Source organism: Apium graveolens, chromosome 5 (genome assembly GCF_009905375.1).
Source record: "Apium graveolens cultivar Ventura chromosome 5, ASM990537v1, whole genome shotgun sequence".
In the NCBI taxonomy this organism is placed as follows: domain Eukaryota; kingdom Viridiplantae; phylum Streptophyta; class Magnoliopsida; order Apiales; family Apiaceae; genus Apium; species Apium graveolens.
Genome location: NC_133651.1, coordinates 116,977,166 through 117,049,254, shown reverse-complemented (window position 1 = coordinate 117,049,254; position 72,089 = coordinate 116,977,166). Strand labels below are relative to the sequence as shown.

Below are 72,089 nucleotides of genomic sequence, written 5' to 3'. Positions count from 1 at the left end.
GTGTGTTAACAGATAGGCTCTGATACCACTTGTTAGGTCACACACACTATAGAAGGGGGGTTGAATACAGTGTATAGCACAATCAAATCGAATTTAAAGAACACAAGTAACAGAAAACAAACTTTATTAAACTCTGTTACAATGTAGAACTGTCCTCTCTCAGTGATGAACAAATATCACGAGAGCTGTTAGGGTTACAATGAATAATATTCTCGATAACGATAACACTTATAGTGTAAACCCTATATCTGTGTTTATATACTACACAGTTACAAGATAATCGCTAATTGATATGGAATATAATTTTGCTTCCTAAAATATATAAATCAGATATCTTTTCTTCCAAGTATTTTATTCTTCATAGAATTCCTTCTTCATGCATATCTCTTCTTGCGTTTGTCTTGATCTTCTTTCCTTTCAATCAGCCGCCTTCCTTATCTGAAAGTTTCCTTTAAGTCCTGATATTATCTCCTGATAAATATCTCCTGAACCTTAAGTAGTGATAACTTAAGTTCTGCCTTCAGTATAAGTGTTGATATCCAGTTAAGTACTGATTTATCCTGTTTAAGTAAGATCTGAAAACTAAACACAAATCATATTAGACATGACATTATCAAATATATCTAACAGACTAGTGTAAGTTTTATTGTATAAAGTTTTTTATATTATATTATATTATAATTGTGTATTATATTTGGGCCTAGTATATTTCTTTTCGAAGTTATACTAGCGGTTAAGTTTTAAAGGTTGAGAATTATTGAAGAGAGTTTTAAAAGAAAGTGAAAATTTTATTTATGAAATTTGGATATCTTGTTTCTAGAACTGTAATCTTAAAAGATCTTGGATTAGTTTGGGGTCATAGATGTTAAATATCTTCCGCTGGCATTTGTTTATTGATTAAACGGGTTAATTTGGATTGAGGTTTCACAGTGACAACCAAATCCTCTTGTTAGGTCCCAATTTGTTGGTAGAAGGGGGGGTTGAATGCAAACAATACAGTTTAATCGAATAAAATGCGGAATAAAAATGTGAAACAAAATTCAAGTTAAATAAAACTTTTATTAAACTTGAAAGGTGTTACAACTACGGTATCGGTTACAAGGGATTAATCTCAAATCAATTATTACAAATCTAGAATAAATTCGACATGAACTTTTTCTATTTTTGTAATTAAAAGATCAAATGCTAAATGCGATTTGAGATTAAGTTCTAGGGATTTTAATCCGCTAGATTGATACACAAGAACAAGATAAATAATTCTAGTGGATTTGATTTAACTTTTCAATCTAGAATTTTGATCTTGAATAAAGCAGATGAAAAATAAAATGTTGAGCCTTTGTTTTCTGCTGAGTTCTTGACTTGTGTTTTCTGTTGAATTATTGCATGAAAATCTTCTGCTGTGTTTTTGTTGTTTAAGTAAACAGAACAATCGAGTTTACTCAACAAGACTTTCGGCAAGACAATCAAATGAACTGGTATGACAATCCATTTGAACTGGTAGGACTTTCGGTAAGACTATCCTCTTGAACTAGCAAGAAAATCCCAATAGCTAGCAAGACAATCAGAATGAACTAGCAAGACTTTCGGTATGACTATCAATTGTCATACCGATTGTCATAGTAGTTCAAATCACATTGTCTTACTGAATTATTAATAGATTTTAATCTAATAATAATTCTGAAAATCTTTAATATTAATTCTGAATTAATTAATCAATTAATCAATTAATTCAATTAATCAATAAATTAATCTTTGCAGATATAATTTATTTTCTTAGTTAAATTATTTGACTTAATTAATTAATAGAGAATTAATACTAATCTTGAGCAGCAACCATTCTTCTGAAAATCTTCTGAAAATTACTGTCAATTATGAATCAATTCCACCACTTCAATGTTGACACTCGATGTACTGTCCGGTTCATGAGTGACTAACTTCCGTGACGTTTCTTCAAGCCTTGACCTTGATACTCTTGATTTTCTTCAGATTAAATCCTTGTAATTAATTGATACCCTGACGAGATCTCTGTCACTTGATTAAATCCACAATCTTGATTTATATCACTGAGGCTTGATCAATTTCTTGAGCTTCTTCCAGTGAATTAAGTCTTCAAGTCTGTAGATGAATAATGTTTCTTAACCCTTTGACAGATGTTACTTTGTGAGATCTCTCTGACGATAGATCCACTATTTACTTATTACATTCTTATTTGAGTTGAGTTAAATCCTTGAATATACAAATAGGCTATGCCATATGCCTTTCAATCTCCCCCTATTTGCTTGTTAGACAATAACAACAAATACCTAGAGGATAACTCAACTAACAAATAAGAAAAAGATATAAACAGTAATGCAAAGTAAATAGCAGTAAAGTTCTGGATTATATTTAACATTTTCCAGATTCCAAAAGAAATTTACAAGTGAATACAAGATAGATGTTCCTCTAGCCTGAACATATAACTACATTAGACTATCTTGATTCATAAAGCTCTAATAATATTATATTGAGTTTTGAGCTAATTGACTTCAGTTGTCTTCTCTTCTGACTTCACCTTCTTCTAAATCTTGAAGCAATTCTTTGTCAAAGACACAATCCTTTTCTGAAGTGAAGCTTGCTGGTCTGACTGGTTGAACTCCAACTGACTTCAGCTTATTCTTGATCTGATTGTACCTTTTAATATTCTTTTCACAATAAGCTTGAATCAAATCAGCAGCTTGAGTCTTCAATATGGATGAGTATCCAGCAGTTCTTAAATGATGTTCCATCCAGACCAGATGCTTAGCTGAGTAGTCTTTAAGAGATTGTACATCTAGCTGACAGATTTGAAGACAATCAGACTTAAAGAATCTCACCTGATGAGGATTGTTGACCACTTGAGGACTAGCCCTGCTGGCAAACTCTTTAAGCCTTTTTCGAAGAACTTCATTCAATTCTGAGCTTCTTTTTACCTTGTTGAGAAGAACCCAAATCTCTGACAAAGAACGATTCTCAAACAGATGAAGTGACACCTTGAAAGATCCTTCACTCTGACAATATACAAAAATGCTCATCTCATTTAGGGATCTATCAAAAGCAGCTGTGATCCTTGAGACTTCAGTCTTGATAGCATTCATGTACATGTCATTGTTAGGATTTGAGATTTCCAGCTTGTCAAGAAGATGTAGAAACTGTCTATCATTGTTAGTGCTCAGCTGAGGCATATCAAGTACTCTCCTAGCTTCATCCCATTTTTCACCAATCTTCAGTCTGACATCTCTTCTCCTTTCTTGAGCCTTAATGTCATGAAGACGTTGCTTTTGAAGAGTTTCTGTTCTTTGTATGTCTTTCCTCATGTCAATGATCTGGGAGACCTTTTTGAGTTCAGCTTCTTTTCTTTTCATCTCTGACTGCTGCTGCTGAAACTCTTTCTCAAAGATAGGATCCACTGTAGCTTCCTCTTCCCATTCTCCAAAATCACTTTCCTCTTCAGCTTCAAATAAACCATCTTTATCTTCCAAGACTGGTTCAGTGGGAATGTCAAAAATATCAAAGTCATCCTGTTCTCCACTGTAATAGACATCATCAGCCTTTCCTTTGTCCCCAGCAGAGGTATCTTTTTCTTTCCCCTTTCCACTACTCCCTTTCTTCTCCCCCTTAGTTGAGGGATCCTCTACTGACTTTCCCTTAGATCCTCCATGACCTCCATCACCTCCCGAGCCTGAGCCTCCACCAGACGGCCCTTCAAAGTAAGTCCTTTGTTCTTCATTGGGATAGTGAGAATTTTTGATCATATAGTACAGGTGCTTCATCCCTTCATTCAAATGTTCCATACCTGTCTCTATCTTCAGAAATCTAGAGGAATCCAGTGAATGATTCATTTCAACCAAATCTTCAAGAGAAGTCATCCTTGTATGTAGAGAGCAGAAGTCAGAAATGTCATCAGCTGATAAAGTTGGAGTTTCCTGAATGGAATTGAGCTTTGGTGTGACAGTGTTCTTGAGATCTGAGATATCATTCCTTATGAGTGTCAGCTGATTGTTGACAGGGGTGGAAGAAGAAGACCGTTCAACCACTTGTGCTTTGAATGCTTGAGCTTCAGCTTGACTTTTAGCAAGTTCTTCTTTTAGGGCAGCAATTTGAGCTAACAGGTTTACAGTATCAGTGTATGTGTGTGCTCTCACCTGAATTTCACTCGTGTTTGGTTCACTCACCTCACGTGCTTGTGTTTCTCTCAATATAATTGCTCGTGAGGAGTCTTCCTGTTGCTGCTCTTCTGTACCTGCAGTTAAAATCACCCTAGCCTCTTCAAGAGAGGTCAGTGGTGGTGCAATGGGAATTCGCGAGTCCCGATCCTCAGTCAAACCTATCATTTCATGTGAAATAGATGTCTGAATTGCTTCAGGGATAGATTGACCGAGTTGCCCTCCACTTTCTCCAGATAAATCTACGAGTGGAGAATCCCGTGAGGGAGCCAGAGGTGTTTGATCTGGGAGGGGAGAAAATGACTCTATTAAGGGTGGCTGAGAGTCAGATTTTCCCTCAGAAGCATGTGACTGCTCTTCTGCCGTAACTATGGCAGGCACTGTAACAGACTCTATGTGCACTCCTTGCTCTGTGTCCTGAGTATCATCTGTGGGTATGTATGGTTCCATTGTGAGTAATGGAATTGTGCTTGACTCAGTACAAGATGCCATGGCCCTATGGCGAATTTCAATAGATTCATCCTGTTGAGAGAATGTCTCTAGTAACTGTTCATTGGTCATTTCAAAGTCCATGTCCTGTTGGGAGGACAAAGATGGGCTTTCAGATGCCTCAGTATAAGTTCTTCTTTTCTTTGGAGGAGGCAGAGTTGAGGGTTCACTCACATTTAACAATGCACTACTTCCTATTAACCTTCTGGGTAACATTTTAGACAGTGGGGGAGAGGTTGAGATAGAATGTGACTCTGTGTTTGGCTCTATGACCTGGGATTGAAGCTGTGGTTCTACAACTTCATGGTCAGCCCTATCAACCACTGGGGGTTTTTCAACAGAAGTAGGAATGGAGTGAGAGTGAGGAATTACTACCTGTAAAGGAAGAGCATCTGATGTTGGAGGAGCCTGGGTGGCTTGAACCACTGGAGGTTGAGGTTGCTGTTCATGACCGGGAAGATTGAAAATAGGTAAAGGAATATAAGTGGCCATGAAAGCAGATACAAGTACTGGAACTTGCATGAATTTAAAGGTTGTGTCTTGGCGGGTGTAAATCTTTTTGCTTACTGGAGGGGGTTCGGTTACTGCAGAGTTAGCAAAAAGGGCTTTGTGTTCAGGTGTGAGAAGATGATCTGCTATAAGCATGAGAAAACAAGCATAGTAACATGATACCCTACGATTTGTAGAATGATCACGTAAAGCAGTAGTAAGACGTCTCAAGAGAATGGGAAAAAGTAGTTTGCCAAAATTGATCCTTTGATTGAAAACAACCGCAAGACCAATATACTGCATAGTGGAAGTGATGTTGTGAAAGTTGGATTTAGTGCAGTTGGCAAACACTTTAGAAAGTGTATCGAAGAAAATATCTCATTCAGACACCAAATTGGATTTTGAAAGTTTGGTTAAATTGATCACCCCCTGATAGTGAATAGCATGGAAAAAGTTTGTGATATCATTTTCAGAGGGTAAATTACAGAAATTGTCCAATGGAAAATTTAACGCCTGATTGATGACTGATTCATCAACTACATACTGTGTGTTTGCCACGGTGAATGAAAAAGATTTTGAATCATCGGCCACAGTAGAGGTTGTGCAAATCAGTCTAAGCAGATCGACATTTAAAATTACATTTGATTTAATAGCAGAGCTAACAATCGAATGATCATTTAAAAATCTAATCCACGGCTTAAATTTTTCTACATCACATTTTTCTGGATTAAAATAACCAACCTGATTATGCGCGACAATTTGGAAATTGAGAGTCATTTAAAATAATAATAAGACACACACTTTCAGAATTTTAAGAATAATATTAAGAAAATTAGAATTAATTAAATTAATTAAATTAATTTAATAATTCGAATTAAATTAATTATAATCGAAAAATTTAGAAATCTCGTTAAAATTCCTAACTCACAAACACAGATTTGAAAAACCAAAAGACACAAAACAGAAATTGAAATTAAAAATAAAAAAATACCCAAATTCAACACACACAAACTGATTTTGAAAGGAAAAAAAATTGATTCGAGGAAAAAAATTTTGAAAAAATTTTGGCAGCACTCCTTTATGTATATACTTGTATGTATATATAACAGGAGTAAATTGCTGAGTAAGAACTCGAGCACAAGAGTAACAATGGAGATCTGTTGGTTCGAAGAGAGAGAGGGAGAGAGAGAGAGAGAGAGAGAGACAAGAGAAACTGTTGAAATTTGAAAAACAAAATGAACTGAACTGATGAAAATAAAAAAAAAATAGACACAAAAACCATTAAGTAGTATAACTGGTATGACAATCCGGGATTGTCATACCGATTGTCATACCAGGTAAAAGAAAGAAAACAAATAAAAGAAAAAACACTAAATTTATAACTGGTATGACAATCTGATAGTCATACTGATTGTCATACCAGTATAAAAGAAAAATATATATATAAAAGTTTATAACTGGCAAGACAATTGATAGTCATACCGATTGTCTTGCCAGTATAAAACTATACTGAAAAACACTAAAATGACAATTATATACTGAAATGACTTTCAGCAAGACAATTTCAATTGTCTTGCCGATTGTCATTCTGGAAATAAAACGTTTACAAACAGAATTAATATGTATATATGTGTATATATATATAAGTACTGAAATGATTTTCAGCAAGACAATTTTAATTGTCTTGCCGATTGTCATTTCAGTAGAAAGACAATCAAATATGTATAGAAAATATGGAAAACTGAAATAAAGTCTTATATAAATAGTAGAAATTCAGAAAATATTTATAAAATTAAAATAATTAAAATATTTCAGAGATAATAATATTTTCAGTCCAAAAATAGATTTCTTTTGAATTTTAACAAATTAAATTCATAGAAAAATATTTTTAGAGAAAATAAAATATTCTGAGACATTAAAATTAACAATTTGAGTAAATAAATACGATAAGATAATAAAAATTCCATAGAAATAAGCAAGACATATGATAAAATGATAAAATAAATTTGCAAATGAATTTTTCATTTATGAAAAATTCATTTGTAAATTCATTCAAGAACAGATCTCAGATATTAACTAAATTAATCACTAAAACTATTCAACATGCCCAATTTACCAACTAATCTGGTAAATGTGGATTCATCAAGTGGTTTAGTGAAAATATCTGCTATTTGTTCTTCTGTTGGAACAAAAATAGTTCAACAGTACCACTCATGACGTGCTCTCTAATAAAATGATACCTGATGTCAATGTGCTTTGTCCTCGAGTGCTGCACAGGGTTGTTGGTGATGGCTATTGCACTTGTATTGTCACATAAAATAGGAATTTTGTTTAATACAGAGCCATAGTCTCGTAGCTGGTTCCTAATCCACAAGATCTGAGCACAGCAGCTTCCAGCAGCAATATATTCAGCCTCGGCCGTTGAGTTGGAAACTGTTTGTTGTTTCTTGCTGTACCATGAGACTAGCCTGCTTCCTAGGAATTGACAACTCCCTGAGGTGCTTTTCCTATCAATAACACTTCCTGCGTAATCTGAATCTGTATATCCAACAAGGTTAAAACCAGATTCTTTAGGGTACCAAATACCTAGATTTGGTGTTCCCTTAAGATATCTTAAGATTCGTTTAACAGCAACGAGATGAATATCTCTAGGATCCGCTTGGAACCTTGCACATAAGCATGTAGCATACATAATATCTGGTCTACTTGCAGTAAGATAGAGTAACGAGCCAATCATACCTCTGTAACTTGTGACATCTACCTTAATGGAGTTTTCACATGGTCCAAGCTTGACAGCTGTAGTTGATGGAGTCCTTGCTGATGCAGAATCCTCTAGATTGTACTTTTTGAGGAGTTCCTTGAGATACTTGGATTGACAAATAAATATTCCATCTAACCTTTGATTTACTTGTAATCCAAGAAAGAACTTCAGTTCTCCCAGCATGCTCATTTCAAACTTGTTGTGCATTAACTTTGCAAATCTCTTACAGAGATTATCATTAGTAGACCCAAATATTATATCATCTACATAGACTTGGACTAATATAGTATCATTCTTATGTTTTTTAGAAAAGAGAGTTTTGTCTATGACACCTCTAATAAAGCTATTTTCAATAAGAAATTCAGAGAGAGTGTCATACCATTTTCTTGGAGACTGTTTGAGCCCATAGATAGCCTTGAAAAGAAAGAAGACAAAATCCAAATGATCTGGATCTTCAAAACCAGGAGGTTGCTCTACATATACCTCTTCATCCAACTTTCCATTCAGAAAGGCGCTCTTGACATCCATTTGATAAACTTTAAAGTTTAAGAATGCTGCGAATGCCAGAAATATCCTTATGGCCTCAAGTCTAGCCACTGGAGCATAGGTTTCATCATAATCAATGCCTTCAGCTTGAGAATACCCTTTTGCTACCAGTCTTGCCTTGTTTCTTGTAACTACACCATCTTCATCTAGTTTATTTCTGAATACCCACCTAGTACCAACAGCTTTCTTGTGTGTAGGTCTAGGTACAAGTTTCCAGACTTGTTGACTTTCAAACTGATTAAGTTTATCTTGCATAGCAATCACCCAATCTGGATCAGTTAGTGCTTCTTCAATCTTCTTAGGTTCCATCTCAGAAAGAAATCCTGAGAACATACACTCATTTTGAGTAGCACGTCTAGTTCTGACTCCAACATCTGGATCACCAATAATCAACTCAAAAGGATGAGCTTTATTCCAGACAGTCTGTCTTGGAAGATTTGATCTTGATGATTCGCCTTGAAACTCATTTGGATGTTGTGTCCTACTAGATGATCCTTCAGCATCTCCCCCTGAGTTGTTGCCATGTTGACTTGAAGATTCTCCATCAGTAGCAGTGGTATCTCCATTTTTGCCAAAGTTTTCATCACTATTACCTTGAGTATCATCAAGATTAACAGGTTCTTCACCAGCAACAACCTCAGGTTCTTGACCATGTTCTGATTTTGAATCTGACATATCATCAAACTTCAGTTTCTCAGAAGGATCTTCAGTTTGGATACTAGGGAGTTTAGTGTCATCAAATGTAACATTGACACTTTCAGTTACTTTGTGTTGATCAATGATATACACTCTGTATGATCTTCTTCCATATCCAACAAAAATACCCTCATATGCCTTTGCCTCGAATTTACCACGACGCTCATCTCCATCCTTGAGCACGAAGCATCTGGCACCAAATACATGAAAGTATTTGATAGAATGTTTCTGTTCATTCAAAATCTCATAAGGAGTTTTCATGAAGTCTTTGTTGATTAGAGTTCGATTCTGAGTATAACATGCAGTATTGACAGCTTCAGCCCAAAAGTACATTGGAAGACCTGATTCACTTAACATCGTTCTTGCAGCTTCAATCAGTGTACGATTCTTCCTTTCTACCACTCCATTTTGCTGAGGGGTTCTAGGAGCTGAAAATTGTCTGGTAATCTCTTTGTCTGTACAGAATCCATTGAGAAGTGAATTCTTGAATTCTGTTCCATTATCTGACCTTATTGCTCTAACAGGGACGTTAGAATCTAACTCAATCATCTTGATATGATCAATCACAACTTGTGGTGTTTCATCCTTAGAGTGAAGAAATAAAACCCACGTATACTTGGAATAGTCATCAACTATCACAAGACAGTAACACTTCTTTGACATCGAAAGGACATTAACTGGTCCAAATAAATCCATGTGCAATAATTGCAGAACACCAGTTATGGAAGATGTGTCAGTGCCTCTGTGACTTGCTTTCTTTGACTTTCCTTTCTGGCAAGCCTCACATAGTCCTTCTGGAGAGAATTCCAGCTGAGGCAGACCTCTTACCAATTCTCTTTTTACAAGAGAATTCATTGTTTTGAAATTGAGATGAGAAAGTCTCTTGTGCCATAGCCAACTCTCATCTGACGATGCCTTTGCATAGAAGCAATTGACTTCAGGATTGCTCCCAGAGTTCATGTCAGCTACGAACAGATTTCCTTTCCGGATTCCCATTAAGGAGGGTTTTTCACTTTTCTTGTGCAGAATCTGACACTTCAGCTTATCGAATAAATCATTATAGACGTTGTCACAGAACTGACCAATGCTAAGCAGATTGTGTTCAAGTCCTTGTACAACATACACATTTTCAATGATAACATTTCCAGCTAGCTGCAAACAGCCATATCCCTCCGTTAAACCTTTGCTGTTATCTCCAAAGGTAACCACTGGGCCAGCTTTCTCAACCACATTTGATAGCAGGGCTCTATCTCCGGTCATATGTCTTAACGATCCGCTGTCAAGAATCCACACTATCGGTTGTACCTGTTTAATGCCCTGCAATACATATGGATTAGACCTTCTTCGGAACCCAAGCTTGGCTGGGTCCGGCATACTTGTAAAATTGGCCTTTATCAGGCAAAACCACATTCTTAATTTTAATATTCTCAACGTTCTCAATGACTGAACATTTGACCTTGTGAACAGCCTTGACAAATTTCTGTTTAGGCTTAGGCACAAATGTCTCCTTTCTAGCTTTAGGAGGACTAGCAGTCTTAGACCTATCATGCTTTCTATTATTCACATGCTGACGAGGAGTAGTCTTATCATTAGAAACATGCTTACCATTAAAATAAGCAAACATCAGATTAAAAGCACAAGACATACAATCAGGAACACCACATGCTTTATGAGAGAGATTAACAATAGGCAACTTATGCATGGTAGACATGGCATTTGTGTTATCCAACTCATGTGTGTCTGAGTTAGTCTCAGTTGCTTTCACAACCTTGACTGGAACTTTTGACACACTTGACTTGGAGACAGCTTTCTCATTAGCATTATCTTCAGCACGGATTTCTTCTTGAATAATAAAAGAGGTCTCATCAAATGGTTCAGCAATTGATTCTTTATAGAGGGGTTCATCAACACCCTTAAGCACATGTGGTACTTCCCTGCCTTTAGCACAAACATGAGGAGGGGAGTTTATGCCTAATTTTCCAATAGCAGCATTGTAATCATAACCTATACCAGATGTTTGATTAACAGCTTGCTTATTGTAAAACTCTTTGGACTTCGAACAAGAATTAAAGTAAGCTTTAACCTTAGCCTCAAGACCGGTGATCTTGTCTTTGAGAATAGTTTCAAGTTGTCTATAACAGTCAACTCTATTCTCTAGAAAAGATACTTGTTCTTTTAATTTATCTTGATTAATGTGTACAAGTCTTAATTCATTGACCTCTTTCTCAAGGTCTTTGATTTGTTGATTTAACAATTCATTATCACGACGAGCACAATCTAAGGAACCTCCTAGATGATAAACTAATTCAGCATCAGTAAATTTTACCTCTTTTCTTGACGATGAGGTGTTTGCATCACTAGCCATGAGAGCAAGATTCCCAACTTCTTCATCTTCACTGTCAGTATCATCCCAGCTTCTTCCCTTTGCCAGGTAAGCCCTTTCAGATTTACTCTTTTGATTAGAATCGTAAGAGTTCTTCCTTGCTTGTTTTGGCTTCCTGCATTCTGTGGCAAAGTGTCCCAACTCATTGCAGTTGAAGCATCGAATGGTGCTTCGATCAACCATCCATGTTTTATACCCACCACTGCTGGTGTTAGAGGATGAAGATCCACCTTTCTGGAATCTGTTGTAGTTGGACTTGTACTTGAACTTGGGATTCCTTTTGAATCTGACATTTAAGAATCTCTTGACAATCAGGGCCATTGACTCATCCTCCAATTGCTCCAGTTCTTCCAAGGAATAATAATCATCTCCTGATTGATTTGTAGTAGGAGGATCAAATTCTGCTACTATCACATTATCTTCAACCTTGGAAGATTGTACCATTCTTTCTGACTGTTGAGATTGTTATTGATATTGTGGTTGTTGTTGTTGTTCATCAGCTACTAGAGCAGTAGACGTGCTGACCACTCTTCCTTTCCCGTAAACTTCCTTCTGCTGAATCTGCTCCAACTCATAAGTCTTTAACACACCATAGAGCCTTTCCAAAGAAATCTCACTCAGATCTCTTGCTTCTCTTATGGCAGTGATTCTATGTTCGAGATGAGTTGGCAGTGTTAAAAGGAACTTTTTGTTGACCTCCCTAATGGAATAGTATTTACCATTAATGTTCAGGTTGTTGATCAATGCATTGTACCTCTCAAACACTTCAGTGATTCCTTCTCCTGGATTGGATTTAAAGTATTCATACTCAGAGGTTAGGATTTCTAGCTTGTTCTCCCTAACTTCCTCTGTGCCTTCATTAATAATCTCAATAGTTTCCCAGATATGTTTGGAATCTTTACAATTCATCACATGTCTATTCATCAAGGGATTAAGGGAATTTACTAAAATTAATTGAAGGCTAGCATCCAGGGAGGCTTCTTCTATTTCAGCAGGAGAGAAATCCTCAGGATCTTTCACATAAGTTCTCGCTTTGGTGATCACCACATCATTTTCTATTACCTCTGGTTCAATAACCATAGGAATTTTTGGACCCTTCTTTAACACTTGCAAATATTTGGGATTAGCCACTTGTAAAAACAGTAGCATCTTCTTCTTCCACATAACATAATTTTCTTTATCGAAAAGTGGAATTTTAACGGTTCCAACTTTTTGTATAGTCATTATGAATTTTTTGAGTGAATAAAAAATTCAAGAAGTGAAAGAAACACAAAAGTCTAGGATCTAGATTTGTACGTTAATCAGAAGGCTCTGATACCAATTGTTAGGTCCCAATTTGTTTGTAGAAGGGGGGGTTGAATGCAAACAATACCGTTTAATCGAATAAAATGCGGAATAAAAATGTGAAACAAAATTCAAGTTAAATAAAACTTTTATTAAACTTGAAAGGTGTTACAACTACGGTATCGGTTATAAGGGATTAATCTCAAATCAATTATTACAAATCTAGAATAAATTCGACATGAACTTTTTCTATTTTTGCAATTAAAAGATCAAATGCTAAATGCGATTTGAGATTAAGTTCTAAGGATTTTAATCCGCTAGATTGATACACAAGAACAAGATAAATAATTCTAGTGGATTGGATTTAACTTTTCAATCTAGAATTTTGATCTTGAATAAAGCAGATGAAAAATAAAATGTTGAGCCTTTGTTTTCTGCTGAGTTCTTGACTTGTGTTTTCTGTTGAATTATTGCATGAAAATCTTCTGCTGTGTTTTTGTTGTTTAAGTAAACAGAACAATCCAGTTTACTCAGTAAGACTTTCGGCAAGACAATCAAATGAACTGGTATGACAATCCAATTGAACTGGTAGGACTTTCGGTGAGACTATCCTCTTGAACTAGCAAGACAATCCCAATAGCTAGCAAGACAATCAGAATGAACTAGCAAGACTTTCGGTATGACTATCAATTGTCATACCGATTGTCATAGTAGTTCAAATCACATTGTCTTACTGAATTATTAATAGATTTTAATCTAATAATAATTCTGAAAATCCTTAATGTTAATTCTGAATTAATTAATCAATTAATCAATTAATTCAATTAATCAATAAATTAATCTTTGCAGATATAATTTATTTTCTTAGTTAAATATTTGACTTAATTAATTAATAGAGAATTAATACTAATCTTGAGCAGCAACCATTCTTCTGAAAATCTTCTAAAAATTACTGTCAATTATGAATCAATTCCACCACTTCAGTGTTGACACTCGATGTACTGTCTGGTTCATGAGTGACTAACTTCCTTGACGTTTCTTCAAGCCTTGACCTTGATACTCTTGATTTTCTTCAGATTAAATCCTTGTAATTAATTGATACCCTGACGAGATCTCTGTCACTTGATTAAATCCACAATCTTGATTTATATCACTGAGGCTTGATCAATTTCTTGAGCTTCTTTCAGTGAATTAAGTCTTCAAGTCTGTAGATGAATAATGTTTCTTAACCCTTTGACAGATGTTACTTTGTGAAATCTCTCTGACGATAGATCCACTATTTACTTATTACATTCTTATTTGAGTTGAGTTAAATCCTCAAATATACAAATAGGCTATGCCATATGCCTTTCACCTCTGACCCCGGATTTGGGGGCGTTACAAACTTCATACAGTGTTCTGTTGAAAAATTCTTCACGGCAGCTACCGGATCATTATGTATATACCATAACTTCAATCTGCATTGATTCTAATTGATATAGTATTATTTGCAAGTCCTCATTCTATGTTGAGTTATCCAAACCATTATTGTTGAGGTAACATATTCAGCTTCAATCTTACTTAACAATCTCTCCCTATTTGACTGTTACACCTGGCGGTCAAATAATGACAAGAAGGCAATATTTTTGGGGAATAACTCAACTAACTTTAAATCCCAGAATAGGTCTTCAATCAATTTTCAGAAATTCAGCTCCGGAATTATAAAATAATTTTATCATGTACGTATTGCAACTCCAATATACTTTCAGCTTCAGAGGAGAACTAGTTTTTCTCTCCCTTAAGTGAATTTGCAGATAAATACATGCTATAAACTTCCTTATTTTCCCTCTTAAGTTGAACTTTCCTTTCAAATAAGATATCAACATACTTTCAAAATATTTTTCCAATATTCAGATCTTCCCATTAGACAGACAAGAGAACATTTCAGACTTCCTTCTTCCTTCTCCCTCTTAGTTTTTGAATTACCTTCTCCCCCTTAGTTGAGTGATCCTTCCAAAGTGAATGTATAAAGACTAGGCTCATCAGCCTAAGTAAAAAGAATATATATCAAGTAACAATTGTCCTCCCTATGGTTTTTGAAAAATAACGATTTAGGCACCCTCTGTGGATTTGTAGAGGTTTATGTGGAACACCCCGAAGCTATCCATAAAGCATTTCTTCCTTATATGGAAATGAGACCGGATCTCCCATTTTTCCATGATAAGATATAACTGACACTAGGTTGACATTGACTCCCCGATCAAATCCTAGTTTTTAGCTCTTATCCTCCCCGCGAACACTTAATCATGGTCGTAACACATGACAAATAGCCTATAAATACCCCTTAAGCACTTCAGGGGTCACATATTTTTTACAATTTTACTACTTTCAATTTTGTGATAGGTTTTCCTTTACATTCTCTCTAATTTTTTTATCTAGACATAAATACATATCCATATACTTGTATTATGAGATTCGTACACCGAATACTTATTCTCATGTCGAAGAAATTTATCGGGACATAATCATTTGCCTATATTTTCGATTTAGGGAGTCTGAAGCGATTCTGACAAAAATTAGACGAGACTTGTAAAGTCGTACGAATCTAAGAAGCCACACAAAACCTAGATTGCAAGGCTATACATGCCCTACATACTACAAGCCTCATAAACTTGTATGGGTTCAACAAGTACCTAACAAGTCTGGAGATGTTTTAAAAGTGATTTTAACGAAGTTCATTCGGAACTTAAAAAATTTCACAAGTCCAACAAAATTCAATAACATCTATTCTAGTGAATACCGAGAAAGTAGAGTCCGAAAATGGGTCAAAGTAAAAGGGATAAAAACAAATTGCTTGTCAATTAATAAACTCTAACAAATTTCCTAAATTGAAAAAAATTGACAAATTTGATAAGCCATAAACATAAAAAAAACATAGGGTGTTAGCTCCAAATAACACAATTTGGAGAAAAAATGCCCCAAATAGCACAAGCAGAAAAAATAGTCCTAAATTGCACTTCAAAATGCAACTTTTAACTAGTTGTTTTATAAAAACTATTTTGTTTTACGTTTTCAGTAAAATGTTGAATTAAATTATAAAACATTTTACGACTAATTATCACAATTAAATTGTAAAACGTTTCTACCCCTATTTAACATATTACACGTTCATGTTAGTAGCATTTCAGTCCCATTTTTCCCTAAAAAGTGTCATATAGAACCAATACTCATTTACCAATAATATCGAAGTTAATTGCTGGTTTGCTGTAACTGTGTCAAGATCTACAAACTAGAGTTCGTGGAGTGATGAGAACATAACTTGATCGGTTAGATTCATATCTTTAAGAGTAAAATGCACTTCGTGTACTTGCACTATACCTGTCAGACCACTTGGGATACTGACGTTCAAAAACTAGCACTTGTTATCAATTCATATTTTTTACAGTTAGCCTGTTTCCGTCAAATCCATCCAATTATGTTACTTTTTGCGAGGGTATTCTTGGAAATTCATTATTTTAACAGATTTATCATCTGAATATATATTATTTAATCTTCTTCCTCCACATGGTCAGTATATACATACACACAAATGTATGTACATAATACTACAACTCACAATTAAAAACAACAACATAATCAACCTACAATCTTTATATCAATCTCGATATTAATTCTTACCGAAATTCACACTATAACTCACAATCGACACATGAAAAACATACACACCTCAAAATTTATTTTTCAAGTTCTTTTCTCACACAACTTTAAGCTGCCCACCTGATTCACCTTAACCCTAATAACCCATTTTTTGTCACAAGTCATTAACCACAATCCTTTTTTTTGTTTATATTTCGAATGTAAAAGTTTCGCGAAAATTCCCCCCGCCGTATTGGACACAAGAAAAAGCTCTATCTTTAATCGAAGTTTACCGTGAGAGATGGTACGCACTCTACCATGGTTATCTCCGCACAGCCGACCGGGACTCCATTGCCGACGTCGTCGGTCAATGCTGCCCCGATGCATCTCCGGCCAAGACCTCTACTCAGTTTCGTCATAAGATGGAGAAGCTCTGACAATGTTATCGGTATGAGAAACAAAGGTCTCTTTCGTATCCAGGTAGATTCTTTTCGTCGTGGTTTTTATTTCAAAAGTAGGGTTGAGCAAACAAAAACCAAAACCGGACCGAAAAACCGCACCAAAATAAACCGAAACCGATAAAAATAAAAAAAAACGTAACCGAACTGAACCGACGGAACGGTTTGGTAACGGTTACGGTTTTACCCTTCTAACTGAACCGAAAAACCGAACCGCTTATATTAAATTTTTTAAAATATTTAATATAAACACACACATATATATATATATATTTATTTATTTATTTAGCTATCTATTTTATACCACATATATATACTAATGCAGGGGAGGGTGGAGGCTCCAGATTTAAAAGTTTTGGAAACCAACTATAATACCTTCTCCAACAGCCCTGAAATATATAGATCAAGAATTTTTTTATTCGAAAATGCCCATTATGAGTAGTACTAAATCTCATATAAATCATGTGTGTAGTCCGTAATTTGTTTTAGCTTATCTTAGTTGCCCGGTCATTTATGTTAATACTCGATTAATCCTAATTTTCAATGATACTTATTGCTTATAATATTATATTAAAGAATTATTTTTTTTAGCATTAGCATTATATAAAAAACATTTATAAATTTTTCTTAGCATTATATTAAATAATATATTTTTAAAAAAATAAAAATAAAAACCGAAAAAAAATCGAAACCGGTTAACGGTTTACCGAACCGAAAATAACCGTTCCCAACGGTTCAGTTATGGTTAATAGCGAGAAACCGCACCGAACCCACGTACACGGTTCGGTAACGGTTTTCGGTAAAAATCGAGCAAAACCGAACCGTGCACACCCCTATTCGAAAGTATAAATGCTATGAAAAACGGCCCATCGCCTGGTAGTGGATTATAGTCAATTTGAAGGCAATCTTTCGAATTATAGGTCGAAGATATTTGGTAATGGTGGAATTCAGATTAAGAATTTGAGTGGTAAGTAGTTGATGCCAACTGTCGTCAGGTCTCGAAAGGTTGAGAAAATGGACCCAGATCGTGAGTCTGATGATGGTGGTTATGAAGGCGGTGATGGAGAGTATTGGGAAAAAAATCCTAGTGATAGAAATTCAACTCCGTCAAGGACAAGGCAAAAGTTTAATGTTAAGACTGATAGGAACCCGAATCCTAACTTTGATCCTGGGTTTATGAATGGGTTTGCTTCGCAAGCGAGATCGAATCTTGATAGGAAGAGTGACAGTAGTGGAGGAGTTGAGAGAGAGAAATCTAATTGGTTTATCCATTATATGTGCTTTAAAACTATAAAGACTAATTTACCCTTACGAAAATAGACAGTTAAAAAGATTTGACAGAATCACACATTATGTAGGCAAATTTTTAATATCAGTATAGCAGGTGCTAGTTTTGCTAGTTTTTATATGTCAGTATCTCAAGACAGCTCTAGTGCAAGTATACGAAGTACACTTTACTCTATTTTTAAAGAAGAAATAGAATGTTCAGACTCTAATATTAATATTCCACTCTTTTACTATCCTATTATTTTACTTCAATTGTCTTTTTGTCCATCACAACTTTCAATTCGGTAATTCTTATTTTGTAATTAGTTATCAAACACCAAGTTTAAAAGCGTTAAGTGTATTAAGATCCTGGTGGGACCTTCTTCTATCATCTTAAACCTTTAGATGGACTGATTACTAACATGGTATCAGAGCTCGGTTTATGAAGAGACTCGGGTTCAAGTCCTCCCACCCCATTTATTTAATTTAATTATTTATATTCATATTGGTATTCGTTATGTATGTTGTCGGGTCAATCATACAATTGAGGAGGAGTGTTAAGAGTATAAGATCCCGTTTATGATTGAGTGTGAGTGTTAAGAATATAAGATAATGTTAGAGAATTTCTCTACCACATTCAGATTTTAGATGTAACGGTTACCTAATAAAAACATTATTCTTTAGATTTATTCAATATTAAAACTTCATAGTGGGCACAACATTAGCCGGCAAATTCAAAGAACTAAAGGACTTTATGCTTCCGTGTATATGAAGTTTTTTTCTGGGAGCTGAGATCAACAATTGGCAACCTTTCTCTTATTTGAATTTTGAAAGAACTTAAGATAGAAAAGTAGAAAAAAAAATAAAAGGGTCAAGATTATTGAAAATGAAAGCGAGGGAACTTGGCATCTGCCAGCACAACTTCCTTTACAACTCGGCTCTGGACCCATAATTTTGAAATAAAGAGAAGTTAAGCACTACAGTAGTATAAAGATCAGGAGAGAACACTGTCAAATTTCAAAGTCAGGTGGTACTTCCTGTTTGTTTGATGTCGTAAAGTAAAAATATGCACACAAACTAGTTCGAATTTTGAACCTTCGACTTTTAAGTACATTCTATTTTGTTCATTTAAGCATATCACCTTAAACTCTGCTTCCTGGTTCCAACAAACACATTTTCTAAATTTAGTGATGCAGCTGTCCAGTGAAGAAGGTAAAAAAGATTGCGGGTTTGGGTCACCTGATGCTGGTGGTAGTTCGATATCTCAATATGTTGATATAAGTACACCGCCAAGGCGATCAAGCTCAGCAAGAAATTCAGGTGAGACTAAGGCTAAAGAACGTTCTTTGGCAGCCTTACTAGGTGGTTGGCCTAACCACAAGGCTCAACTGCCAGAAGAAAGCTCAGTCGAAACCAAAACCAGTTTGCCTGATTGCAGTTTTGAGGCAAAAAACATGAGATCACAAGTATCTGGTAAGTATATTAACTCAAAGTTGGTATTAGGAAATTGTAAAAAAAAGTAGAATTTCATCTTTGATTAACTTTATCTGTGCGGACTATATAGAGTTTGCTGTTAATGTGGTTAGAGAATAGGTCCCTGAGTGCTTGCATAAGGATTATATAAAGTCCAGTTTCTATTAAACGACTTGATTCCTTGGAGTAATGATACAATGAGGGTTAAGTATCAAGTGATGCACAATGAATGTGTTTCTGCAGAATATTAGAGCAGGACGTATCATGTTTGTTTGTATGTGCAGAAAATCTACTAATTAATAGATTTAAGAACTAAAGTTCTGATTTAGTGAGCCTAGAAGTTTTTCTTTTTCACTTCTCAAAGCGTGTAGAAATTTGCTGATTGTGAAATGTGAATATAATTCAAAATTTGAATTTTTGGCTAGGTAAATTCAAATGTTAGCTTTGTACCTTTTTTCCCTGATTACTTTAAGCTCACTTTTACCACTTGGTTTTGAATTTGGTAGAAATGGAGAAAATGAAAGAAAGATTTGCAAAACTAATGCTTGGCGAAGACATGTCTGGAAGTGGTAAAGGGGTTTGCACAGCTTTGGCAATTTCTAATGCCATCACTAATCTTTCCGGTACTCTCCCTCTGGCGTGTGTGATTTATTTATGTATTGCACTTTTAAGGACTTAATATATTGTAGGTTGCGCCATTATTTTATGCTGTAGTAAAGCAAAGCTCTATAATGTTTTACAAAAGTATAATTTGATGCCTTGTTAGCTACAACATTCGGCCAACTGTGGAGATTGGAACCATTGCCTTCTGAGAAGAAATTGATGTGGAGAAGAGAGATGGAGGCTCTTCTTTCTGTTTGCAATCACATTGTTGAATTTGTACCCTCTTGGCAGAGGTTTCATGATGGAAGTGAAGTTGAGGTATATATATTTCTTTCTACACGCAGAAACTACAAATTAGGGCTATGATCCTCCTTGTTTAAAGTAGATAGTTCCTCCTAATTTTGTAGACTCACTTTTGATTGGTCACACCCGCCTTAAGCCATAAAAGTTTCCATTGGTACAATTCATCATCCATATACTATATAGTGTTTAGTCCTGAAATAAGGCAAGTCAACCCATGTTGCTAATCATTTCTGACAATACTAAGACTAATTTGGTCAATATTTACTAGATCGTTGTTATATTGTGCATGTAACCCTCCCCTTTGCTATTGGCAGGTAATGGCTCGTAGACCTCGTGCAGATCTTTATACGGACCTCCCAGCACTTCGCAAGCTAGACAACATGATCCTTGTAAGGCTCACCAGTCCCCTCAATTCAGCATGAAATCTATGCATATATTCTAAGCTGTATGTTTCCTTTTCATGCTGTATAGGAAATCTTAGACAGGTTCACCAGCACAGAGTTTTGGTACATCGAACCAGGGAACATAGCCTACAATGATGATTTGTCAGCCTCCTTTCGCAAAACTATGCAGCACCAAGAGGAGAAATGGTGGCTTCCTGTGCCTCGTGTACCCTCTGGTGGTCTTCTTGAAGATACAAGGAAGCAATTGAACCACATACGTGACTGTGCAAAGCAAATACTGAAAGCTGCCATAGCTATCAACAACATGGCCTTAGCTGAGATGGAAATTCCAGAATCATACTTGGAAAGTCTTCCAAAGGTTTGTAATATAACAAATCTAAACACATATTTTCGTCTTGTCTGAACATATTCCTGTGCTAACAAATCTAAGAATGATTTTAACTTTTCAATGTAGAATGCAAGAACTTGTCTAGGAGATTTCATCTACCGTTATATCACTTCAGAACACTTCTCATTAGACTGCTTGCTAGATTGCCTTGAGTTGTCTACTGAACATTCCTCCTTAGAGATGGCTAATCGCATTGAGGCATCAATTCACGTATGGCGCAGAAATCCCCATTTTGGTAGCCCCTCAAATACTACAAACTTTTCTACAACGAAATCATCTTGGGAGATGGTTAAAGATCTGATAATTGACGAAGATAAGACGGATTTGTTTGCTGGAAGGGCTGAAAGCCTTTTGCGAACCTTAAAACAAAAGTTTCCTTGCTTAAGCCTGACTACACTTGACAGCAGCAAGATACAGTGCAATAAGGTTCAACTTACCTCCATTAAATATTCTTTTTCCTTCACAAAATTTGCAGTGCTCTATTTAATTCTCTAATTCTTTCTTTTTTATTTAGGACATTGGAAAATCCATATTGGAGAGCTACTCAAGAGTCCTGGAGAATCTGTCATACAATATTGTTGCACGTGTTGACGATTTGTTATATGTAGATAACCTGACTAGGCAGTGTGATAGCCTCTCTTCAATTTCTAAAGCAAACGTGATAACCCGCAAAAGGATTACAGTCCTATATCCACTGTCTGTCTCAGGCACTCCTTACAAGTCCGCTTGTGCAACACCAAAATTTTCACCAGCAAAGATAGTAAATAGTCCTTCCAAGGCTGAAAGAACTCCACTTCGTGATGGAAACAACAGCAGTAGGATCACTCATCGCGGCTTTGGGGTAAGAAAAGTATTGTCTAACTATCTTGGTTGTGATGCAAATGTTAATAGCTGCGCCAGTGATCAACAAGGTTCAAATTCTGTTGCTAGAAAAAGTGTGAAGATGCAAGCATCAAGCAAGCAGAAGGAAAATCTTGAGCCTCAAAATGAGTTATAATTTATAACTTGAAGCTCGTGAGAGTTAACTAGTCAAGTACATAGAATTTCTATGATAGAAATGCTGAATGATAGCTCAGAACGTGTATTGTTTGTTGCACTGAATTACTCCAATAACATAACAACTGTTTATATATAAATAATAAACCCTAAAACAATATAAAACAAATCATAATTAGAATAAAATATTAAAAATAAGTATCATGATTATGCAACTTTTGATCATGCTCGTGCACCACAGAACTCAAACCACTGTTATATTTTTCTATTTTGGCAATGATCATGCAGCCCTTCAACATGATCATGTTGTTGTCATTCCTGGAATGTTTTCTTGTTTTAGCATGACCATGCGGCCTCTTAGTATGATCATGTTGTTATCTTCCCTTACTTCCTTACAAGTATATTCATGTCAATTTTATCTTCAAAATACCGGGACTCTTGTCCTACATCAATCTTCTCCACTTCTAAAAAACTCGATCTCCGGTTCTCACCTAAAATCAGAACATCGTAGTCTATTACTTATCTCCATGGTGCTATCTTTTTAGGCAAACTTCTTATTAAAATCTTGTGGTTAGCTTTTCCTACAAAATAACTTTTTGGCATGAAGTCATCACAAAAATCAACTAAAACCAACCATCATTAACCATCGAAAAAATAAATTTAGAGTCGACATCGAAAAACTCATGTGTTATATCAAGAGACATACACATTCATTTGATTGCTTCATGACATCCTTATCTTCCAACGGATACATCACATAACTCACATCATTATCAATGAAGTCAACTGTTTTCTCTCTACTTTTGTGACATAAGTTCATATCTAACTAATAGGCCTACTTCAATATTATCTCGCATGCTCCCACGTCAAAATTATCAGAATCGGTAGCATCTTTAATGTATTTCAAACTAGCAATGTCAATCACGAATTTTTCACATGTGCTAGTGTCAACTAATAGATTATCACAATCAACATCAAATTGTGCTACATAAGTTTGTGGAGACAATTTAATTTCATGAACCATGCACATCATGTTCAACTTCTTATAATTTTCATGCTTTATCACAATCTCTAAAATTTGGGGACTCACCTTACACGATGATTGAGTTAAGCTCTGATGTTATAAATTATCCGCCAAGTTATAATCATCCAAGAACACTTTTTGCACGCCTTCATCACGATGTTCATCATCACCATTATTCTCAACTTTATAGGCATCATAAAGTATTTCTTTGATGTGTTTTTCAACATCCTCGATCTTATCTTCTTCGGCCATATCACAGTCCTCAAAATTTGTAGACACAAAATTTTTAAAATTCAATATATCACCTCCTTCAATTTTTTTTAAATAATTTTCAATTTTTTCACAACCAAACTCTTTTATATTTTCTATACCCAACAAGTTACTTTTTTATTGAGGATAAATATCAAACATATTGTGAGCATCATCAGGTTCTTATTATGAAACTCAATCATCATCTTGCTTGAGTTCCATATGTATTCTATACTCACGGCCCATTGGTAAAAACCTCTCAAACATCAATCGCTTCATCCTCCTCCAAGACTAAATTTGTACTTTGCCTTTATGTTTTTTATCTGTTTGCAATTTCTCCCTCCATATAGCAGCGCCACTTTTTAGTTTACAAGAACACTAGTTTTACTTGTCTATATTAATCAACTTCTGTAAACTCAACGAAACGCTCAACCTTCGAAATCCAATCTATTAAATCTTCAATTTCTGACCTCCAATGGAATAACGGAATATCAGCCTGAATCATGTAATCTTTATGATGTTGATTGTTGTTGTGACCAGAACCACTATACGTGTTGAGGCAAAATCCTTCAATTCTATTTTTGTTGGCTCTAGTACTTATGACCTCCGTATATTATTGAAACATCACTTTTAATCTTGTCATAGACTGTCTCAACTCTTCAATTACTCGTGTATTAGCAGTAGGACAATCACCTTCGCCAAAGACTCTCAAACGAGAAATCCCTAAACACCTTGAATCCACAAGGTAAATCTCGAATCCACAAGAAAAAATAAGAGAAAACTCTTAGTGCTTTAATTTAATCAAAGATTCTCATATGTAACATAATAACACTGTTTATATAGGGATAATAAACCCTAAAACAATATAAAACCAATCCTAATTAGAATAAATATAAAATAGAAGTAGCATGATCATGCAGCTTTTGAGCATGCTCGTGCACCACAAAACTCAAACCACTGTTATATTTTTCTATTTATGCATGATCATGCAGCTCGTCAACATGACCATGTTGTTATCCTTCCTGGCTTCTTGAATGTTTTTTTAGAGCCGACAATTCATTCGTTTCGTGTACTTTCGTGTCGTGTACTTTCGTATTTTGTGTCATGAATGCCTAATCCAAACACAAACTATTAAGGATTCGCTTCGTTTCTTGTTCGTGTACCTTCATTTCGTACACGTTTCATGTCGTATTTCATGTAATTTAAAATTAATAATAAAAATAAAAATAAATAAAATATATATTTAAATATTAAGTTTTTAATAGTCGAGTATAAAGTCAATAAGTCATAAAGACTCAAGTACAGTAAGCCTTATGAAATTTAAATTTGAATCTATTTTGTATCTATTTTCTGTAAATATTATATATAAAATATTATTGTATGATATATGTATTCATATAATTTTTATAAATTTTAATTAAATATTTATTTATTTCGTGTACTTTCATTTCGTGTCTTGTACCAAAGTGTAAACCCAAAACTGACATTAAATTCATTTGTGTACTTTTGTGTTCATGTACTTTCGTGTTTGTGTACCAAAAATATCAAACCAAACCCTTTATTTTCGTGTCATTTTCGTGTCTTATTAATTGTGTCGTGTACGAAATTTTCAGCTATAATTTTCTTGCTTTAGCATGACCATGCGGCATGTCAGCATGTCAGCATGATCATGTTTTTGTCCTACCTGCCTTAATTCATTGCAAGTATATTCATGTCAAGTTTATCTTCAAACACTGGGGCTCTTGTCCTACATCAAAAAATTTCTATTATAACCTTTAAATATGTTTTTTCCTGTAACCTAATTGCGTTGATTTATGCACAATCTAAAGTTATTCAAATATAATTTGACCAGTTTGTCCTTACTCTACTTGTCATGTTTGCTTTTTTATCGGTTTTATTTTTCTTCAATTTCTGTATTTCCATTAATTATTTAATTTTTATAGTTTGAATAAAAAAATAATTAATATATAATTCATATTTTATATATATAAAAACAATGCATATTCCTTAAAAAGATAAACTAACTTTTTTATTTTTGGTGACTTACTAAATTATTTAAATTTTAAATATTTATAGTGACCTATTCATTTTTGATAGATTTTTCTGCTGAGTTAATATCACTGCACAATTCATTATTTATTTAAAAAAATATGAATAATATAAATATTTGTAATTTATTTTGTCCATTTTTGAGGTTGTTGTGTGGAACAAAAGTATATTTTTTTAATAAATCTACCTAAGCAAAGAAAATAACAAATATATACTTTAATATATCATCTCCTCATTCTTCATAAAATTCATTGATTTAATAAATGATTATAAAAAAATTCTACCTAAGTAAAGGTTGTTTTGATCCAATCATCGAAAAATGTATGCATATATAAATTTAGGAAGTGCATAAATCACTACCCTAAATGAAATGTATCCTTTATTTTGTACTAAATTCAGACAGCGTGTGCTTCTCCGTTTACTTTCTGGGGACAAAATCACCATGAATCCATTTATTTTCTAACCCTAAAATTTCGTATATCAATAATTTTATCATCCTATTGCCAAATCAAAAACACCCAATTCTTGGATACTCAAGAACCTTAACTACCCAATTGGTAATTTACCCAATTTATATTTGCTCATGTATTTTACCACAATTAATTCATAACTAAATATTTACCAATTGTGTAATTGTTGCGTTGATAAAACGTTATTATTGTATCATTTATGGGTGACTATCGTTTTACCATTTATTGTTGATCATTTTGATGACTTATATTTTGACCTTTTAAAGGAAATTGCGTGTTATTTTAATTAGATTATTTTTAGGTTTTAACTAAAGTTTTTGTTTGGTTAGACCGTATTTTATTACCTCTTTGAATGAACTACTAAAGGTACATTCGTTTTTAATAAAAATAATTATCATATTTTATTTTTCTATTTAATATATTCTTCTTGTTTTATTTGTTCTTATTTCCAGGATGATTGAAAAAGATTTGATGATTATTTTCTTATCAGAATTTGAAGCATAGTTATCTTTTTAGGGACCTTGAAGTACATGACAATGTAGCTACAAATATTGAGGACACGATGGATTGTTAAAAGACGTTAGTTTTGTTTTTAATTTTTGTATGGAATGTAATTCTTTAGAGGGCAATCTTTTTTCTACCTAAGTTTTTTTCCATAAGATTTTACTCTTGCGAGGTTTTCACGAGAGCTTTTATTGTGTGTTATCTATTTAGACATTAAATGTGACTCCTTCAATCTCGGGGTTAGGAAATGAGGACCCACACACCTCTAATCTACTAATTAAATAAGCATAAACCCCGATTATCTACTAACAGGATCAAACAGGATAAAGTATGAGACAAGATTACAACTACCAATCATAATATATAACTTACAACCCCAAAATAAAATCAAATGTACATAGTCGATCCCGGCTTCGAGCCGACAGATAACCCATTGTATTTTTATAACTCTCTGGCTAAGCGCTTGCTCACTCAAAACATTACTACCTGCTCTGGCAACCGGAAGCCCTCAACACGATAGGGACCACCAGGTACGCTCTTACGAGCAGTGCGTCTAAGTCTGGCCATCTTCTTGCTTAACTGTCATGGTTAGATTAAAACAAAACATATGAGTATAAAACTCAGCAAGTAACTATAAAGCAGCTCTACGATATAAAACCCACAATATACTTTATCAATCTCTATGCATTCTACTTTATCAAGTCTAGGTGGCAGATTTATATCTTTCGGGTTATGAAAGGGTTATAAAGGAAATTTTTGGGCTTTCAAGGAACAAGGCTCAAAGCAGGGGGAAAGCCGACATTCATCACAAATCATTAAAGGATCAAAACAGATCTTTCAAATGGAAAGCGACAATCTTTTCATTATATGGAATCAATTATATGATCAACATAATTAAAATCAGGGTTCATGAACTATAAGCTTCACAATATCACTATCAACTCTTTTCAAAGCAATATAAACCATTTTCATTTTCAAAGAATCAATTACTGAGTAGGAAATTTCAATTCCTTTTTAAAATCAATATGGAACCCTTGATTGGATCACTTTATCTTTCATTCCATTATAATACGGGTGATTAGCCCGTACCGACCTCCATCCGGTCTTTAAGGTACCAATGGCATAATTTCAGCCTTAACTGGACTAGCCCCGCTAGCTTCTTACTTCGACTGGACTAGTCCCACTAGCCTCTTACGTCTCAATCCAATCCATCAGGAATTCGTTTGGAAAATCTTGAGTTAGAAAAAGATAGGTTTTCTAAATTCATTTTATCATTACCAAGAATATAAAATCATTCGTACTCTTTCAAGTCGAAACTCATTCTTAAGTTCAATTTCAAGAATTCAAAAGAAGAGAATAAACCAAAGGCAAGCAAAGTTCAATGCTAAGGATCTTGATCAAATGATAACAAGGTATACAAGTTAGGGAACCAGAACCGTTTCAAGGATCAATAGGGTATAAGGTAAACAAAGGAACAAAGGATCATTACATAAGGGGCTCGCACAGGTTCTTATAGGGTTTACAAGAATTTATGGTATTGACAAGTAATCATGATAAGAAAAAGGTTACCAAAAAGGTTCGAACAATAATCTTATCAATAATAAGTTCACAGGAACATTAATAGGGTATCTCAAGAATCAATAATAGGGGTACATTTCTATAAAAGTTCAATACTCTACATGGCATGAACAAAATCCTCTCTATAACCATTTAGACAAGTAATTAGAGTACTTTCCTGAATTTGCTTTCCTGAAGGTTGAACTACTGCCACCTAGTAAACCTTTCCCTTTCCTAGCCTGAATGCCCTCACGCTCCGAATCTACAATCAAAACCAAAACCTTAATTAGATCCTCAACTCTCGTTCCCAGAATGTTCACTCAATACGATAGCTCGACTACACTTTTGACTCGAACTATACGAATATAGCTTATATACACACATGCACATAGCACATAACACATTCTTTTCTCATAGCCTTTATATCTTTATATACTCAATAATCAACTTATACTTGCTTTAATCTCGACTATTCTTTAAATCAAACGATTATAACTCATACGGGTACACAATTCATACACAACTAAATCTTTATAACCATAACTATCACTTATAGCTTTTAAAATCAATCAACTTAGTTCCCTTTTCTTTTATTCCTTAATTTTGAACCACATACTACAATCAAACAATCAAATCCATGGATATTTACATATACATACCCAATCATTCTTTCGATTATCAAAAACCAAGTTTTGACTTTTAACTCTTAGGGCCTATTCGGCCTTATTGCAAATACCAACCACAAAATAAACCAAATACTCAGTTGGTTCACATAAACACATAACTCATTCAAAAACCTTTAAAGAATCATTTTCCTTTCTTTTAATCAACAAAAATTTGAACCATAACCATACATATATGCTTACATGCAATTCAAGTTCATCTCTTAATTAAATCAAACACTCATTTTAATCATAATTTTCGAATTACACATCAAAACATCACTTAATGATTCAAACCCTAATCAAATTTTCCAATTAATCATGCATGCATTCACTTAGCATCAAACCAATCTCTTTTAGACTCATTTTTCATTCGGCTATAACCATAAATCACAACTCAAGAACCAAACAATGACATGCATCACTAATTCTTCTTTTAAACCAACATGCAATCTCATTTCTCACTAATTAAATATAGTTTACACCAAGATCAAGTCAAAAATCCAATTCCCTTTTTATTAGTACAAAAGCCGAACCAAAACCTCAATATGCAACCCTCAAATTTGATTTCTTAAGCATCCAATCAATTACACAAGTCCAAATACTTTTAAAACAATCATAAAAATCCTTTTATCAATCAACAACTTATTTTCATCATAAAACCAACTTAATAAACAAGAACCATTCGGTTTTCAAGCAAAACAATACATGCAACTTCTATTTTGATTCTCTAAATCCTCAACTAGTCAAATCTCTTATTTACCACTAAGAACATGCATGAACATGTCATTTCATCAAGAACAATCACTTTTATTTTTCTGAAAAAAATCAAGGACTCATTCGGGTTTTTCAAGAATAACGCATGCAAGACATGATCATCACAAATTCACATCATCTTGATTCTATAAAACAAGAACTCGGCACACATCTGCATGCAAGTACCAAACCACACATGCAAGTGGATCAAAGCTTATATATGGAACAAGGATGAAGTTCTATAGAAGAATCCATAAAGATCAAGTGAAGAAGAGAGATGTACCGATAGGAAGAGAGAGAGAGAGAGAGAGAGAGAGAGAGAGAGAGAGAGAGAGAGAGAGAGAGAGAGAGAGAGAGAGACTTCGAGAGTGAGAGACAAAAAGAGAGAGAAGAATGAGAAAATGGGAAAAATAAGGAAGTGGCCGGGTGGAAAATAAAGAAAAGGGAAGAGAATGAGTTTATATATGATAAGGGGGCAGGGGTAATTTAGTAATTCACTAATTCCCCTTTTTATTTGATTTACCTTCTCTTTTTACTCAAATAAGATAGAAATTAAATATTGAATTTATCCCTCTCGGAAAGTCAAAAATTATTGTGAATGACAATTTTAAGACATAGATCTCGAAATTAGCTTTCCAACCATTACTCATAATAAACTTTTGAGCGTACGGTTGATTTTATACGATTTTTACAAGTTTGTGCTAATAATAGCATTTTATCACATAAAAATCAATTTAAAATACAACGATCACAAAATAAATCCATCTATCATTTTTAGAAAGACTTTAGGACTATTTCGAAGATAAAAAAACAAGTCTCATGCCTTTACCTTACTCAGATAATTTTATAAAAATGTGCAATGGTTAAATAAACCTTATTTAAATCAAATAATTCCCTTAAATCCATAAAATATTAAAAGATCACGTAATCATGCATACAGACAAGCAAGCACACATACTGACACATCACAACTCATGTCTGATCATAAAAATTTCTCTTTTTATCATTACTCCTCTTTTCGCGTATTGGGTCACGTTCTGCCTGACGGCCCGACGCTCAGCGTTTCAATTACGCTTCACAATATCATTATCGACCGACACATCACTAGAACACAATACTTCACTTAAACATTCATTTCATATATTAACACATATTTCACATTTTAAATATTTTAATCCTCTTTTTTCAGACGGCTTCCGTTCTACCCGACGGCCCGACAACACAGCTTAATTCCTGAGCCGACTCTTTAAATTGGAACGCATCTATCTACACTCCCAAATACTAATATATAATAAAGACAATTAATCATCACTTAATCACATATTTTATAATCACATCACATAAATCATACTTTATTGACTCAATTACGTCGCAAAATTCTCAGTCGTCACAATCTACCCTCCTTAAATGATTTTGTCCCCAGAATCTAGTCTAAGCAAATAGATGGGGATAATTTTCTTGCATTTTCTAATTCCCAAGTTGATTCTTCCACTATTGGATTTCTCCACAACACTCTGACTAGAGGTACAACCTTATTTCTAAGTGTCCTCTCTTTTCGGTCTAAGATTCGAACTGGTTGTACTACATAAGACATATCTGGTTGAATTTCCACTGGTTCCAATTCGATCACATGGCTCGTATCAACATTATACTTCTTCAGAAGAGATACATGAAATACATTGTGTAGATGTTGCATTTGTGGAGGTAGCGCTAATTCATATGCCACTTTTCCAATTCATCGCAATACTTCGAATGGTCCCATATACCTAGGACTCAACTTCCCTTTCTTTCCGAATCTGGTTAAACCTTTCCAAGGAGATATCTTTAACAAGACTTTGTCTCCAGGTTCGAATTGCACATCTTTTCGTTCTCGATTTGCATACCTCGTTTGTCGATCTTGAGCGGCAATTAATCTTTTCCGAAGCAATTCCACCTTTTTCTTCATTTGTTGAACTAGCTCTGGGCCAATTAATTTGCGCTCACCAACTTCATCCCAATACGTAGGGGATCTACATTTTCTTCCATACAATGCTTCATAAGGCGGCATGCCAATACTCGTGTGGTAACTGTTGTTGTAGGAAAACTCGATTAACGGTAAATGATCGTCCCAATTTCCTTTGAAATCTATTACATAAGTTCGCAACATATCCTCAATTGTCTGAATTGTCCTTTCACTTTGTCCGTCAGTCTGCGGATAATATGCCGTACTCATTTTCAGCTTAGTTCCCAAATGATCATGGAATTGTCTCCAGAATCTCGAGTTAAACCTTGGATCTCTATCAGACACGATAGATACAGGAACTCCGTGACGCATCACAATCTCATCCAAATACAATTTGACCAACTTTTCCAATGAAAACCTTTCATTTATTGGCAAGAAATGTGCTTACTTCGTCAATCGATCGATTACCACCCAAATCGCATCATGAATAGACTTGGTTTTAGGTAATCCTACCACGAAATCTATCGCGATATGTTCCCATTTCCATTCTGGTATATCTAGTGGTTGAAACAATCCGCTTGGCCTCTGATGTTCCGCTTTGACTCTTTAACACGTATAACACTTACTTATCCATTCCGCCATTTCTTTTTTCATGCTTGGCCACCAATAATTCTCTCTTAAATCCTGGTACATTTTCGTACTTCCAGGGTGAATTGAAAATCTCGAGTTATGCGCTTCTTGCAAAATCTCGTGCTTCAGCTCCACAACATTAGGTATCCAAATACGTGAGTTAACACGATATATTCCTTTTTCATCCTTTTGAGCTTTGACTTCCTCTCCGGATAACTTCTCCTTTCCGCGATTCATCACTTGCTCTTGACAACATCGTATCTTTTCCAAAATTTCGGGTTGAAATGACATCGCATATATAGCTTCACCTCCAAATTCTGGAGTCTGCACTTCTATTTCCATCTTTTCGAAATCCTTAATCAATTCCTCCGACGACATTAACATATTCAATTTTTCTTTGCGACTTAGAGCGTCTGCTACAACATTTGCCTTTCCAGGATGATAGTTTATCACACAATTATAATCTTTGATCAACTATGACCATCTTCTTTGTCTTATATTCAATTCCTTTTGAGTGAAGATATAGTTTAAACTCTTATGATCTGTAAACATCTCGCATCTTTCCCCGTATAAACAATGTCTCCAAATCTTAAGGGCAAACATAATTGCTGCCAATTCCAAATCATGCGTGGGATACTTTTGCTCGTGCGTCTTGAGTTGCCTTGACGCATATGCTATTACCTTCCCGTGTTGCATTAGTACACATCCAAGTCCTTTATACGAAGCATCACTGAATATCATAAATTCTCCTTTTTCATCAGGTAACACCAACACTGGGGCGGTTACCAGTCTCTTCTTTAACTCTTGAAAGCTTTCCTCACACTTTCCCGTCCACACAAACTTCTCATTCTTCCTTGTCAATTTCGTTAATGGGACAGCAACCTTAGAGAAATCTTACACAAACCTTCTGTAGTATCCGGCTAATCCCAGAAAACTTCTGACTTTCGTAGGAGTCTTGGGTCTTTCCCAATTCATTACAGCTTCTATCTTGGCTGGGTCCACTTTGATTCCTTCTTTATTAACTACGTGACCAAGAAATTGCACTTCCTTTAGCCAAAATTCACACTTCGAAAACTTAGCGTACAGCCTTTCTTTTCTCAGAATTTCCAAAGATATCCTCAAATGCTCCTTATGTTCTTCCTCTGTCTTGGAATATATCAATATATCGTCAATACACACAATAACAAACTTATCCAAATATTGTTTGAACACTTTGTTCATAAGATCCATAAATGCGGTTGGCGCATTCGTCAAACCAAACGCCATTACCAAAAACTCGTAGTGCCTATATCTCATTTGAAAACCTGTCTTGGGTATATCTTCCGCTTTAATCTTTAATTGATGATACCCAGATCTTAAATCAATCTTGGAGAAACACGAAGCTCCTTTTAACTGATCAAACAACTCATCAATTCGCGGTAGAAGGTACTTATTCTTAATCGTCAACTTATTCAATTCACGATAATCAATGCACAACCTCATACTTCCATCCTTTTTCTTAACAAATAATACTGGTGCTGTTAGGGCGAAAACACAGCTAATAATACACGCAAGTATACGCGTTCGCAAGTAATATACAATACTTTCTAGTTCGTTCCCACAGAGACTCAGACTAATTATGTTCAATTACACTCACTCATCAATGTATGATTACTTCTCAATGTTAAAACAATAACACTTAGATTTGATTAACTAATTATCAACTATAATTAACTACTAGAATTAAGCACTTAATTAACACTTGAATTAACAATATTAAAACACTCATGAGATCATAACTTCATTACTACTTCCTTCGATAGTCATTGTTATTACCCTTAGCATGCAACAGTGATGATATTAGTCGAACAATACGAAACTGATAAAAGCCAACTTTCATTGTACTAATACCATTCTACCAAACATCCACAATTAAGATAGAAGTTGAATAGGCATCAATTATGCTGAGTCCCTATATGTCTACAGAAATTGACAACATAACGATTTAAGCACAAGTTATTTCTTTTGATTACACAGGGCGAATTAAACGGTTAGAGTTACCCACTAATCATGCATACTCGTACACGAACCTATGCTAGCATGGCAAGTTCTAAATCTCAAGATCCACCGTCGCTTCACAAGAGATTAACACCCTATCTTATATGTTCCCGACGCACATAAGACGAATAAGCATAACCAATACTAGATATCATACAATCATCACACACTAAGGTATTAAACAACTAACTAAAGAATTCCATAGTAAATCCGTTACGACCCCATGATCACGATTAGCCCATGATAACACTCATCGTCATTATGGGTTCATATGAAAACATGATAATAGCACACAAGAATATTAACTAAAACTACTTATATTAAACCAGAGTACGTCACAAGAGTAAATAGGTTCAAAGTAAAGAAAACTAGCATCCAATGTTACAACGAAAATAAAGAATCACAAGAAAATATGCTTCCTCTTCGTTGCGGTGTGCTAAAACGATCTTCTTCCTTATCTCCTCGCTCTTCGATTAATACTACGATTCAACATGTATGAAACGTCTCTGAAAACTACTTATATAGGAGTCCCATAATACCCAGCTAACTCAGAAGTTGGAAGTTATACAGAACTAGGAGTCCAAAATAATTATTCTAATTTTCCGTCCCTGAGCGGCCGCTCAGCATTCCTGATCGGGCGCTCAGCTTCCTGAGCAGTCGCTCAGCAGAGCTGAGCGGGTGCTCAGCTCCCTACTGGAAACTGCTCTGTTTTTCTCCCGTTTCTTCACTGCAATCTGCTCCTATCTTCCCGCTTGCATTGCCAAACACATGCCAAGGCTTATTATTGATGAAATCTCTCCCGAAATGCAATTAATACCCTGAAATGCACAAACACTAGAAAATCACATCAAATACACAAAATACTTGATTTCAAGACACCAATTCATGCCATTATAAGACGTTCTAAGTGCTATAAAATGCCACTTATCACACCCCCAAACTTAAATCGATGCTTGTCCTCAAGCGTCACAGACTCAAAAATAAAATAAAAATATGCATGAATGCAATCTATATGAAATGCAGCGATCCCCCTTACTACGACCAAACCAACCAACTTACGACATGTCAACAAATGCAATTAGGCGAATAAAGATCAATCAAACCATGCAAACTAACATACAGCCGGAAACGTGGTGTGTGCAGATGCTTAACAGATATGCCTTGAAACTAGATCAATTACTATAACTCGACTATCCTCAAGGTAATCACATGATTATACGAAGAATAAAATTCTAGGCACAAAATAACTTATAACACTTCAAGACTTCTAGAGCTTATTCTGGAATCATGCTTTTTATTCATAACAACAAATGCTTATTTGACCGTGCAATGAGTGAGGTCCCCAAAAGACTTATGTAATGGTATTCATATAGCGAGCGTTAGGTTAGCGGATCCCAGACTATAAAAGACTTAGGTCACGAGGCACAAAGTCCCCTAAGAACTTAATAACTCGAATACCAAAGAGCCCACTCGTGATCAATTATGCATTAACTCTCTATTGTTTTTCTTTTCTTATTTTTCTTTTTTTTTCTTTTTTTTTCAAATTTCTGAGCAAGTGCGTTTCGCTCCATCTTGCTCGACCCTAGACTACTCGCATAAAAATACGAGCCGGCTACTAGCCATTTGACGCCTAGCCACAATTAGCAATGAATTCCACTTTTTACTCCAATTTTTCTTTTTATGCCTTTTATCACTAAGAACCTATTATAAATTCTAAGCATAATCAATAGATTGACCTCGAAAACCATCAAACCATAACAACAATCTAGTCCTTAAGCATTCTCTAAGACTTAGTGAAATTACAAGTGTTTCTAACATGCATGTCAACCTACACGACTCAACATCACTTTAACGCTATCACTACACTCGCATCAACATCACAAATCAATTGGTAAATCAACGCAAAAGGGATCATGGCATATGCATGAGCTACATGACATGATAAGTAAAGCTATAAATAAATAAATAAAAAACTATATGGCAAAAATATGCAATTATATGAGCTAAACTATCATGAATATGCAACTATATGACACACACACACACAAAATATTCCTTAACTACCACCCCCAAACTTAAAATCTTCACTGTCCCTAGTGAAGGTAGTAGAAAGGAACACAGGGTATACCTACTCGGAGAGATCATCATCATCATCACCCTCAGAGGGTGGAGTATCAGGAGGCGGGTATGCAGAGTCCTCACCAAAAACTAGCCACTGGATGTCAGCTCCAAGGCCTCTAAAAGCAGTCCTAAGCGCAAGGGTGAGCTCCTGAGCAAACCTGCTCTGCGTCTCGTACATAGCATCCATCCTCCTCGACAGCCTCCTATACTGGGCATCAGCCATCCCAGCACCCTCTTGAGCTCTAGAAGAACCAGCCTCATCTCGCCTTGGCCTCGCCATGGTAGCACCTCATGTTGGACGCCCTCCTCGAAGACGATAACCCAGCCCATGCTCCTCGGGCTCTCCACTAGTCCACTCCTGCATCGCATGCAGAGTCCCGGAGTCAATAGGAGCGGCCGGCAACTGCAATTGCTCGTGAGACGGCCACTGAACTCCCACTGCTCGGTAAAGCTTTGTAACCGTGGATGCATAAGGGATGTTCATGTGATTAGCTCCCCTCAAAAACTTCAGAATTCCTTGGTAGATGAACTCACCAAGGTCCACATAGTACTCTTCATTCAAAATTCCCCATAACAACTGTGCTCTCTCAACTGTGACCTCATGTGCATGTGAAGTAGGCAGAATATTAGCGCAAATAAAAGCATTCTATGCACGGGCATACCTATTCATCGCAATCGCCGGAAAATGGCGATACTCGTTAATCCCATTCTTGAAAGTCCAAACTGTGCCCGGCCTACAGAGAGTAGCACAAATCAAATCCAAGTCAAAATCCTCAGCAGTCTTCTTGTTCCAATTCCCCTCTGTGGGCTTCCTCTGTCACTGCCCAATCATACGGCGAATCACTGCAGGGTGATAATCCACCATCATCCCCCTCACAACAGAATACCCATTCTTTTCAGCTTTCGCGTTCACATATAACTCGCGAACAACGCTCATCGAAACTGCTTCAGGAGACTCACAAAAAGCAATTTAATCCTTCTCAGCAATCATAGGCAACAACTCACCATCCCTCCCCGATGGTAAGAACCCCCTCTCCTTCAAAATCGGCTTACCCAGAAGCCTAGTATACTCCTCCTCAACAGCCCTATCAAACAACCGAGGCCTCGCAGCAGTACCCCTCGAAGAATCAGCAGTAGGGACAGTGCTGTTGCTATCAATAGTCCTGGATCTCTTGGGTGCCATCGAAACTGAGAAAAAGTGTTTAAGATTTATGTTTTTGAATATGGGAGAGAGTTTAAGGTTTGAAAATGTATGGGGAGTATATGGAATAGGTGTATGTATATATAGGGTATAGATTAGGGTAAAATTTGATTAGGAGTGGGTTTGAGGGTTAAAAACATGGGATAATGGGGAAATAGGTCGTGGGTAATGGGGCTGTGTTTTGTTTTTTTATTTTTCAGATTTTTTTGGATTTTTATAAAGCTTAAAAAAAATTCTGCCAGTCGGCCCCTGAGCGGTCGCTCAGCAGAGCTGAGCGGGCATTCAGGGGACTTCTGGAAAAAAAATTCCGTTGCCCTATTTTTCTGATTTTTTTGTGGTTTTGGATAGGTTACTAACTTCTAAGGGTTCCTATAACAACAAATCATGGGTTGCCTCCCAAAAAGCGCTTCTTTTTCGTCATTAGCTTGACGTAGCGTACCTTAATCAAGTTGACAATAAAACGACACTAACCATTTCCCGGTTTGCCGTATCCCCATAGTAATGCTTCAAACGCTGACCATTAACCTTGAATGCTTGGTCCGGATCATTCTCAAAAATCTCCACCGCTCCATGTGGAAACACAGTTTTGACAATAAAAGGTCCAGACCACCTTGATTTTAACTTTCCAGGAAAAAGTCGGAGACGAGAGTTGAATAAAAGAACTTGCTGCCCCGGCATAAATGACTTAGGATATAGCTTCCTGTCGTGCCACCTTTTCACTTTTTCCTTGTACATTTTGTTGTTCTCATATGCTTGGAGTCGAAATTCATCCAGTTCATTTAGCTGAAGTATTCGCTTCTTTCCAGCTGCATCTAGATCCAGGTTCAACTTCTTCAACGCCCAATAGGCCTTATGCTCAAGCTCCGCAGGTAAATGACATCCCTTACCATACACAAGTTAAAACGGGGACATCCCAAGTGGAGTCTTATATGCTGTTCTGTAAGCCCACACAGCTTCATCGAGCTTTAAAGACCAATCCTTCCTTGACGGATAAACAACCTTCTCTTAAATGCGTTTGATCTCTCTATTAGATACTTCCGCTTGACCATTCGTTTGCGGATGATAGGCAGTAGCAACACGATGATTCACATTGTAGCACTGCATCATAGAAGTGAACTTACGGTTGCAGAAATGCGACCCTTCATCACTTATGATTACTCGTGGCGTTCCAAACCTTGTGAAAATCTGTTTATGAAGAAAATTCAACACTACCTTTGTATCATTCGTTGGCAGAGCTTTGAATTCCACCCCTTTTAAGACATAATTGACTGCCAACAAGATGTACTGATTATTGCAGGATGAGACAAATGGCCCCATAAAATCGATTCCCCAAACATCAAAGACCTCGACTTCAAGCATCACATTTAACGACATCTCATCCTTTCTCGTAAGATTTCCCACTCTTTGGCAACGATCACACCTTAAAACGAACTGATGAGCATCCTTAAACAAAGTAGGCCAGAAAAAACCTGCTTGCAGAATACGAGCTGCCGTCTTCTCACCACCATAATGTCCACCATAAACTGTGGAGTGGCAGTCTCGTAATATCCCCTCCATCTCACAGAATGGGATACATCTCCTTATGATCTGGTCAGCTCCCTGTCTAAACAAATACGGTTCATCCCACATATACCACTTCACCTCATGGAGAAACTTCTTCTTTTGAGCTGTATTCAAATTAGGAGGCATTATATTACTGACAAGATAATTCACAATATTTGCGAACCATGGCTCTTCCTCCTGAACTGCGAACAACTGCTCATCCGGAAAAGATTTGTTGATCAACGTCTTATCAGGTGAAGTAGACTCGGGATTGTCCAATCAAGAGAGATGGTCAGCTACTTGATTCTCAATACCTTTTCGATCTTTGATCTCTAACTCAAATTCCTGTAGCAAGAGCACCCAACGAATGAGTCTAGGCTTCGAATCCTTCTTGAAAACCAAATAGCGAATGGCCGCATGATCAGTGAACACTGTCACCTTTGTCCCCAGCAAATAAGATCAAAATTTTTCGAAACCAAAGACTATAGCCAAGAGCTCCTTCTCAGTAGTGGTGTAGTTCATTTGAGCTCCATTTAAGGTCTTGCTAGCATAGTAGACCACATGAAAGAGATTATACTTGTGATGCCCAAGAACTGCGCCCACCGCATAATCACTTGCATCACACATCATCTCAAAACGCTCTGTCTAGTCAGGTGCTGTAATAACTTGTGCAGTTATCAAACTCTTCTTGAAAGTCTCGAATGCCGTCAAGCATTCATCATCAAATTTGAAAGGCACATCCTTCTCAAGCAAGTTGCACAACGGCTTAGATATTTTTGAAAAGTCTTTGATGAAACGCCAATATAAACCCGCATGACCAAGAAAACTACGAATTCCTTTCACAGAAACAGGTGGTGGAAGATTTTCAATGATTCCCACCTTGGCTTTGTCCACCTCAAGACCCTTGCTAGAGACCTTATGCCCAAGAATAATGCCTTCACGCACCATAAAGTGACATTTTTCCCAATTGAGCACCAAATTAGTTTCCACACACCTTTTGAGTACTGCACGAAGATTATTCAATCATTCATCATACGAATGTCCAAAGAAGGAGAAGTCATCCATGAACACCTCGACATTATTTCCAATCATATCAGAGAATATAGCCATCATACATCTCTGAAAAGTGGTCGGTGCGCCACATAAGCCAAACGAAACTCTGCAAAAAGTAAACGTGCCAAATGGACAAGTGAAGGTAGTCTTTTCTTGATCCTCTGGTGCAATACAAATCTGATTATACCCCGAATAACCATCCAGAATAAAATAATACTCATGACCGACCAACATGTCAAGCATCTGATCAATAAATGGAAGAGGGAAGTGATCCTTCCTCGTGGCCTTGTTCAACTTTCTGTAGTCCATGCATACCCTCCATCCTGTGACTGTTCGAGTGGGGATGAGCTCATTCTTCTCATTTGCTACCACAGTAATACCTCCTTTCTTAGGTACATATTGCACGGGGCTCACCCAACAACTGTCAGAAATAGGATAAATAATTCCTGCATCTAGCCACTTCAGAATTTCTTTCTTCACCACTTCTTTCATGATAGGATTAAGTCTGCGCTGTTGCTCAACAGTCGGCTTACTACCCTCCTCTAGAAGAATTTTATGCATGCAATATGAAGATATGATCCCTTTGATGTCTGCTATTGTCCATCCGTTAGCCGATTTGAATTCTCTCAAGATCCTTAAGAGCTTGTCCTCCTCACTACCTGAAAGGTCAGATGTAATAATAACAGGTAAAGTAGATGCATCACCTAAAAAAGCATACCTCAAGTGTTCAAGCAATGGTTTAAGCTCCAAGATAGGTGCTTCCTCAATAGATGGTTTGAGCTTTCCTTCAGCATTTTTGAGGTCAGAAGTACCAAAAGATTCAAATGGTATGTCTAGCTTTTGCCTCCAAGGAGAAGCATTTAGATATTGTAGTTGCTCATTGCCATCCTCATCATCACTGTCAAAATTCCCCACTAAGGCCTTCTCTAATGCATCAGACATTAGCATATGATCAAGTTCTGAAGTAACCGCAGAATCAATCATATCCACTTTTTAGGCACTCCTCATCTTCTGTAGGGAATTTCATTGCTTTGAATATATTGAATGTCACATCCTGATCCTGCACCCTCATAGTAAGTTCACCTTTCTGCACATCTATCAAGGTACGGTCTGTAGCCAAGAAAGGTCTCCCCAAGATTATGGGAATCTTCTTATCTTCCTCGAAATCCAGAATAACAAAGTCTGCAGGAAAGAAGAGCTTATCCACCTTTACTAGCAAATCCTCCACTATGCCTCGTGGGTATGTAATAGAACGGTCTGCCAATTGTAGAGACATGTAGGTGGGCTTTGGATCAGGTAATTTCAACTTTTTGAAGATCGACAACGGCATCAGATTGATACTTGCTCCCAAATCACAGAGGCACTTGTCAAAAGACAATTTGCCAATGGTGCAAGGAATGGTGAAGCTACCTGGATCTTTAAGCTTTGGAGGTAACTTTTGTTGCAGCACAACACTGCATTCTTCCGTTAAAGCAACGGTCTCAAGGTCATCCAGTTTCACCTTCCTTGAAAGAATACTCTTCATAAATTTTGCATGACTAGGCATTTGCTCCAGAGCCTCAGCGAAAGGTATGTTGATGTGAAGTTTCTTGAACACCTCCAGAAACTTACCGAACTGCTTATCCAGCTTTTGTTGTTGCAATCTCTTAGGTAAAGGTGGTGGAGGATAGAGTTGTTTCTCCCCTGTATTACCCTCAGGCAGAGTTTCAACAGTAGTCTTCCTTGGTTCCGCCACTTTCTCCTTTTGCTTAGCTTCTTCATCACCAACTTCAGCTTCTCCTTCTTTTGTTTTTTCAGCATCAGCAACTTTTCCAGACCTTAAGGTAATAGCCTTGACTTGCTCTTTAGCTTTCTTCCTGCCTGGCACTTCAGTATCACTGGGAAGTGTGCCGGGTTGATGATTAAGCACTGCATTGGCTATTTGACCGATTTAATTTTCCAAGGTCTTGATAGAGGCCGCCTGACTTTTGCACAACAGCTTAAGTTCTTCAAAATCAGCACTAGAGGGTGGAGTTGCACCTCCTTGTTGAGGATATGATTGCCTTTGGGCATAATGCTGTGGTTGCTGGAATCCAGGTGGATTGAACTGTTTACTTACGTCTTGCTGATATGGTTGCTGAATAGCATTCTGATTATTACTTCAGCTGAAATTTGGATGATTTCTGTTGTTAGGATGATAAGTAGCTGGTACAGGCTGCTGCGGTCGTTGATAATTGTTCACATACTGAACAGATTCATTAATAAGAGAACACTGATCCATAGCATGAAAACCTGCACAAAGCTCACAGACCATAGCTATCTGATTGACTCCATAAGTGGCTAGAGAATCGACCTTCATAGACAGCGCTTGGAGCTGTGCTGCAATAGCTATAGCTGCATCAACTTCCAAAATACATGCTACCTTCCCAGGGATCATTCTTTGAGTCGGGTTTTAATGCTCATTTGCAGCCATAGTCTCAATAAGATTATAAGCCTCCGTATAGCTTTTGGCCCACAAGGCGCCTCCAGCTGCTGCATCGAGCATGGGGCGAGATTGGGCCCCCAAACCATTATAGAAATCAGTGATCACCATCCAATCAGGCATTCCATAATGTGGACACTTTCTCAACATCTCTTTGTAGCGCTCCCAAGCTTCGCACATAGATTCTGTAGGTTGCTGCGCAAATTGAGTAAGAGCACTCCTCATAGCTGCAGTCTTCGCCATTGGATAAAACTTCACCAGAAACTTTTGCGCAAGATCTTGCCAAGTAGTGATAGACCCAGCTGGTTCAGAATATAACCAGTCCTTAGCTTTATCCCTCAGTGAGAATGGGAAAAGCCTCAACTTCATAGCCTCATCAGTCACACCATTATATTTGAAAGCACTACAGATCTCGACAAAATTCCTTATGTGCATGTTCGGGTCTTCAGTCGCAGCACCTCCAAAAGAAACATAATTCTGCACCATCTGAATAGTGCCCGGCTTGATTTTAAAGTCATTGGCCTTAATAGCCGGGTGCATGATGCTAGACTGAATGTCATCAATTTTTGGCCGAGAAAAGTCCATAAGAGCTGGATCTGCCGGAATAATATGATCACCCATGATTACTGGCTCTTTCTGCTCACTTCCTGAATCTGAATCTTCAAAATCTATCTTCTCCGGAATATCAAGAACTTCGTCTATCTCCTCAGCCGTATCTAAAATCCTCTTGCGAGTATGAGAACATGTTTGCATAAACGCTCGCTAAAGTACCTGAAACACAACTGGAAACAATAAGTAACACGTCTTAATCACTGAGTCCTAATGACCACTGATGGTAAGTACATAAACTAAACGAAAATGCTGAGTCCCCAGCAGCGGCGCCAAAAACTTGTTAGGGCGAAAACACGCGCTAATAATACACGCAAGTATACGCGTTCGCAAGTAATATAGAATACTTTCTAGTTCGTTCCCACAGAGACTCAGACTAATTATGTTCAATTACACTCACTCACCAATGTATGATTAATTCTCAATGTTAAAACAATAACACTTAGATTTGATTAACTAATTACCAACTACAATTAACTACTAGAATTAAGCACTTAATTAACACTTGAATTAACAATATTGAAACACTCATGAGATCACAACTTCATTACTACTTCCTTCAATAGTCATTGTTATTACCCTTAACATTCAACAGTGAAGATATTAATCGAACAACACGAAACTGATAAAAGCCAACTTTCATTGTACTAATACCATTCTACCAAACATCCATAATTAAGATAGAAGTTGAATAGGCATCAATTATGCTGAGTCCCTATATGTCTACAGAAATTGACAACATAACGATTTAAGCACAAGTTATTCCTTTTGATTACACAGGGCGAATAAAACGGTTAGAGTTACCCACTAATCATGCATACTTGTACACGAACCTATGCTAGCATGGCAAGTTCTAAATCTCAAGATCCATCGTCGCTTCACAAGAGATTAACACCCTATCTTATATGTTCGCGACGCACATAAGACGAATAAGCAAAACCAATACTAGATATCATACAATCATCACACACTAAGGTATTAAACAACTAACTAAAGAATTCCATAGTAAATCTATTACGACCCCATGATCATGATTAGCCCATGATAGCACTCATCATCATCATGGGTTCATATGAAAACATGATAATAACACACAAGAATAATAACTAAAACTACTTATATTAAACCAGAGTACGTCACAAGAGTAAATAGGTTCAAAGTAAAGAAAACTAGCATCCAACGTTACAACGAAAATAAAGAATCACAAGAAAATATGTTTCCTCTTCGTTGCGGTGTGCTAAAACGATCTTCTTCCTTATCTCCTCCCTCTTCGATTAATACTACGATCCAACATGTGTGAAACGTCTCTGAAAACTACTTATAAAGGAGTCCCATAATATCCAGCTAACTCAGAAGTTGGAAGTTAAACAGAACTAGGAGTCCAAAATAATTATTCTAATCTGAGCGGGCGCTCAGCTCCCTACTGGAAACTGCTATGTTTTTCTCCCATTTCTTCGCTGCAATCTGCTCCTATCTTCCCGCTTGCATTTCCAAACACATGCCAAGGCTTATTATTGATGAAATCTCTCCCGAAATGCAATTAATACCCTGAAATGCACAAACACTAGAAAAATGCATCAAATACACAAAATACTTGATTTGAAGATACCAATTCAAGACATTATAAGACGTTCTAAGTGGTATAAAATGCCACTTATCAGGTGCACCCCACGGGGATACACTCGGCCGAATTACTCCTTTATCCAACAATTCTTGCAACTGTGCTGCTAATTCCTTCATCTCGACTGGCGCCATTCGATAGGGAGCTTTCGATACTGGTTCCGTTCCAGGAGCCAAATCAATCGTAAACTCGATCTCTCTATCTGGAGGTAGTCCAGGCAATTCATCAGGAAATACATCAGGAAAATTTCTTACTATTAGAATATCTTCAATCCTTTCGGATTCTTTTTCCACGTCTTTAACATGAGCTAAATAAATTTCGCATCCTTGACGTAATAATCTTCTCATCTCGATAGCTGTTAGAAATTTCTTCTCTTGCTTTTTCCCTTTGAATATCACTTCCTCACCATCCTTGGTTCTTAACTTCACCTTCTTACTTTTACACTCTATCCGCGCCTCCTGGTTTGACAACCAATCCATTCCTAGTATAACCTCAAATTCTCATAACTTAAAAGGAATTAAGTCAGCAGAAAAGTGTCGACCTTCTATAACCACATTACAATTGGGACAAACTTTATTGACAATAACTTTCTCTTGATTTGCTACCTCTACAATTAAATTAGGTTCCAGAGGGTACGCAACACAATTTAGCTTATCAAGCATACTTTTAGAAATAAAAGATCTAGTTGCTCCAGAATCCATCAATACTTTTACTTCTACTGAGTTTATAATGAGCATACCTGCCACCACGTCCACATCTTGCACCGCATCTTTCATTGTCATATTAAAGGTCCTAGCTCTGGGTTGAGCTGACGGTGCTGGAAGAGACGGTGGTCCAGCAATCCTAAGAACATTGGCCTTCTGGACAGGTCCCTTGTAGTTTCTGGCCATATGGCCCACCTTTCCACATTTGAAACAAGCCAAGTCAGGTTTCCTTGCTCCATTTGGACACTCTGAAGAGTAATGCCCTTTCTGGTTGCACTTGAAACAGGTCACGTCCAACTTATTACACCTTCCCGGGTGTCTCTTCCCACAATTCTTGCACTCTTAAATCTGAGGTCTGTTATCCTTTCCCGGTTGTCCTGCTTTCTGGAAACGGTTCTTCTGGGCTCCGTTACCGGGTTTAAACTTCTGAAACTTTTGGTGCTGACCTCCACCATTCCTTCCAAACTTTCCTTTAAACTTTGAACTTCCTTGCTCTTGCTCTGAGCTTTCAAACTTTCTTTTCCTTCCTTCATTTTCTCTCTTCGCAGCTTCACAATCTCCTTCTACTATCATTGCCTTCTGTACCAAGGCGGCATAATTCTTGATCTCCAGTAATGCCACTTGACTTCTAATCCATGGCTTAAGTCCCTGTTGGAACCTCTTAGCCTTCTTTGCCTTCGTATTTACATACTCAGGTACAAATCTAGACAGCTCCGGAAATTTCACTTCATACTCCGCTACCGACATATCTTCTTGTATAAGGTCCCAAAATTTCATCTCCAACTTGTTAGGAATATATGTGCATTAGTTTGATGATATGTTTAACAAAACACTTAAGTAGAAATCTAGTGTTTGTAGCCTCAACGGATAAGACCACTTTGGCTATCCGTTGATGGTGTAGCTTTACTTAGAAATAAGTCTAGTGTTGTAGCACATTTCAGTCTCTGAATTTGAGATATAATTCTTAAATGTTGAGGGAAATTATAAGTCATGTTGACTACTAAAGGATATGCAGATAGGAAGGCCAATTATAAATATTTCATGCCTTGTAATTTTGTATAAATGAAATGGTGTCAACGGATAACTTAAAGACCTTCAACGGATGAGAAACAAAGCTTCAACGGATGTCTCTAAAGCTTTAACGGATAACATCCTTCAACGGATGAGTGCATCAACGGATAGAGCTTCAACTGCTAACACATCAACGGATAAAGCCATCAACGGATGAAGGCTTCAACGGATGTTCTGTTAAATAGCAGTTGACAAGTGGTAGTTGTACCTACAAACAGAGGCACATGGGTTGACAGAGACAACTGAGATGTGGTAGCCTATTTCAGGAACATCAGAAAAAGCAGCCGTTCTACTCTAGCATAAAGAGGCAATAGTCAACAATGCACTGGAGTAAAATGGAGAAGAAACAAGTGGAGAACTTATTTTATTATTGTACTTTTTATCTTTGTCTTCACTTGTAAACTTGGTGTTATATAAACCAAGTAGCAGCTAGTAATTAGATAGAATTTTTCCAGAGCTGTTTAGAAAAATCTTGAGAAAAATTATCTAGTTTGTACTAGGATGCAGCTGTGATCAACTTTTTGAATCACAGATTTTCTGAAATACCATCTCTGGTGGAACAACAAATCCACCAGAAAAGTTTTTAAGGTCTGTTGTATTCTGTACTTTTGTGCTTGAATATATATCTGTCTGTATTAGCTTAAAGCAATTCACACACTTGTTTATCTTAAACACACAGCCTTTGAAACTGCTCAAAACTTGAAAAAGTTTTGAGATTTACATTCAACCCCCTTCTGTAAATCTCATTGTTAGTTCACTAGGAATAACAATTGGTATCAGAGCAGGCTCTTGACACACAAAGAGTTTAAAGTTCTTGGAAACTAACAAAGATGAGTAAGAAGGATATTGGAGTAAAAATCCCAGTTCTTGACAAAGACAGTTATCACCATTGGAAGGTGAAAATGCACCTTCATCTACTCTACCAAGATGAAGGTTATGTAAACTGCATTGAGAATGGTCCTCACATTCCCCACAAAGTAGCCACAGTTGCTACAGCCACAATTGTTGTTGGTCAATCCATTCCAAAACCTAGAGCAGAATGGACAATGGAAGACACAGAAGAAGTCCACAAGGATAAGAAGGCTATGAACATTTTGTTTAATGGTCTTGACAAGGATATGTTTGATAATGTGATAAATTGCACAACTGCCAAAGAGGTTTGGGACACAGTTCAGCTACTGTGTGAAGGTACAGAACAAGTAAAAGAAAACAAAATGCAGCTTCTCATTCAACAGTATGAGTATTTTCATTTTGAAGAAAATGAATCTTTAAATGACACATTCAATAGATTCCAAAAGCTGTTGAATGGACTGAAGCTGTATGGTAGAGTGTACCAGGTGAAGGATTCAAATCTTAAATTTTTAAGATCCTTGCCAAAGGAATGGAAACCCATGACTGTCTCCTTGAGAAACTCTCAAGATTATAAGGACTTCACTCTTGAAAGATTATATGGAATCTTGAAGACTTATGAACTAGAGCTGGAACAGGATGAGGTATTGGAAAAGGGAAGAAAGAAAGGAGGTTCAGTTGCCTTGGTAGCTGAAAATGAGAAGAATGCAGACAAGAAACTGTGAGATCAACATTAAACTCCAAAGATGGCACAAGCAAATCAGAATCAAGCAAGGGGAAGGAGCAAGTTGCTGAGAATGAAGACAACTCCAGCCAAGATGACTCTGATGGTATTGATGAGCATCTTGCATTTCTGTCCAGAAGATTTGCAAAGATGAAATTTAAGAAAAACACTAGAGCCACTAAACCTCATAAGAACATGGTGGACAAATCCAAGTTCAAGTGTTTCAATTGTGGTATAAGTGGACACTTTGCAAGTGAGTGCAGAAAGCCAACTACTGAAAAGAAGAAATTTGACCAAGTAGATTACAAAAAGAAATATTTTGATCTGCTCAAGCAAAAGGAGAAGGCTTTCATTACTCAAGAAAAAGACTGGGCAGCTGATGGAGAAGAAGAGGATGAAGATGTGGAATATGTCAACTTGGCTCTCATGGCTGATTCTGAGGAAAATGAAGTTAGTTCATCAAGCAACCAGGTAATCACTACTGATTTAACACAGCTTACTAAAGAAGAGTGCAATGATGCTTTTAATGACATGTCTACTGAATTGTATCACTTGCGTGTGTCTCTTAAATCTCTTGCTAAAGAAAATAGTAGGATTAAAGAGAACAATTTGTTCTTAAGTAATAGAAATGCTGTGTTAGAAGATAAGTTGATTGACCTAGAGAAAACTAAGCTACATTGTATATCTGTTGAAAATGAACTAGCTGAATCTGTTAAGAAAGTAGAAATACTTTCTAATCAATTAGAGAGAGAGCAAGAGGTGATTAAAGTCTGGAAGACATCTAGGGATGTTAGTGCTCAAATTGTCAAGGTCCAAGGAATTGAATCATTTTGTGAGACTGCCTGGGATAAAAACAAAAAGAAAATGGAATTAATTGATGGGTTGTCAACGGATGTGGAATCAACGGATGATGAAAATTATCCGTTGAAGGAAGAAAAGGAGCATCCGTTGAAGGTTCCTCAATTAAAACAGGCAGATGTTTCTAAAAGTGAAAAACTAAAGAAACTCAACAAAAAGTTTGGTTCAACTTCCAAGAACTTTGTCAAAGAAGAAGCAAGCACATCCAAAGATTTCAGTAAGGTGAATATAGGACACATGACCTTAGAACAGTTAAAGAATAGGCTCAAAGTGGTTGAGGATAAAAAGGAAACAAAAAGGAAATCTAATAGAAATGGGAAGGTAGGGGTTAACAAACATAACAATTACACACCTGATAAGTATGCTCCTAGAAAAAGCTGTGTGCATTGTAATAGTGTTAATCATCTATCTGCTAATTGCAAATCTATTAAGAAAACTCCCAAACCTGTACCCTCTTCCATGCCTAATATGTCTGCATCACCTCTGCATGCTATGCCTGTTATGTCTCAACAGAATCCTTATGCACATTTTGCAAACATGCCATATTTTAACAATCCTTATCTTGCTGCATTTAGTATGCCTCAAATGCCATACAATATGCCTATGTGGAATAACATGTTTGCACAATCCATGCCTTATCAAATTCCAAATGTGCTAAATGATTCTGTGACTAACCCTACACCTCAACCAACTACATCTAAGATCAAGGTTGACTCAAAGTTACCTAAGTCTAAAGATGCAGGAGGAATGAAGTCTAGGAGAAAGGCTAACATGAATGGACCCAAGGAAACTTGGGTACCAAAATCAACTTGATTGATTTTATGGTGTGCAGGGAAACAGAAGAAATCTATGGTACTTGGACAGTGGCTGTTCAAGACACATGACAGGAGATTTCTCCCTGCTCACAGAGTTTAAGGAGAGAGCTGGCCCTAGCATAACCTTTGGAGATGACAGCAAAGGGTTTACTATGGGATATGGATTGATTTCAACAAGGAATGTCATCATTGATGAAGTTGCATTAGTTGATGGTCTCAAGCACAACTTACTGAGCATCAGTCAACTATGTGATAGAGGGAATACAATTTCCTTCAATTCTGAAGCCTGTGTTGTCACCAGTAAGAAAGACAACAAAGTGGTTCTAACTGGAGTTAGAAAAGGAAATGTGTACTTAGCTGACTTCAACTCTACTGATGCAGAATCTATTACTTGTCTCTTCAGCAAAGCAAGTCAAGTTGAAAGTTGGTTATGGCACAAGAAGCTATCCCATTTGAATTTCAAGACAATGAATGATCTAGTCAAAAAGGACTTAGTTAGAGGAATTCCTCTTGTTGAATTCTCAAGGGATGGTTTGTGTGATGCTTTTCAGAAAGGCAAACAAAGGAAAGCATCATTCAAAAAGAAGCTTGAAACAACAATTGATGAACCATTACAGCTGCTACATATGGATTTGTTTGGACCAGTCAATGTATTGTCAATTGCAAGAAAAAGATATTGCTTAGTGATTGTAGATGATTTCTCAAAGTTTTCATGGGTATATTTTCTTGGATCAAAGGATGAAGCAAGTGAAATCATTATCAATCACATCAGGCAAGTCAATAATCATCCTGACTTAAAGGTTAGGAATATCAGAAGTGACAATGGAACTGAGTTCAAGAATTTTACAATGAGGCTGTTCTGTGAAGAAAATGGAATCATGCATGAGTTCTCAGCTCCAAGAACACCTCAGCAAAATGGGGTAGTTGAAAGAAAGAACAGATCTTTAATTGAGGCTGCTAGAACAATGCTTGAAGAATCAAAGTTACCAACATATTTCTGGGCTGAAGCTGTTAATTGTGCCTGCTACACTCAGAATATTTCTTTGATCAATCAAGCTAAAGGCATGACTCCTTATCAGTTGTTCAAGAGAAGAAAACCAACTCTAAACTTTCTTCATGTCTTTGGATGTAAATGCTTTATACTGAGAAATCAATCTGACCATAAAGGGAAGTTTGATGCAAAGGCTGATGAAGGGATATTTGTTGGTTACTCAGCTGGAAAATCTTATAGGGTCTACAATCTAAGAACCAACATTGTTATGGAATCTGTGCATGTTGTGTTTGATGATAAAAAGATTGATGGACTAACAGATGAGGGACACCATGAGAGACTCAAATTTGACAACATTGAGATATATTGTGATGATAGTGAAGAAGAGACTGATGGAGATGACACTTCAAAAGGGATTCAAAACATGCCCTTGGATAATGCACAAAATTATGCATCCATTGATAGAGGCAATGCATCATCCGTTGAAGTACAAAATAAAGCATCCGTTGATCATAGTTCATCAACGGATAATCCATTTACATCATCAGTTGATAGAACTCCAAGTTCCCTGCAAAGGACCAACAACTCAGGGGGAGTTTCAACTAATCAACACTCTATCTCACATCATGACAATACTGAGGCCACCTCATCTAGAGTATATCTTCCACCTCAAAGGAAATGGACCAAGAATCATCCCTTTGAACTGATCATTGGTGATGCATCATCTAAAGTGCAAACAAGAAAAGCTACTCAAGATGAATGTCTGTATAGTAGTTTTCTATCTCAGGAGGAACCTAAGAAAGTGGAAGAAGCTTTATTGGATCCAGATTGGATATTAGCTATGCAGGAAGAGCTGAACCAATTTGAGAGAAACAAAGTTTGGAAGCTGGTACCCAAACCAAAGAACAAGAGTCCTATTGACACAAAATGGGTATTCAGAAACAAGATGGATGAAAATGGCATTGTCATAAGGAATAAAGCCAGATTGGTTGCTAAAGGCTATTCTCAACATGAGGGAATAGATTTTGATGAGACATATGCTCCTGTTGCAAGACTTGAAGCCATCAGAATTTTTCTAGCCTATGCAGCCCATGCGAATTTCAAAGTCTATCAAATGGATGTCAAGAATGCATTTCTAAATGGGAAATTGGAGGAAGAAGTTTATGTAAGTCAACCTCCAGGGTTTGAAGATCCAAATTTTCCAGACTATGTGTATTATCTGTTGAAAGCACTCTATGGACTGAAGCAAGCACCTAGAGCCTGGTATGAAACCTTATCAAAATTCCTTTTGGAGAATCACTTCACTAGAGGTACTGTTGATAAAACTCTCTTCTTTAGGAATGTTAATGGCTCTAGTATACTTGTTCAAATTTATGTAGATGACATAATATTTGGATCTACAGATGATAAGCTTTGTAAAAAGTTTGCTAAGCTAATGCAAAGTAATTATGAAATGAGCATGATGGGAGAACTAACCTATTTTCTTGGTTTACAAGTTAAACAAGTTAGTGATGGAATTTTCATTAGTCAAACTAAATATATTTATGATCTTTTAAAGAAGTTTGACTTAATAGAATGTTCATCTGCAAAAACTCCCATGGCCACTGCCACCAAACTTGAATTAAATAAGACTGAAAGGTCTGTGGACATTACAAGTTATAGAGGCATGGTTGGTTCACTTTTATATTTAACTGCCAGTAGACCAGATATAATGTTTTCTACATGTCTTTGTGCAAGATTTCAAGCTGACCCTAAAGAATCTCACTTAGTAGCTATTAAAAGAATTTTCAGATATCTCAAGGGGACTCCAAATCTAGGAATTTGGTACCCTAGAGAGTCTGGTTTTGATCTAATTGGCTACTCAGATGCAGACTATGCAGGTTGCAAAATAGACAGGAAAAGTACAACAGGCTCCTGCCAATTCCTGGGAAACAAGCTTGTATCATGGTTTAGCAAAAAGCAAAATTCAGTCTCTACTTCTACAGCTGAGGCTGAATACATTGCTGCTGGAAGTTGCTGCTCTCAAGTGTTATGGATGAGGAATCAACTCCTTGATTATGGACTACATGTTGATAGAATTCCTATTTTTTGTGACAACACAAGTGCCATAGCCATAACAGAGAATCCTGTGCAGCACTCAAGGACCAAGCACATTGATATCAAGTACCACTTCATTAGGGAACATGTGATGAAAGGTACAGTGGAACTTCATTTTGTTCCAAGTGAACAACAAATTGCAGACATATTTACCAATCCACTTGATGAATCAACATTCACAAGATTGGTAAGTGAGCTAGGTATGCTTAATTACTCTTAAAATTCATGTCCTTATTGCAATTTGAATTTGAAGCCTGAAATGTATTAGCTGCAAGAACAAATTTGATTTTTAACATAGATTATTCCATCAACGGATATTCCCTATCCGTTGAAAGTCAAAATTGTTCTGTCAACGGATGTTCATTATCCGTTGAAAGTCATATACATTTCTGGAATTTTTATCCGTCAACGGATAAAACTGAAGTGCTCTTCAACGGATGACAGTTTACCTTATCCGTTGAAATATCACATCAGTCGATTCAAGTGTTTCACAGCCGTTGATTCTATTGTCTTAACCGTTGATACTCATACATACAGCTGTATGTATTTGTTTTGAAGGTAGTTTTCAGAATACTTACAGTTTATTCTTAAACGGCTGAAATTCACTTACACATATTTATTGTTTAATCTCTTATTATGTTTTTTTATTTGAGAAAGTATATAAGCCCTTCTGATTTTTCATTTTTACTTTACGCTTTCTTGAAATTTCAAAGCTTTTACCATTTTCTCTCTGCAAAACCTTCAAGTTATTCTCTGAAATTTCTACTCACAACAATGGCACCAGTAGTGAAGATTATGTCTCAATCTGGGTTCATCTATGAGAAGAACAATTTCATAACTTTGGTAGAAAAGAATGAAGCCCACTCAGATTATCACAAAATGATGGACTTCATCAAAAACTGTAAACTTAGCTATGCAATGCTGGAAGCCCCAACGATTTACTGTGAAGTAGTTGAGGAGATTTGGACATCTGCTGAGTTCAACTCCATAGATATGACTATCTCCTTCACTCTCAAAGGTAAAAATCACTGTGTTAACTGTGATGACTTACTAGCATGTTTTAAATTACCTGAGAACAATGCCATGACACCACACACTGATAATGATGTATCCAGCATGTTAGATTCCATAGGTTATTCTCTTAACTCTGCTAGTTTAGGGAGTATTAGAAGAAAAGGCCTTAGGAAAGAATGGAGTTTTCTTGGGGATGCCTTTATCAAGGTTTTCTCTGGGAAAATTAGCAATTTTGATGCCATAACTTCATCTCTTGTTAATATGCTCTATATGCTTGTTTCTGATAGGTATTTTAATTTTAGCAACTATATTATGCTAGAATTGGGTACTAGATTAGGTAACAAAGCTAATAGACCTAATAACATCTATTATGCTAGATTCTTTATGTTATTGGCTAACCATGTTGCTGAAGGTTTGGTCATTACGAATGAGAATAATAAACACAAGTGTTGGGCACAAGAGAAAAGAGTTCTTGCAGATTTATTGAGAATGGATCTCAACAGCAGTGTGCCATTGGTATATTTACCAATCATGAATGCACCACAGGTAGGTGAGGTAATTGCTTCTACAACTCCTACTTCTTCCAACCCCTCTATTTCTTTATCTTCTAGTGTGGCCATGGAATCTGTGACAATGCCCCAACAGATTCCTACCAAGGTCACCAAAACTAAACTTTCAAAATCAAAGACAAAGAAAACCACCTCTGTTGTTTCTCAAAAGACAACAGTTGTAACACCTACCATTAACCCTGAGGGGAGTGAACAGGGTGTGAGTGGTGAGGGGAGGGGTGAACATCAAAGAAACCCCCAGGATAAGGAAGGAGAGAAAAGTGCTTCCCAAGCTAGCCAAGCCACAGTTTCTCAAAAAGCTGTGGTGGTTGAAAAGGTTACTAGCATATCCCTAGCTGCATCCTCCCAAAAGGATGTAACTATTGAAAATAGTTCCCAACCAGGAACACACAAATGAGGGAGGGACACTAAAGCCAAACACTCACCAACAAAAGCCTTTATTAGAAGAAAGAGAGCTAGAACCCAATCTTCTACACAGGGTGCACACACTGCACAGATACATCCATCTATATCTATGCCTTCTCAAACTCAGTTTGATGTGGCTCCAACAAATATGGAGTCACAGCCCCATTCTCTCACAATTAACACACATCAATCACCACACACTTCTTCACCATCTCTAGATGTGGATATGTTATTCCCATCAATTCCTGATTCTCCCTCTTTACAACTCAGGGAGGAGCCCCACTCAAATACAGGTGATCATCATCTTTTAGATGATTTGTTGGATCACCCGCAAATTCTTTCAGATGTAATTGAAGGATCTGTGTCACCAAAACTCATATCAATCTACACAGATTCAACAGTTATATCACTTTCAATTTCTACTTCTTTTCCTTCTTCAACGGATATCACTCATCCGTTGACAAGTGGTTGTTCTTCAACGGATAAGCTTAACAGCAGTTATCCGTTGATAACATCAGTTTCACCTTCAACGGCTATTCCTCATCCGTTGATAGTCTCTACACACACAACTGAAACAATTCCAAGTGTAGAAGACTTGATTACTGTACAATCACTTCTAGGACTGAGGGAAGGGAGTGACAATTTGAGTGAGAGGCTGGGTTGCTCCCAGGCAAAAGGAGAGATTGAGAGCTCAAATATGCAAGCTATTTCTTCCAGCATGGCAAAAGTAAGTGAGAGGAGTACCACCTTAGTAGGTGAAGGTGAGGGAGTGAGTTGTGTGAGCCAGGGGGAGCCCCTGATGCAAGAACATAGAGAAAATGAGAGAAAGGCAGGTACAGCAGATATAAGGATGGATCCAGCCATTGCTAGTGAGTCAATGATTGTGAATGATGCTGAAAAGGAAAGACAATTTCAGCAACATTACAAAGCTGTAATTGATAACATTTCCTTGGATGCTGACACTTTTACTCATCCTGTTTCAGCCTATCAAGTATTGGCTGCACAGGGCAATGTGGAGGCAGAAAATACACTACATCTAGTACATACAACAGCATCTCTTCAAAGGGACAAAACTGCTATTAACAAGATGCCTTCAACAGCTGGTGAGTCATTTGAAGAATTTGGAGTAAATTCTGATGATGATGACTTTGTTTCTTCTGATGGAAGCATGAACTTAGGGGGAGATGAAGGCCCTAGTTCTATTCCAAATCTACCTGAATGGGCTTTCACAAAGGAGTCTACAACAAGGCAATTCAATGTCTCCTTAGTCAAACAAATCAGTACTATCAGACAGGCCATTCAGAAAACTTCTCATGCTGGTACAAAGGCTATCCTTACAGCTCACTTGGACTCACTGCACCTCATGAAGTTGCAGCAAGTAAAACAGAATCTGAGTGTGGATGAACTCAGAAAGGATATTGCTGACTTGAAATCCTACAATTCTGAAAAATTGGATTCAGTCATGCCCTTTGGTACAATTCAGGACATTTTGTTGAGATTGAAAAAGGAATCAAATACTGAAAAGAGGCTGGCCAAATTGGAAGACAGAGTTCAAGTTATTGAAGATTATGTGGCCACCATTCTTCACAACCAACAATCTCAAACAAATCTACTTATGCAGCTAGCAAAAGCACAGGGCTTGACCCCTCTCCTTGATGATAACAAAAAGGGGGAGAGTAAAAGGGAAGGGGAAGGACAGCCATCTACAAAAATCCAAATATCTAAAGTGCTAGTTCCTGCCATCACTACTTCTCCAATCATTCAAATCAAAGGAAAGCCTGATGGAATTGATTTAATCCAGCTAGCAGCAGCAACAGCTGTTTGGCTCAACACAAGATAAATCAATATCTGTGAAACATAGCACAAAGGTTGAACCAATCAACATGGAGCACAAGCCAGAAAGGAGAAATAAGGTTGGAGAGACTTCTTTCAAGAATCTAAAACCTATGGTTCTCAAGCCCAACACCAGATCCAGCAAGGACTCCACAAAGAACCCTCTTGACTTTGCTCAGATGAAAGAAGTGGACTTTCCTCTTCCAAAGCCTGATGAAGACAAAGTTTTGGGTACAAGCATCATAAAACACAAGGAGACCATGGATGAGGCAGTAAGGAGAAACATGGCTATTATCTTTAGAGAGGGAAAGAGCATATGTGTGATGCAAGGACATCCCAATTTCTCAATAGCCAAGAGGGAAGAAACCAAAAGGTTAAAGAAAGAAGCTGAGAAACTCAAGGCTGACAAAAGAGCACAAGCAAAGCTTGAACAAAAGCTAAAGTCAAGTCTAGTTGAAAATGAGAAAGGAATTGAAGTCAGGGGTGAAGACAAGATTGCAAACTTAGATGAGGTTTTTGGGAGTATATTTGGTGAAAGCATGGAGGAAAAAGAGAAATGGCAGAAGGGAAACAGAAGAAAGGCCAAGGCACATAGAAGGAGTGAAGGCAACACTGAAGAAACTAAATCTCTACCTTCCATACCTGAACCCTTTATTATTGATCCCACTATAAACATCCATGGTGAACCAATCATCCCAAAAGAGGAACCTATTGATTGGGACACCATCAATTTGCCTACCTTTTTAACCACTCTTCCACTACCAAAGAAACAGAATAGAAAATCCAAATCTACACCTCCCCTAAACTCTAAGAAATTCACTCAAAAACACAAACCTAACCCTAAGCCACCCATTTCTAAAGATGATTATGTTCACATCTGTGACATAAAAGAAATTTCAGACATTGAACTCTATCTGGATGAGCTGGAGGATGTAAGGGGAATTGCTGCTTACAGATAGCTACCAGAGAGATTGGTGTTCAGATACAAAGGAGCTGGGGAAAGAACATGGCCTCTCTACAGGATTCTGAATGAAGGCTACTCTACCTTGATCAGAGTCTTTTCAGCCATACAAAAGGATTCTGGCTTTACCAGGACTGCCAAGACTGAAATTCTCAACAAGATTGCCAACATAAGGAAAACTTGGAGGGAGCCCAATGCTTTGCCCAGAACCTTACTCATTCAAGAAAGGGGAACTGCAATTCACAAATCACCTTATTGGTTGATGGAATTCAGAGATGATAAAGGAGTCAGAAGATTTTTCAGACTTGAAGACCAACTCAAGATTGCCAGCAATGAAACTCTCAAAGAAATGCAATCTAAGTTGGATATCAGTGATGAAGATGAAGCTGAATTCTTCAGACAACTCCAACTCCAAATTGAGGAAAATGACAAAGGGCTAGGAAAGAAAACCAGGGATCAAAGAAGAAAAAGATGATTTGCTCAGGCTAGAGGAGCACCCTTGGAAACACTGTAAATCTTCAATTACCTTCTAGTACATACACTTTTGTAGCACTTTTAAATTTCTACTTAGTTTCAGTTCATATATTTGTTAAGTGTTTTGTTATCATCAAGTTAACCTTGAATTTATGTCTACAATTCTTATAGACATAAATAGGGGGAGATTGTTAGGAATATATGTGCATTAGTTTGATGATATGTTTAACAAAACACTTAAGTAGAAATCTAGTGTTTGTAGCCTCAACGGATAAGACCACTTTGGCTATCCATTGATGGTGTAGCTTTACATAGAAATAAGTCTAGTGTTGTAGCACATTTTAGTCTCTGAATTTGAGATATAATTCTTAAATGTTGAGGGAAATTATAAGTCATGTTGACTACTAAAGGATATGCAGATAGGAAGGCCAATTGTAAATATTTCATGCCTTGTAATTTTGTATAAATGAAATGGTGTCAACGGATAACTTAAAGACCTTCAACGGATGAGAAACAAAGCTTCAACGGATGTCTCTAAAGCTTCAACGGATAACATCCTTCAACGGATGAGTGCATCAACGGATAGAGCTTCAACTGCTAACACATCAACGGATAAAGCCATCAACGGATGAAGGCTTCAACGGATGTTCTGTTAAATAGCAGTTGATAAGTGGTAGTTGTACCTACAAACAGAGGCACATGGGTTGATAGAGACAACTGAGATGTGGTAGCCTATTTCAGGAACATCAGAAAAAGCAGCCGTTCTACTCTAGCATAAAGAGGCAATAGTCAACAATGCACTGGAGTAAAATGGAGAAGAAACAAGTGGAGAACTTATTTTATTATTGTACTTTTTATCTTTGTCTTCACTTGTAAACTTGGTGTTATATAAACCAAGTAGCAGCTAGTAATTAGATAGAATTTTTCCAGAGCTGTTTAGAAAAATCTTGAGAAAAATTATCTAGTTTGTACTAGGATGCAGCTGTGATCAACTTCTTGAATCACAGATTTTTTGAAATACCATCTCTGGTGGAATAACAAATCCACCAGAAAAGTTTTTAAGGTCTGTTGTGTTCTGTACTTTTGTGCTTGAATATATATCTGTCTGTATTAGCTTAAAGCAATTCACACACTTGTTTATCTTAAACACACAGCCTTTGAAACTGCTCAAAACTTGAAAAAGTTTTGAGATTTACATTCAACCCCCCTTTTGTAAATCTCATTGTTAGTTCACTAGGAATAACACAACTGATCTTGCATATAAGTCAGTAAATATTTCTCCAGAAACATTTCAGTGAACTTCTCCCATGATAAGTCCTTTCCTTCCAACAACGCCTTCGAAGATTCTCACCAAAAGCTCGCTTCATCTTTAAGGTAATAACTCGCATACTGGGTTTTCTTGTCATCCTTAACTTCTGCTAGTTCGAATGCTTTTTCCATTTCTCTTAACCATGACTGTGATTTAATCGGGTTTGGCAAACCTAAGAATTCTGGGGGATGAACAGATTGAAAGTGTTTGAAGTTTCCAACTTTAGGGGCCACAGATTGTTGCAAAAGCAGAGCAAGTCTGCTCATCATAGTGGTTTCTGGGTTTACTTCTGGGTCTTGGGCTGGAATTTCTTCTTCTTGGTGATCTGGTGAGTTGGTCATTTCTTACAAACCTGATGGAGCAATTATTTAGCAATACGATAGCATGGCATATATAACAACATTTTATTATGCAATCTCTTTTGTGGGTTTTAAGCTCTACCCAATTTTGTACATGCAATCTTATTACTACATAATTCTCATATCAGTGTTGTTTTCTCATGGCACAGGTTATGATATTACGGGATTTGAAGCATGATTGTAGGAAAACATGATGTTCAGAACAGTTCATGCAGATCTTTAGGGTGCACAATAGTTTACAGGATATATAATGGATTCATCAAACAAAGGGTTCATAAAAAGTATGGTTATCACAAGTTCAGAAATAAGGTATAATAACAAGGTTAAACAAAGGAAAAACTGGAAAATATCCCCCTATCTACCCCTAACTTCTAACAACTACTACTACTATAAAGTTCCGAAATACAATACAACAAATGAAAAAGGGATCCTGGTATCTGACCAAGTATCCCAAAGCCTACTGGCGCTGAAAAACAACAACTACGGGCTCAACCAACAGTCCCTCCTAACAGCTAATCATCCAGAATCTCTCTCAACACAACCAACATCTAGCGAATGATCTTATGCAGCCTCCGGGCCTCAACATCAGCATCACTAGTGGATGGTCCCTCATCCAATCTCCTCCAGGCAACCTGCTCCACCATCTTAATCCGGACTCGCCACTCATCATCCATAACTGAAGTGCTCTTCCTAGTCTCTTGAGCTAGCCTATCCACCAAAGCTCTCAACTCAGGTTTATGGGAGTAAAAAAAGTCTCGGTCCTGGGCTAACTTACCACCAACACTGATAGGCACAGTCTTAGGCATCTCAGACTCTGGCTCAGGGGCAGGGGTCTCTGAATCCGGCCTCAAGGGTGAAATCTGCATAGGGATCTCACTACTCTCAGAAGGATCCTCCTCTGGGTCTGAACTAACATACACAGGCTCCTTTGGAGAGGGTGGAATGGGGTCCACTGGGGTACCGGCCAAACTAATCTCTGAATCTGAATCACTACCACTACTGGGATCGTGAGAGAAAACACAAAACAACAACCAAGAAACAACATTAGGGTTAAATAAAGCTTCTTGCTAACTCACACCCTAACTCTAGTTGCCACTTTAGCTAATACACACTTTCCTTAGACTATACCTAATAGTCTGACTCAACTCTATATGAGTCGAACTCTCTCACGATATAAAAATATATACCCAAAATACCCTTTTTAATCATAACTTGTCTCAGGGACTAGATCATGTAGCTCTGATACCAAATTGTGATGCCATCAATCTCGGGGTTAGAAAATGAGGACCCACACACCTCTAATATACTAATTAAATAAGCATAAACCCCGATTACCTACTAATAGGATCAAACAGGATAAAGTATGAGACAAGATTACAACTACCAATCATAATATATAATTTACAAACCCAAAATAAAATCAAATGTATATAGTCGATCCCAGCTTGGAACCGACAGATAACCCATTATATCTTTACAACTCTCTGGCTAAGCGCTTGCTCACTCAAAAACACTACTACCTGCTTTGGCAACCGGAAGCCCTCAACATGATAGGGACCACCAGGTACGCTCTTACGAGCAGTGCGCCTAAGCCTGGCCATCTTCTTGCTCAACTGCCATGGTTAGATTAAAATAAAACATATGAGTATAAAACTCAGCAAGTAACTATAAAGCAGTTCTATGATATAAAACCCACAATATACTTTATCAATCTCAGGGCATTCTACTTTATCAGATCTAGGTGGCAAAGTTATATCTTTCGGGTTATGAAAGGGTTATGAAGGAAATTTTTGGGCTTTCAAGGAACAAAGCTCAAAGCAGGGGGAAAGCCGACATTCAGTTCCTTTTTAAAATCAATATGGAACCCTTGATTGGATCACTTTATCTTTCATTCCATTATAATACGGGTGATCAACCCGTACTAACCTCCATCCGGTCTTTAAGGTACCAATGGCATAATTTCAGCCTTAACTGGACTTGCCCCGCTAGCCTCTTACTTCGACTGGACTAGTCCCACTAGCCTCTTACTTCTCAATCCAATCCATCAGGAATTCGTTTGGAAAACCTTGAGTTGGAAAAAGATAGGTTTTTAAATTCATTTTATCATTACCAAGAATATGAAATCATTCGGACTCTTTCAAGTCGAAACTCATTCTTAAGTTCAATTTCAAGAATTCAAAAGAAGTGAATAAACCAAAGGCAAACAAAGTTCAATGCTAAAGATCTTGATCAAATGATAACAAGGTGTACAAGTTAGGGAACCAGAACCATTTCAAGGATCAATAGGGTATAAGGTAAACAAAGGAACAAAGGATCATTACATAAGGGGCTCGCAAAGGTTCTTATAGGGTTTACAAGAATTTATGGTATTGACAAATAATCAGGACAAGAAAAAGGTTACCAAAAAGGTTCGAACAATAATCTTATCAATAACAAGTTCACAGGATCAATAATAGGGTATCTCAAGAATCAATAACAGGGGTACATTTCTATAAAAGTTCAATACTCTACATGGCATGAACAATATCCTCTCTATAACCATTTAGATAAGTAATTAGATTTACTTGCCTGAATTTGCTTTCCTGAAGGTTGAACTACTGCCACCTAGTAAACCTCTCCCTTTCCTAGCCTGAATGCCCTCACGCTCCGAATCTACAATCAAAACCAAAACATAATTAGATTATCAACTCTCGTTCCCAGAACGTTCACTCAATACGATAGCTCGACTACACTTTTGACTCGAACTATACGAATATAGCTTATATACACAAATGCACATAGCACATAACACATTCTTTTCTCGTAGCCTTTATATCTTTATATACTCAATAATCAACTTATACTTGCCTTAATCTCGACTATTCTTTAAATCAAATGATTATTACTCATACGGGTACACAATTCATACACAACTAAATCTTTACGACCATAACTATCACTTATAGCTTTTAAAATCAATCAACTTAGTTCCCTTTTCTTTTATTCCTTAATTCGAACCACATACTATAATCAAACAATCAAATCCATAGACATTTACATATACATACCCAATCATTCTTTCGATTATCAAAAACCAAGTTTTGACTTTTAACTCTTAGGGCCTATTCGGCCTTATTACAAATACCAACCACAAAATCAACCAAATACTCACTTAGTTCACATAAACACATAACTCATTCAAAAACCTTTAAAGAATCATTTTCCTTTCTTTTAATCAACAAAAATTCGAACCATAACCATACATATATGCTTACATGTAATTCAAGTTCATCCCTTAATTAAATCAAACACTCATTTTAATCACAATTTTTGAATTACACATCAAAACATCACGTAATGATTCAAACCCTAATCAAATTTTCCAATTAATCATGCATGCATTTACTTAGCATCAAACCAATCTCTTTTAGACTCATTTTTCATTCGGCTATAACCATAAATCACAACTCAAGAACCAAACAATGACATGCATCACTAATTCTTCTTTTAAACCAACATGCAATCTCATTTCTCACTAATTAAACATAGTTTACACAAAGATCAAGTCACAAAATTCAATTCCCTTTTTATTAGTACAAAATCCGAACCAAAACCTCAATATGCAACCCTCAAATTTGATTTCTTAAGCATCAAATCAATTAAACAAGTCCAAATACTTTTAAAACAATCATAAAAATCCTTTTATCAATCAACAACTTATTTTCATCATAAAACCAACTTAATAAACAAGAACCACTTGGTTTTCAAGCAAAACAATACATGCAACTTCTATTTTGATTCTCTAAATTCTCAACTAGTCAAATCTCTTATTTACCACTAAAAACATGTATGAACAAGTCATTTCATCAAGAACAATCACATTTATTTTTCTAAAAAAAATCAAGGACTCATTCGGGTTTTTCAAGAATAACACATGCAAGACATGATCATCATAAATTCACATCATCTTGATTCTATAAAACGAGAACTCGGCAAAACCGAACCTACACACACACACACACACATCCGCATGCAAGTACCAAACCACACATGCAAGTGGATCAAAGCTTATATATGGAACAAAGATGAAGTTCTATGGAAGAATCCATAAAAATCAAGTGAAGAAGAGAGATGTACCGAGAGGAAGAGAGAGAGAGAGAGAGAGAGAGAGAGAGAGAGAGAGAGAGAGAGAGAGAGAGAGAGAGAGAGAGATTGAGAAGAATGAGAAAATGGGAAAAAGAAGGAAGTGGCTGGTTGGAAAAGAAAGAAAGGGGAAGAGAATGAGTTTATATATGATAAGGGGGCAGAGGTAATTTAGTAATTCACTAATTCCCCTTTTTATTTGATTTACCTTCTCTTTTTACTCAAATAAGATAAAAATTGAATATTGAATTTATCCCTCTCGGAAAGTCGAAAATTATTGTGAATGACAATTTTAAGACGTAGATCTTGAAATTAGCTTTCCAACCATTACTCATAGTAAACTTTTGAGGGTACGGTTGATTTTATACGATTTTTACAAGTTTGTGCTATAATAGCATTTTATCACATAAAAATCAATTTAAAATGCAACGATCAAAAAATAAATCCGTCTTCATTTTTAGAAAGTCTCTAGGACTATTTCGAAGATAACAAAATAAGTCGCATACCTTTACCTTACTTAGATAATTTTATAAAAATGTGCGAAGGTAAAATAAACCTTATTTAAATCAAATAATTCCCTTAAATCCATAAAATATTAACAGATCACGTAATCACGCATACAGACAAGCAAGCACACATACTGACACATCACAACTCATGTCTGATCATAAAAATTTCCCTTTTTATCATTACTCCTCTTTTCGCGTATCAGGTCACGTTCTGCCTGACGGCCCGACGCTCAGCGTTTCAATTACGCTTCACAATATCATTATCGACCGACACGTCATTAGAACGCAATACTTCACTTAAACATTCATTTCACATATTAACACATATTTCACATTTTAAATACTTTAATCCTTTTTTTAGGACGGGTTCCGTTCTACCCGACAGCCTGACAACACAGCTTAATTCCTAAGCTGACTCTTTAAATTGGAAGGCGTCTATCTACGCTCCCGGATACTAATATATAATAGAGACAATTAATCATCACTTAATCATATATTTTATAATTACATCACATAAATCATACTTTATTACCTTAATTACGTCGCAAAATTCTCAGTCGTCACATTAAATGTGATATTATCAATATTTCCGGGATTTGTTTACTTTTAGGTTAGGTGTAATATCCCGTAATTTTTAGAATTAGATTAATAATTGAATAACAGAATAAAAGTATTAAAATTAGATAAAGATAAGGATATTAAAATTGAATTAGACTAATGGTCCTAAAATTTGGATCAGATTCTAATATGGATAACTTGTAGGTTAAGATATAAGGTTTTATAATATTATAAATACACCATATTCGTGTTCCTCGTCTTTTGTGTTAAAATTCGTAGGGATTTTATACACAAAAATCAGCAATCTTGTAAAATTCGTAGAAAATTCATTGTAAGTCAGAATTCGATTATTCTAGACTTTTCGGAAATATCTTTTCGTTCTCTACAAATTTTGTGTTTCTTGTTTTCCCAGATAACGTCGTTTAGAAATCAAAAAGAGTAAATTCAGATATGGTCTGAATTTGAGGTAAGTTTCCAATCAATCTTGCTAGTATTTTTAAAAACGTGTTATGTGTATATATTCGATTATCAAAATATGGGCTAAGTGATTATATATTTGAAAGTATTATGTGTTATAGTATACGTTTATTATATATGTTTGGGGTGTAGACGATAATTTTGGATCTCTGATTTGTGCCATGGTTTGTGAAAATATCGAATAAAAACTTAGGACTGTAGTCACCAGATTGTAGTGATAGTTTTTTGAAAATTTAGGACCATTGTCATCGGTTTGTAGTAGTCGTGGCATGAGTTATGGGTTTCGAATTATTGTTATTTATGTGTTATATGTATTGTGTATCGAATAAAAATAAGAATATTAAGTTATCGAAAGTGTGTGCTTTGTATATCGTATAGATTGTCATATTTTGTTATATGCGTACATGTTACTTGGCCAACTAGTTGGATCAATTGGTTTCTTGTTGGGCTTCGCAGCTCATTCTTTTAATATTTCAGGTTTCGTTTAAGATTCGAGTTGGATAGCATTGGAGTTTTGAGGACCTTAGGTTTGGAGTGGTTTGACTTTTGGACTTCCGTTAGCTGCGCTTTTGTAATAGTCATCTTTGTATTGAATTATGTATTAGTTTTGATTTATAATTAATAGTCCGGAAGTGCGGGTTATTTCAGTTGGTATCAGAGTCGACTCTCAAAAGCTTGATGCGTCAAGTTGTCGGAGGTGGGGACACGAAGGCTGGTGGTATTATCCCACAATGGTAAGAGGTCCGGAGGTGGGGACACGAAGCCAGCCGGTATTATCCCACAATGGCTAGAGAGGTACGATCTTAGTCCTGTGGGCTATCTGTTCGGTCCTGACGAGGACGTCGGGAGTTTAAGTAGGGGAGTTTATAACACCCCAGTCCTACATCGAGGATATTTGGGACTTCTGTTCAGTTTATAACGCAAAGTCCTATTACTATGTGCACCAACAAATCATGATATTTTGGGGGCCTGTGGTGGGCTAGTTGTTACCCAAGTTGGCTACATTTGGGCCAGTAGGCTTCGGCTTATTTCGGACTCGAAATCGGGACTTGACCCGGTTTTTAAAAAAGGCTCGTGATTTGACTTGGGTTGTCACAGTTGGTATCCGAGCAGGCTGTACTTCGGAGTGTATTAGGTATGGGACTAGTACATTCTCTAGGACTCGTTCTTGTGGACCCTAGTTTAAGTTTGACATATAAGATATTAGAGGGCGTAGACATATAGGATCGTTGTGAATTTGGGGACCAAATTCTATTAAGGAGGGTAGTATTTAATACCCCATAATTTTTAGAATTAGATTAATAATTGAATAACATAATAAAAAGTATTAAAATTAGATAAAGATTAGAATATTAAAATTGAATTAGACTAATGGGCCTAAAATTTGGATCAGATTCTAATATGGATAACTTGTAGGTTAAGATATAAGGTTTTGTATTATTATAAACACACCATATTCGTGTTCCTCGTCTTTTGTGTTAAAATTCGTAGGGATTTTATACATAAAAATCAGCAATCTTATAAAATTCGTAGAAAATTTATCGTAAGTCAGAATTCGATGATTCTGGACTTTTCGGAAATATCTTTTCATTATCTATAATTTTTGTGTTTCTTGTTTTCCAAGATAACGTATTTTAGAGGGTCCAAAAGAGTAAATTCAAATCTGGTCTGAATTTGAGGTAAGTTTTCAATCAATATTGCTAGTATTTTTAAAAACTGTGTGTTATGTGTATATATTCGATTATCAAAATATGGGATAAGTGATTATATATTTGAAAGTATTATGTGTTATAGTATACATTTATTGTATATATGTTGGGTGTAGACGATAATTTTGGATCTCTGATTTGTGTCATGGTTTATGAAAATATCGAATAAGAACTTAGGACCGTAGTCACCGGATTGTAGTGACAGTTTTCTGAAAAATTAGGACCGTTATCACCGGTTTGTAGTGGTCGTGGCATGAGTTATGGGTTTCGAATTATTGTTATTTATGTGTTATATGTATTGTGTATCGAATTGGAATCAGAATATTAAGTTATCGAAAGTGTGTGCATCGTATATCGTATAGATTATCATATTTTATTATATGCGTACATGTTACTTGGCCAACTAGTTGGATCAATTGGTTTCTTGCTGGGCTTTGCAGCTTATTCTTTTAATATTTCAGGTTTCGTTTAAGATTCAAGTTGGATAGTATTAGAGTTTCAAGGACCTTATGTTTGGACTGGTTTGACTTTTGGACTTCCGTTAGCTGCACTTTTGTAATTGTCATCTTTGTATTGAATTTTGTATTAGTTTTGATTTATAATTAATAGTCCGGAAGTGCGGGTTGTTTCAGTTGGTATCAGAGCCGACTCTCAAAAGCTTGATGCGTTAAGTTGCCGGAGGTGGGGACACGGAGGCGGGGGTATTATCCCACAATGGAAAGAGCTCCGGAGGTGAGGACTTGAAGCCAGCCGATATTATCCCACAATGGCTAGAGAGGTACGATCTTGGTCTTATGGGCTATTTGTTCGGTCCTGACGAGGACGTTGAGAGTTTAAGTGGGGGAGTTTGTAACATCTCAGTCCCACATCGAGGAGATTTGGGACTTATGTTCGGTTTATAAGGAAAAGTCCTATTACTATGTGCACCAATAAATCATAATCTTTTGGGGGCCTGTGGTGGGCTAGTTGTTACCCAAGTTGGCTGCATTTGGGATAATAGGCTTCGGCTTATTTCAGACTCAGAATCGGGACTTGACCTGATTTTTGAAAAAGGATCGGGATTTGACCCGGGTTGTCAGAGTTGGTATCCGAGCAGGCTGTCCTTCGGAGTGTATTAGGTATGGGACTAGTACATACCCTAGTTTAAGTTTGACCTATAAGATATTAGAGGGCGTAGATATATAGGATCATTGTAAATTTGGGGACCAAATTCTTTTAAGGATGGTAATTTGTAATACCCCGTAATTTTTAGATTTAGATTAATAATTGAATAACATAATAAAAAGTATTAAAATTAGATAAATATTAGAATATTAAAATTGAATTAGACTAATGGGCCTAAAATTTGGATCAGATTCTAATATGGATAACTTAAAGGTTAATATATAAGGTTTTGCATTATTTTAAATACACTATATTCGTGTTCCTTGTCTTTTGTGTTAAAATTCGTAGGGCTTTTATACACAAAAATCAACAATCTTATAAAATTCGTAGAAATTCATCATAAGTCGGAATTCGATGATTCTAGACTTTTCAGAAATATCTTTTAGTTCTCTAAAATTTTCGTGTTTTTTGTTTTCCAAGATAACGTGTTTTAGAGGGTCAAAAAGAGTAAATTCAGATCTGGTCTGAATTTGAGGTAAGTTTTCAATCAATCTTGCTAGTGTTTTTAAAAACAGTATGTTATGTGGATATATTCGATTATCAAAATATGGGTTAAGTGATTATATATTTGAAAGTATTATGTGTTATAGTATACATTTATTGTATATGTGTGGGCTGTAGACGATAATTTTGGAGCTCTTATTTGTGCCATGATTTGTGAAAATATCGAATAAGAACTTAGGACCGTAGTCACTGGATTGTAGTGACAGTTTTCCAAAAATTTAGAATCGTTATCACCGGTTTGTAGTGGTCATGGCATGAATTATGGATTTCGAATTATTGTTATTTATGTGTTATGTGTATTGTGTATCGAATAAGAATAAAAATATTAAGTTATCGAAAGTGTGTGCTTCGTATATCTTATAGATTATCGTATTTTGTTATATGTGTATATGTTACTTGGTCAACTAGTTGGATCGATTGGTTTCTTGCTGGGCTTCGCAGCTCATTCTATTAATATTTTAGGTTTCGTTTAAGATTCGAGTTGGATAGCATTGGAGTTTCGAGGCCTTAGGTTTGGAGTGGTTTGACTTTTTGAATTTCGTTAGCTGCGCTTTTGTAATTGTCATCTTTGTATTTGAATTTTGTATTAGTTTTGATTTAGATTTAATAGTCCGGAAGTGCGGGCTGTTTCATTAGGTATATACTTTTATGAATGAGGGACAATGTGTCCCTACGTATTATTGTATTTTTAATATATATATATATATATATATCAATATAATTTTGTTCCGCAAAAAAATGTGATATTTGGGGCATAAAATTTTAAATTAATTTATTTTTTGGTTTATTTTGACATAATGTACCATACTTTTTTATATTAAACATAATCCATTAGCATACAAGTTTTTTTTTAAGAATTTAAGGCCTTGCTCTTGAGTTTGTAAATGGGAAAGAAGTAAGTAATTTGGAGGTAAAGTACTTTCATCCCATTTTTGGAGTGAAAGTTTTGGAGTGAAAATTTATAAAATTTGCATTTATTCAAACTTACTTTCGCTCCTTTTAAAAACTCAGGAGCATGATTACGAATGGAACTGAAACTACTTTATTTACCCTTCCCTTGTTTTCTTCCTTTTTAAAACTCTGAAGTAAGGGGTAACTCTTAACTCATAAAATTCAATAACATAGGTATGAAATTATTTAAACGAATGGGTCTGAGTCCAACAATTATAATTGTCCATCATCCCGACAAAATTCGAACAGAAAGTCCAGAAGAAGCATAAATCTAGTAAACCAGTAACCCAGTCCCCTCCCTTACTTGATTCCTCTTCTTACCACATTATTCGACCAATCTATGGACCAAACCAATCCGACCCGATTGGGAACAAGCATCCACATAATAGCCCTCGACGGTATAATAAATGTTAACTCTCTCTTTACTATAGTGGTCTTCATCAATCTAACCTGGAACCCATCCGACCCTAATAACAACCTCATATCTGACTCGGCCTATTTCCCCAGAACTGAACTCGTCGAGAATCTCATCACCTTCCATGTCTACTCTTTCAGCTCCTTTTTTATTCTCAAGTCTCATCGCATTGGGTCTTGAATAAGTCATCCAGATCGCCAAGAACTCGAAGGACCCATGTTGGCATTTGTTCACTTTTGATATGTGTCGAGTCAATAAGAGTGTGCTTCGGATCGAGTACTTGGTTTCGGCTGTCGGGTCACTTTTAGAGTATGGGAATTTGATGATGGCGTTGGTTAATGTGGCTAATATTAAGATTAAGTTGAGGACTTTGGGTTGTGAGAATGGAGATACTTATAGTGCCATTATGCCTTTGTTGATTTTGGGTCCTTGTGCTAGTTATAATTCATCTTGAAATCATTAATCATAAAAATCGGTCATATAAAGGAAACAAAGAAATTTTACAAAGTCTAATGAGACAACAACTAACATCATTTTGCAATTAACAAACTTATGTTCAAAAAATCATTTCATTCAAATCATTGCATGACCACCATTTCCATCAATCACCTCTCTCCACTTAATATCATACGTCCACTCAATATCATATGCAAATCACAGTATTTAAATAAAATAAATTACAATCAAATTAAGATTATCAAATTAAATTGTCACGAGCTCGTAACACCTAAAAATCACCAATTACATATCAAATTCACCAGAATTAAATTATCGCAACAACTACATTGTCCTTTGCTTCAACTTACCATCACATCTCCACCGTCATGATCACCACTAGCATCAATATTTACAGGCCAACATAATAAATAAAAAGTGAAAACAAAGATGAAAAAGACAACTTGAAAAAATGAATAATTTATCGAATAAACATGCAAATGTGAAGAATTAATATAATCGTTATAATATAAATATATCTGAAAATGGATAGTCAATATAACTTAAATCGAATTCATTCATTGCGAATTCGACGGAAAAATAAAGTTGGCAGAAAATATGAAAAGAAATATGTTATGGATAGAAAACTAGGGTGTATTTATTATTAGGGTTCGGGAGCTCAAGGCCTTTAATGGCTGCTCTCGTGTTTCATAGCTTAACTCTGCCTTTACGAGATGCCTACGTATCTATGTGAATTAGAGAATCAAGCCAAAAAAAATGTAGTTCTGATCTGTGGGGTGAGGCCCCTTATATAGATGTTGGGAGTCCTTGAATTGGACTAGAGTTGGGAGACTTGGTGGGTAAGTCTCTGAATTAGAATGGACTTTGGAGTCCTAAGAAGTAGGAAACTGATTCCTTATCCTATGAGATTTCTTGGAGGCCAATCTCCAAGGAATTGTGTCCTCCTTTGGACTATATTAATCAGGTGATTTATCCCTTATTAATTAATTAATTAATATTCAGGTTTATTGGGCTTTCTTTGTTCCATCAGGCCTGATCAATGTGTTAACCTTCTTGGTTTGAATGTCATACATATGGCCTTCTTTAATGGGCCTTTATTCATAACCCAAGTCAAATGTTATAAATGCAACATTAACGACACAATGAGGGTTTATTTCACTCCCTATCATTTCGCCCCCAACTTCTGGGAAACCATAAAACGTTTCGCAAAAGTTAAGTTCATTTATTCCCTTACAGGGTATCGTTTTTGCGTAAAGTGTGGAGCGACCTACACATTTACAACGATTTGCCTTGTTCATGACTTTGTTAGTCGCTAAACACACGCTAATAATACACGCAAGTATACGAGTTCGCAAGTAGTATAGAATA

At 36.3% G+C, this 72,089-nt stretch overlaps 1 protein-coding gene and 1 non-coding gene across 2 annotated transcripts; both read left to right on the top strand.

The window, feature by feature from the left end:
- The first annotated feature begins 19,179 nt into the window (after positions 1-19,179).
- On the top strand, positions 19,180-22,498 carry LOC141724412 (rop guanine nucleotide exchange factor 7-like). The gene is made up of 7 exons (XM_074526563.1): positions 19,180-19,641; positions 20,148-20,264; positions 20,408-20,562; positions 20,862-20,936; positions 21,019-21,309; positions 21,406-21,765; positions 21,854-22,498. Exons 1-7 carry the CDS (start codon positions 19,359-19,361, stop codon positions 22,334-22,336), a joined length of 1,764 nt encoding a protein of 587 aa, XP_074382664.1. The 5' UTR covers positions 19,180-19,358; the 3' UTR covers positions 22,337-22,498.
- A 20,216-nt stretch (positions 22,499-42,714) lies between these two features.
- Positions 42,715-42,821, top strand: LOC141662914 (small nucleolar RNA R71). Its single transcript, XR_012551016.1, has one exon. It is a non-coding gene; the product is annotated as a small nucleolar RNA R71 (small nucleolar RNA).
- The last annotated feature ends 29,268 nt before the right edge of the window (positions 42,822-72,089 follow it).

Bases quoted from the DNA above. Each gene is read 5' to 3' on its own strand.
- LOC141724412 (XM_074526563.1), top strand. From the start codon at position 19,359: ATGCAGCTGTCCAGTGAAGAAGGTAAAAAAGATTGCGGGTTTGGGTCA. The intron at 20,563-20,861 runs GTATATATATTT...TGCTATTGGCAG, and splicing joins ATGATGGAAGTGAAGTTGAG to GTAATGGCTCGTAGACCTCG. The intron at 20,937-21,018 runs GTAAGGCTCACC...CATGCTGTATAG, and splicing joins AGCTAGACAACATGATCCTT to GAAATCTTAGACAGGTTCAC.